The sequence below is a fragment of the Littorina saxatilis genome, linkage group LG11, assembly GCF_037325665.1.
Source record: "Littorina saxatilis isolate snail1 linkage group LG11, US_GU_Lsax_2.0, whole genome shotgun sequence".
Classification (NCBI taxonomy): domain Eukaryota; kingdom Metazoa; phylum Mollusca; class Gastropoda; order Littorinimorpha; family Littorinidae; genus Littorina; species Littorina saxatilis.
In genome coordinates, this window is record NC_090255.1 from 14,202,292 (window position 1) to 14,265,576 (window position 63,285).

The window sequence follows — 63,285 nt, forward strand, 5'->3', positions numbered from 1 at the left end:
GCCAACGCCAGGAAGACTGCAGCGTATCTGGGGTCTTCCTTCATCACTCCAGCTTGGGTTTTCAAGGTATTGGGGGATATCTTTGGGTTGCTGGTCCAGGATATCTTGGTGTCTCCTTTCCAACACCCTCGTCTGGTGGATGAAGCTTCCTCTCTTCAGTCTTCCTTTTGTTGGTTGGCACAGTCTGTCTTTCATGGGTGAGTTGGCAGTCGTTTGAATTTAGCTGCCTGGGTGAGGAGTTTGGTGTCCCTTCTGTCTTCCATGGGCTCAAGGCCCATGATGTTTTCCAGCACTTGGATAGGGGTTGACCGCATGGCGCCAGTGATGATTCTGGCCGCCTGGTTCTGCACCTTGCTGACTCTGTCAAAATTTGACTTGGCTGCTGTGCCCCATGCCGTCACTCCGTACTCAAGTACTGGTCTGACGCTGCCCACGTACATCTTCTTGAGGATTGCTGCATCTGCGCCCCACGTTGTGCCAGTTAGCTTTTTCATTAGTGCTAACCTTAGCTTGGCTCTGGCTTCGACTTTCTCTGTCTGCTGTTTCCAGGTGAGTCGCCTGTCAAAGGTCACGCCAAGGTACGTGGGGGTGTTGTCAGCCTGCAGCGTCTGTCCGCAGAGCTTGAGGTTGGCCTTCAGTTCTTTCGGGGACAGACTAAAGATCGTGTAAGTGGTCTTCCTGATGTTGATGTTGACGAGCCACTTCTTTGTCCAGTCCTAAAGCACTTTCAGCGCCTCTTGCATCCTGTAGTTTGCTGTTGTGTTGTGCTCTTCCGAGCACCAGAGTGCAAGATCGTCCGCGTAGATGTCTACATGGACATTTCGAGGGAGGTCCTTGACGATGTCGTTGATGAAGAGTAGGAACAAGGTGGGGCTTGAAGACTCCACCCTGTGGGACTCCGTCTTTCAGCGTCCTCTTCCGGCTGTACTGCCCGCTTACATGGACTTTTGCTTTCCTGTTGTTCAAGTACTGGCAAATCCACTGGAACATACATCCGGCCACGCCACTCTTCTGGAGCTTCAGCTTCAGCCCTTCCTTCCAGACCTTGTCAAAGGCCTTCTCCATGTCAATCCAGATCGTCAGGGTGTGTTTCTTGTCCTGGTAGCCATCTTCGATCTTCTGGGCGATGCATGTCACCTGGTCCTCGGTCGAGCGATGTTGCCTGAAGCCGGCCTGTTCTGGAGAAAAGGTGTTGTTCTTCTCAAGATGCCAAGTGAGCCTGGTGTTGATCAGCCGTTCCATGAGTTTGCCCACGCAGCTAGTGAGGCTGATGGGTCTGTATGAGTCCACCTTCGCTCGGTCTTTGCCCTTCTTGTGGATCGGGACCATATCAGCTTCTCGCCAGACTTGCGGGACATGGCCAGTCTTCCAGCTGTTGTTGTAGAGCTTCAGTAGCTGTGTTTTTGCCCTTGTGCCTAAATGTAGAAGCATCTCGTTGGTGATCTTGTCTGGCCCTGGCGACTTTCTTTCATGCAAGGCTTTCATGGCATCTGCCAGCTCCTGATGGTTGAACGGCTTGTTCATGTGTTCCTCTGGCTGATGCTCATTGGAGGTTCTTCTCTCCTCCTGTATCTCTGCTCTTCTTTCTTCTGGTACAGTGATGTTGCTGACTTTTTCGTAGTTGTCAATGAAAAGGTTGGCAGCCTTTCTTCCTGTCAGCAACTCTTGGCCCTGCGAGATGGTGATTGTCGCTGCTCTTGTGTCTTCGCCGTTCATGGCTTTCGTCAGCTTCCACAGCTTGTTGCCGTCCCTTTCTAGGTTCAGCTTCTCCGTCTTCTCCCTCCAGCTTGATCTTGCTGCTTGGAGGTAGGCTCTCCTGTACTTGGCAGTGGCTGCTTTCAGGGTGATGTTGTTGTCAACAGAGGGGTTCTCCTCCACTTCTTCTCTGATACTGCTGACTTCATCCTCAAGCTCCTGAAGCTCTTCCGTCCAGTAGGGCCTGTAGTTCTTGCGTGCGCCCCGTGGGATTGTTTCTGAAGCTGCTTTCAGGATGGCCTGGTTGAAGTTCCTGGTGACCCGGTTGATGTTCAGGTCGTCTGTCTTCAGGCCCCTGGTGTAGAGGTCTGTGAGGCTCGCAAATATGTTCCAGCCTGCCTTCTTGTAGTTCCATCTTGGAAACGTTGTACTGTTCTGTGGCCTGTACTGCAAGTTGATGGCCAGCTTCACTGGCCGGTGGTCGCTGCCTCCTAACTGGCTCAGTATCCCTCTTGTGGTTTTCTTGGAGAGGTCATCAGTTGCGAAGGCAAGGTCTGGGGTGGAAGTCGACAGCCACCTGCGTGAGAAGAAGGTGGGTGGGTCTTCTGGATCGTTCAGCAGTATCATTTGAGCGTCGATCTGCCAGTCCTCCACTTCCTCTCCTCTTCTGTCCGTCTCCTCGTAGCCCCAACAAGTTGAGTGGCTGTTGAAATCGCCAACAACCAAACAGTTCTCGGCTGGTAGATTTTCCAGATACTGCAAGGAAAGTTCTTTGTCTGGGGGGCAGTACAGGTTGTAGATGGTAATGACAGAGCTGTCCACTGTGATTTTGACTCCTTGGACTTCAGCTTGCTGATTTGTGTCCACTTTGATTTCTTGTGCTGGTATACTGTTCTTGATGAGCATCAGCACTCCTCCTTTGTGTCTTCCTTCTCTGTCCTGTCTGCAGGTTTGGTATCCTCTGATGGTGAACCGGTGGTTCGGATTCAGGTGCGTTTCTTGGATACAGGCTACATCAATATTGTCGGCATACAGTCTTTCAGTGAGAGGAAGCTTTTTGTTGTACACTCCTTCCGCATTCCATTGAAGAATGTTCAGCGGTCGAAGAGTCTCCTGCGCGCTTGTTGTTCTTCTTTGGCCAGTAGCATTTACCCTCCGCCTCCGTAGCCTGGCTCCTCGCGGCGGGACGGGGTGACCTCCGGTAGCTTGGGTTGGGCCCCTTTGAGGCATAGGGCCCGGCACTCTACCAGCCCGGGGGGACTCCACAGGCAGAGCACCATCACGTGTTGAATCGTCTTTGTCCATCATGGGAGTGAAATGCGTTGCACTGTCGTTACGCGCACTTTGGCCCAGCGCATCCGTCTTCAGCAGTGGTTTCTTCTCCGACTTTTCCTTGTCGTAGGAGACTTGCCGTCCATGGCTGCAGAACGTCCCCCGTCCTTGGTTTTTTTTGTCTGAGTGATCCTTCTCATACCCCATTAGCCTCGGGGAGAGGTGGCTGAATTAGTCTGACCTCTACCCTTTGACCTGTCCAGCTTGGGTGGCCCTACCAGGAGTTTACACTCCCGCTGGCATAGCTAGCTCTCCGGGTCATCGAGGCACTCAAACCACCACACCGCGCTAAGGAATCAGCCTTGTGGTGGGGTATAGATACAGCAGAGACATAGATATGTATATCTCTGGATACAGTTATCACCGAGCTGCAGTTCGCCGATTCGGAGAAGACGATTTCACATTGTTCGGTTTCGTAGCTCCAGAAAAATATATAAACCAGTAGTTTAGTCTGAATCGCTCTACACACACACACACACACACACACACAGACACACACACACACACACGCACATACACCACGACCCTCGTTTCGATTCCCCTCGATGTTAAAATATTTAGTCAAAACTTGACTAAATATATAAAAAAGATACCAAAGGAGATTTCCTACAGGTTAATCTGCACAGCGTTTTCCAGTGTCTGCGCGAGGAAGCGCTTGGAAAGCGCAGTGTCGCCCTGGCCATCTGGCAGTCGTGTCCTCGTAAGTAGGCTACAGACAGACAGAGTCTAGATCTAGTGTCTCGCACTCTTGCACCGTGTCACCTATGCTTACTGTGTGTGTGTATGTGTGACGGAGTGATTGAGTTTGTGTTACTGTTTGTCGATTTCTTATGTGAGCCTTGAAGGCTTCGCCTCTTGTTTGTTTGATGGTTCCTTATGATTGTTGGTGTGTTGGTGTTTTTTGCCGGTGTGTTATTTTGTTGTTGTTGTGTTTGTTTATTTTGTTGTTGTTGGTGTTGTTTGTTTGTTTGTTTGTTTGTTAGTTTGCTTATTATTTTTTGGTGTGTTTTTTCATATGAATCTTTCGCTCTAGTTCATGAAATTAGAAAATCCTTTTAGCACCAGAACTGCAATGTATCTGTTTTTCTTGAGCGCTGTAAAATGATAGCCTATAATAGTCCCAAATTCAGTTTGTGTGGGGAGGTTCACTCGCACACTCTCTCAACTCGAACAGACATCATTGTTTTATTTCAAACCCCACGTGGGACTAGCACGCAATGGCCTGAAAACATAATACAAAAATTGTATTAAGTTTCAGGAAACAAGCCATGAAAATAGGCAATAAAATCAAAGTAATGTTGTAAACAACAAGAGCGGAAATATTTACATAATTATTCACAACACCATAAGTACTAGAGCAAAGAGTGACACAACACAACATACCGCAGTCCTAAGAACAACATAAACAAACTATGCCTAGTGAGTCAAATGCAAATTACACAAGTAAGTTCAAGTCCTATCAGAGTTTCTAGCACAACAAAACACAAGCTTATAGAAAGTCAACGTGGACAGTGCAAACTCTCAATCTCATTCCTCATAACATCACCGACAAGTTACTTTATGCCAGGATCAACAAGGGACTGTTGGGTATGGGTTGTACATCAAATTCTCTAGCACATAGTGAATAAAACAATGACCAACCAAACAAACAAGAACAACAACAAATAACCAGTGCAACAAGTAAACATACAAATAACGACCAAACATACAAACACAGGGGCCATAGTTATGTTACAAGCATCAGCATTGCAACAGAAACTAGGTCAGTAGTGCCACATCAATTATAGTTCTGGCAGCTAGGCTATGTATTTGACCTACATTCAATATCAGGGCCGGACCAAATGAGTTGTAAGGGGGGGGGGGGGTTCCTCCTTTTTTTTTGGGGGGGGGGGGGGGCAAATCAGCGAATTTATTTATTTTTAAAAATTAAAAAAAAACACTCAAAGCAAGGTACATGCTTTTTCCAGTGGTGGGGTTCCGGAACCCCTGGAACCCCCCCCCCTGGGTCCGGCCCTGAATATACATTCAAAGTTTGCAAGGGCTGACTCATAATTCTATCAACCTGAACTGAGAACAACTCAAATCCTAGCCTGAGACAAGAAGAACAAACTGGCAACCAGAAGAATAACATCTAAAGAGCTCGAGAGAGAGAGAGAGAGAGAGAGAGAGAGAGAGAGAGAGAGAGAGAGAGAGAGAGAGAGGGATTAAAGGAGGAACACACAACTAACAGAATATAAAAACAAGTCGCGTAAGGCGAAAATACAATATTTAGTCAAGTAGCTGTCGAACTCACAGAATGAAACTGAACGCAATGCCATTTTTCAGCAAGACCGTATACTCGTAGCATCGTCAGTCCACCGCTCATGGCAAAGGCAGTGAAATTGACAAGAAGAGCGGGGTAGTAGTTGCGCTAAGAAGGATAGCACGCTTTTCTGTACCTCTCTTTGTTTTAACTTTCTGAGCGTGTTTTTAATCCAAACATATCATATCTATATGTTTTTGGAATCAGGAACCGACAAGGAATAAGATGAAAGTGTTTTTAAATTGATTTGGACAATTTAATTTTGATAATAATTTTTATATATCTAATTTTCAGAGCTTGTTTTTAATCCGAATATAACATATTTATATGTTTTTGGAATCAGCAAATGATGGAGAATAAGATAAACGTAAATTTGGATCGTTTTATAAATTTTTATTTTTTTTTACAATTTTCAGATTTTTAATGACCAAAGTCATTAATTAATTTTTAAGCCACCACGCTGAAATGCAATACCGAAGTCCGGGCTTCGTCGAAGATTACTTGACCAAAATTTCAACCAATTTGGTTGAAAAATGAGGGCGTGACAGTGCCGCCTCAACTTTCACGAAAAGCCGGATATGACGTCATCAAAGACATTTATCAAAAAAATGAAAAAAACGTTCGGGGATTTCATACCCAGGAACTCTCATGTCAAATTTCATAAAGATCGGTCCAGTAGTTTAGTCTGAATCGCTCTACACACACACAGACACACACACACACACACGCACACACACACACACACACGCACATACACCACGACCCTCGTTTCGATTCCCCCTCGATGTTAAAATATTTAGTCAAAACTTGACTAAATATAAAAATGACAAGGATATGGTAGAACAGAAATAAGAAATCATACCACATAACAGTTCAATCAATGCACTGATTAGATGGAGCGAGAGTCTTAAAACCGATAACCATAACCTTCAGGTTCCACATTATTTCATCTCATTATCCGTTCCTGACACGAATCTCTTAATGAACAGCTAACAGCTCTTTTGAATAAAAGCAGCTTCTTTCAGTTGTGCTTCTACGTGAATCGTAAATTTAGAAAAGGCACAACTCTTGATGAGTTACATCATGCATACTCTCGATTGACACAGTTAACCGGCTCAGAAAGAAACCAATGTTATCATATCAACATACCCAATGATGCGTCTGTAATTCGGCCGATTTACACGAACTTGCCAATGCTAAACAAAATTCACCGAGCATCCTAACTGAAAGCTTGGCATCCAAAACTAACTGCTCAATAGACCATACAGTCGCTACGGAACATCGTTTAGTCTACAGTTTGATCTGACAGACTATGACGTAATATCTAGACATCCTGACGTAACCTCAGCTATCAGTGAAAGACAAATACTCCATCATTTCAGTCATCAACAAAACATAGCAGTACCGTAAAATCCCTAGTAAACGCCCACCCCCCCCCCCCCCACCCCCCACCCCCTCCGCACAGATTTCGGGTAAAAGTAGGGGGTGGGCGTTTGCTAGGTATACACCCCTTTGCAAGATAAAGTGTCATCACATTTTCACGAGAAAAAAAAGGTGATACAACCATGTGATTTGTGCAATTTTAATGAAAAATAAACACATCGTTTGTTTACACAAATTAAGATCAACGATCTGTGATAGAAAAAAAGAAGAAAAACTTGAAGAAGAACACAAGTGACCTTGATTCTTTAAATTCTCAGAATAACGTCAGCACAAACACAGTTTCTTCTCTTGTTTGGAGATCTGGTAGGGTTAATGATCGTGGGCTCATTCTAGTCCTTCGAAGTCAACATGATCGTCTTCACTGCATGTCGTCTCCACTCTCAGCTTCTTCTGGAGCATCTCCATTGCCGTGATTGCGGGCAGGATATCAATCAATCAATCAATCAATGAGTCTTATATCGCGCATATTCCGTGGGTACAGTTCTAGGCGCTCTGCAGTGATGCCGTGTGAGATGAAATTTTATACGGCCAGTAGATTGCAGCCATTTCGGCGCATATTTACCTTTCACGGCCTATTATTCCAAGTCACACGGGTATAGGTAGACAATTATTAACTGTGCCTAAGCAATTTTGCCAGGAAAGACCCTTTTGTCAATCGTGGGATCTTTAACGTGCACACCCAATGTAGTGTACACGGGGGGAGGTTCGGACACCGAAGAGAGTCTGCACACAAAGTTGACTCTGTGAAATAAATTTCCGCCGAACCTGGGATCGAACTCACGCTGACAGCGGCCAACTGAATACAAATCCAGCGCGCTACCAACTGAGCTATATCCCCGCCCCTAACGCCGATTTCATCTGGAAACCACTCAAATATTTCATCATCTTGGGAACCGTCCATGGTGTTTGAAATTGCGCACCTGTGAAAGGACGTAACGATCGTTTCAGGTCGTATGTTCTCCCACGCCCTGCCGCTGCCTCAGTTGATGACGTCTTGCCTTCTAGGCTGCTTGGGGTTGCCAGCAGCTGTCGGTGGTCTTGCTTCTCTCAGTCCACTCAACCCAGCAGTCTCTGATGCCATCTTTAAACGGTTTGGCAAAACCGACATCGACTGGCTGGGCTAAAGCAGCTGTGCGGCAACCGCTTCTCTGACTTCCTGGGTCTTATGAGTTCTGTAGCAGTCCAGAAGTAGGAGGCGACACTCGCAGTCTGCTGGCCTAAGAACACGCTGAATCCAGGTCAGGAGGGTGTTCCTCGTCATCCATCCATTTGTGGATGCATACAAACGCACATTGTCTGCTACTCTCAACTGGGGTAGGACGCGAGGTGGAATGTGTCCGTTTCTCTCCCGAAAAAAACAACCAAAAATCCGGGGTGGGCGTTTGCACAACTTTTGGCCCAAAGTGGGGGGTGGGCGTTTGCTAGATACTGGGCGTTTTCTAGGGATTTTACGGTAATACAATCATGATCAAGTCACAATAAATGGCATAGTAAACAAAAACAAAAAAATCATCGTTTACTTACAGTGAACTCAACCCTTTGCCGACATCAACACAGGTACACAAATTGAACAGGCTACATGTGGAGCAAAGTCTCTTTTCCCTAGATAACCAAGCGGGCAAAATGCCTCTTTTTCCTGGGGCTAACAACAACGCTATGATATTCTGCGACGATCGACTGTCGAATGGACTGAATGATGATACTAGTAAAGTAAATTTTAAGGGGCTTATTGTCCGTCAGGTCTTAATTGCCTATATTGGACATGAATTGGTTTATACGATTCGAGTTTTACGCCCTCACGGCTTTTTCGTGTTTGCGTGTTTAGGTGGTATCAGCCATCTGCACTTATGGTAGAATGACCAAGATCTTTAACGTGCCATTGTGGTGACACGGGGGTGGGAGATGGATACCGTCTCTGGGTCTGCACATAAAGTTGACCCGTGTCCGTCCCGGTGATACTCAGCTAGCCTGAGGCTGATATAGGCTTGACGCGGACTACTCTGAAAGCGCCTTTTTCATCTCATCAAAACGGCTTTCAATCCCTGTCTGACAGCCAGACCTGTGTCAGTTTCTTTAGAAACTTTGACAACTGATAACTTTACGGAAATTGCATACATTAGAAATTGGTTTGTTGCTACAGAACCTGTGTGAAAAATACTTTTAAATCATGTTACAAGATATAACTTTAGAAGTCCAGACCAAAAAGTAATTATGATTAATTACTCAAAATTAATGACCGATTAACGATCAAAACCCAGCAAAATAAAGATTGCTAAACTCTATCACTTCCTGCACCAAATACAATTCACTCTATTACAAAATGAACTCCTGTCTTACTTGCGGTAAAATGGAACTTATGACAAGTTATGCGAAGTAAAACTTGACAAAGAAACACTGACAGGTCGCCAAAATGACGCGTGTGACGTCACGCGGCGAGACACCGGTCACTGAAACTGAGGAAAACTTTGATTTACTTGATCCAAACATTTATTAATGCACTTTGACTCAAAAAGTATCTTAAGGGAATAAGAAATTAATTGCACTAAGTTAGATTTTCGAAAAAGTTACGATTATGGAGATAATAAATCCAGACGTCACCTACTTGGCGCTAAAACTCAGATAGCGACAAAGGTTCGGGTCGGAGCTGATCGAACATTAAAGCAATTTAGTTAAGGAACAACAGGGCCTTAAAAAGTACTTAAGCACGAACATACAGCAACATAGTGTCTATATCCATTCATTATTGACATCTAAAAGTAATATATAGCCTTAGATTGCATAAAATAGTACAGTCAACCCAAGCAATCTAAAAATAGATTTTAGGCGGAATAAAACATGGCCGCCGCTCAGATGCAACCAAGCAGTTCGTGTCGTCTGCTGAGGCGCAGAAAGTCTGTTAGGCCACTTGGCTGTAAGGGCAGTCAGTGGGGTTTTTTTCCGATCTGCTCCAGTGCATGCGGCCGTCACGACTTCACGCCCTAAGGAGAAGACGGTCATCTTGACCAAAACATGATAATCAGTTTGGCATCAAAGAGGAGAACACTTATACCGGCCCCAGTTGGAATGTGATTATTGAAAAGAAACCTCTTTGTTCTTGACTTAGTATCACACATCAGTCATCGAATCGGTGGAGCCACCGACAAAATATTTGAGACATCATAGTGACAAGCTGTTGCAATACTGAATTTCAACCCCACACACACACACACTGACACACACGTACACACACACACGTGACACACACACACACACACACACACACACACTGACACACACGTACGTACACAACGGGCACACACGTGACACACACCCACGGCACCCGGCCGGTCAGTATACACACAGACGGACACAGACACACACACACACACACACACACACACACACACACATACGTGACACACTACTCAGCCTACATCTATTGTATACACGCGTAACGATTAGAACGAAAGCGAAGGAAATGTATCCATGTATACACTATACCGAGCAATGATATGAACAACACTGAACCAGACAGCAATGTTTAGTGTCGTAAGACCAAGTGGACCCTTAGCAAAGATGGCCGAGATAGTGTTGCAAGGAAGTGTGTTATGTCAGTCACTCCGTGGTCCGAGCTAATTAGTTACATCTCAATCAGCCCAGAACAAGGGCTCTGGTTTCTCACGTGCCACTCTGGGTTGACACACTTTGCGACATAAGTGCCCGGATGGGAGCTGAAGAATGGGGTCTCAGTCTCGGAGACGTCGTAGGTCGGTACCAAAATAAGCATGATCTTAGGTCCAACATAGCGTAAGTCAATCGGACATAGTTCAGTACTTCCATTCGGTTCACAGTAGGGCTTATACATACTGCACTGTGCAGTGTCATCATGTTTTTGCTTGTATGAGTACCGGCATTTGATACGTTTCGTGTTTTTAAATTCTAATCATCATGTGTATGTAGTAAGATGTATATCACAATGCAAATGGTTGACGCGATTTAGTTACATTTTAAACAAACGGTTACACTTTCTAAGATGCCAATTTTAAAAAAAAAGTCTAACGAATTTGACTACAAGTCCATGACACATTCGCTATACATAATTTAGATGCACTTGAAATGGTTTACCTGAAAATACTCCACTCATTGTAACTCCAAAACCGAACTGTGTAGGCCTTTGGCCAATCATAGTTTGAGACCAAACATTTTTAACCGGGGATTTTTTATTGAACATCTCCACGAGAAAACTTAAGACAGTGACTAAGTGCACAACAAACCTTCGGGGTGGACACTGTCATAAATCCGATCTTCCTGGAAGGAGTAACTAACTGAGGAACTCAGATTACTTAAGGTCCATGTATTTACAGTTAATCGCTCACAACTGCGATGAGACGCTGCAGGCAATAATTGTTGTGTGCGCAGTTATCTTAACACAGACAGAAAGCGGGACCTGAAATAAGAACAAGCACAAATACAACAACAAAAACTTCGAAGGCATATGGCTTTGAAGATTAATCAAGTGTGTGCATCAGATTGTCTTGAGTGCATTTCTCTTCTCTTCTGTCTCAGTATCCATACAGTGAATAACTTGACGTGACTACGCCCACCACTCGTTCCCTCATCCTACACATGTACAGCCGCGTCATGCAGCTTGCCCCACACTCGACTCACTTTCATAAGATCACTTACAGTTTCAAAACGGGCAGTATAAAAGCTCTTGGCACAAGCGTTTGTAGCTGTTGGGTCATGATTCGATTAAAAGACGTACCGGGTTCCGCGCTAGCGCTGCTGGTGACCGTGCTCTTGCACGTGCATCTAGCAAGTGGCGCGGGACGCAAGACGCTATGTTTCCAGTCCGACAACAGCGAACAGTCCATCTACGACTTTACCTTGATGGATGTCCATAAGGAGAGAATGGTCAACCTCTCCAGCTACGCAAACCAGGTGAATTCAGAAAACATGTCATGTGTTTCATGTTTTCAGTACCGCGTTCGTGTGCGTTTCCATAATCAGTTTCAAGTCATTATGTGTATAGGTGGACAGGTTCATCCCAGATGTGTACTTAGTGACTGGACAATAACCATGACATGATTAGAAAGGTTAATCATTGGAACGTTTAAAACAAAACATTCACCAGTTCGTCGACCACGAGGTCTTAGAAGTGAAAGGACACACTGGCATATCAAGAACAAGAACAAATACCTAATTTAGTCTGCCTTACAATGACCAAAAAAACCCACCGATATTTAACAAAAGCAAAATGATAAAATGAATAGAAAATGGACATGGCTCATTTAGTTGTTGTTACCTTGATCTCAAGATTGTGAGGGTGTCGTGACCGCTGAATTATACATAGATACAAGTGCGAAGGGATACTTTTCTCTCTCTTTTGCTCTGCTGAGAGATTTTAACAAATCTCAGAAAAAAAGTCTCTGCTGACTTTCAATTGTTTCTTTCACAACTTCTGATATTTTATGGATACACGCATCTTGAAGAACTTGTGTTGTAACTATAGACGCTTGGTACCTTGATGAAGCCCTTCGGGGCAAAAATGTGGCATTGTGTATCGAAGATGAGACATTTTGCCTGGTGTGGAACTGTTTATTGTGTCCTGTAGCTGCATGTCTATCTCATTAACATGGTGGTGGTGACTGGCATATCAAAACGGTTTCTTCATTGCCGTATAAGCGGGAAGTGAGTTATCGCCAAAACATTTTTTTTTTAAATGAGGTCGGTAGAACTCCGTGCGATGCACGCCAAGCGGGGTAACAGGTCGTACTGACCTAATTCACACAACGACTGCCGTGAGTCCTGTATCTCACAAAATAGACGTTTCCTAGTTAGTTCTATTTTGACAGATGTCCGCATAGCTCAGTGGATAAGACTGCGGCGCGGTCTTTGAAGTCGATGGTTCGAGCCCCGTCAATGCCATATTTTTGTTTAGTGTATTTTTATGAATCATGCGTGCTTTTTCTGTTCAGTTTATAAAACGCAGTATACTTTTTTTTTTGGGGGGGGGGCAAGTGTTTTTTTGTGGTGCTCATTAATATAAATAAATCGCAAGTCAAGACTCAAATACTATAACATTTTAATGTCCTTATAAAAACGATAATAAATGCCTTGTAGTGCCGGGCGGTTTAAAAAAAATGTTATTCACATTGGTTCTGAATTGCACTAAAATATCAAGACTTTTTTTAAAAAAATCACTCACTAAAACAGACTCAGCACGCGCGCCTGCTTAAATACACACACACACACACACACACATAAAACACACACACACACACACACACACACTGACACACACACACACACACACGCACACCAAGATCCTCGTCTCCATTAACACATGTAATCTAAAATTGACTAAAAGTAAAACTGAAAAATAAGATAACATGCACAGACTGACAACAACAAGAACATACAAGCCAGAGCACAGGTGTTTTTATTGACAGAGCACGACAACAGTTTAACCAGTCTCGCTGTCTGGTTTTAGCGAGGCCGGAGCTGATGACCCAGTTTGAACACTGGCTGAGATTTAAAAAAAAAAAAAAAAAAAAAAATCTATGCACCACACCGGGCTGACACGTGCGGGGCGATCGAGGTCACTGGGCATGTACATGATTCACGGATTTTTTTTAAATTTTTTTTTCCCCCACGGACTCAGTTAACGCTCGTTTTCATATGGCTTGCCGTGCAGGTGGTGTTTATTGTGTTCAGTAGATACATGTCTATCTCATTAACATGGTGGTGGTGACTGGCTTGCCGTGCCGGTGGTGTTTATTGTGTTCAGTAGTTACATGTCTATCTCATTAACATGGTGGTGGTGACTGGCTTGCCGTGCAGGTGGTGCTGGTTGTGAACGTGGCTGGATTCTGAGGGTCCACTCCCCAGTACCTGGGTCTGAATGCACTGCACAGCGACCTTAAGGACTTCCATGTCCTGGGCTTCCCTTGCAACCAGTTTGGAAAGGTCAGTGGCCACAGCCTAAAGGCCTAATTGAGCCCCAAGTCGACTTCGCGAAGTCTTTTTACCGAAAACTCAGTGCTAAAGCTCCGTGCGGCCAGCTCCGCGAAGCTTCGCCCAATTAAGGACAGGCTTAAACAGCGGGGTTATCCTAGCTAGTATAATTGTATGTCAGGTGAGAATCCAGTGGACCCCGCCCACCCCGCTCCAGGCCCACCTTTAGGACACTTTTTGTTTGTTTGTTTGCTTAACGTGGGGTCAGACAAGGAGAAAATTTGTCTCCCTTGTTTTTTGCTTTGTTTTTAAATGACCTAAAGCCGTATTTAGGGGAAACTAGTGATGGATTGACTTCTCTGTCTAGAGAAGCTGTTTCTCTTGGTATGGATGATGCTGATGTGAATGTAATGTTTCAACTGTTTGTATTATTGTACGCTGATGACACTGTGATTTGTGCTGAGTCTGAAACGAAATTGCAAGAATGCTTAGATAAAATGCATGCATACTGCTTGAAATGGAAACTGAATATTAATGTTAAAAAAACGAAAGTCATTGTTTTTTCAAGGGGTAAAATAAGAATTATACCTAAATTTACGTATGATGATAAGCCAATTGAGGTAGTCCTTGATGTGATGTACTTAGGGTTACAGATTAATTATAATAATAAATTTTCGGTAGCACAAAAAAATTTGTATGACCGTGCGTCAAGGGCTATGTTTGCTCTTCTTCGCACATGTAGACAACTCTCATTGCCCGTGGATATACAGATTGATCTATTTGACAAAATGATTGTTCCGATTTTACTATATGGCTGTGAAATTTGGGGTTCAGGTTCTTGCGATTTAGCTACGAAGCTTCAGTTGCGTTTTTATAAGATAGTTTTCAAACTAAGAAAATCCACCCCTAATGCAATGGTTTTTGGCGAACTTGGAAAATATCCCTTAGATGTCAATATGAAATGTAGAATGCTCTGTTATTGGTATAAAATAATTGACCCAGTTAACAAAAATAAATTTTCAAGTGTTGCTTACAGATTTACCTATAGACTATATTCGCAAAAGATGTTTACTTCTGACTATCTGTCATGCATAGAAAAAACGTTAAGTGATATAGGTCTTTCTGGGTTTTGGATACAACAAGAATTTGTTTCTCAATATACATCTACTTGGTTTAAAGAAAAAGTAAAGCGGTGTTTATATGACCAGTATATTCACAATTGGTTCTCAGAAATGGATACAAAAGACATATTTTGTAATTATAGAATGTTTAAAGATAGTTTTGTGTGTGAAGACTACATTAAATCCTTGTCGTTCCAAAAAGTCGTTACACTCATGAAATTTAGAACTACAAATAACAACCTGCCAGTACAGAAAGAAAGATACCTTAATATACCTAGAGCGAATCGCATTTGCAGAAAATGTACATCAGAAGATATATAGGAGATGAGTATCATTATTTGTTTGTTTGTGACTTTTTCAATGAAAAAAGAGCAGAACTTATTCCACCATTCTACTGGAAAAAACCAAATTCACTTAAATACAAAAAACTGTTTGTATCAAGAAATAAGAAATTGTTGACGAAACTCTTGGAATTTATAAAATTAATTAGTAGCAATTTTTCATAGTGCTGGGATTTGTTAACCGTATTTTCGTTTTGTGTCCCCCATTGCCAGGAATCAATGTGTGTGTGTGTGTTTGCATTTTCTGTACTATAATATTTTGTGTTCACTGTTTGTGTACTTTTGTTTTCCAAATATTTATTTCATTTTTTCTTTTCTTATCTTCTATTTTTCTTTTTGTTTTCTTTTTGTTTTTGTTTTTTGATCACTTGGTACTTTGTGCATTTTTGAATTTGCGAATATTGTTTATAATGCCCCTGGGTAATGAACAATAAAAACTTGACTTGACTTGCTTAACGCCCAGCCGACCACGAAGGGCCATATCAGGGCGGTGCTGCTTTGACATATAACGTGCGCCACACACAAGACAGAAGTCGCAGCACAGGCTTCATGCGGTGCAACTGAATTTCACGCACTTTTGAATTTCACGCTATGAATTTCTCGCATTTCTTAACACATGAATTTCACGCAGGTTTCCAGTTAAAATCTCTCCTTACTTGTCATTTGAATTTCACGCACACGCATGCACACGCATGCACGTATCCCCCCTGCATCGGTGTGTTCGTGAGTGAGTCCCGTGTATAGACACGTGAATACAAATCACAATTCAGCAAGACACGAATACCAACAACCAACATGGGAAATCCGTGGGAGTTTATACGTCACGACGGTTCGCTCACAACTCACAAATCACAATTCAGTTTTGAATTATTTTTCCTCTCCTTGATGTGTGTGCATGTGTGTGTGTGTGTGTATGTGTGTGTGTGTGTGTGTGTGTGTGTGTGTGTGTGTGTGTGTGTATGTGTATGTGTGTGTGTGTGTGTGTGTGTGTGTGTGTGTGTGTGTGTGTGTGTGAGTATGTGAAGAGGTACATGTGTATATTTGTTTTACTGTAAAAATTGCTTGAGTATGTGAAAGAATTGAAGACATGTGTCAGAACGATTCCTCATTCACCTCTTGAAGAATTTACCATCTCATCTAATAGAAAACTTAAATGTTTCAACTCATTTCAAGGTGAATTGAGACTCATCATCGGTCACGAGCAACTCTATCTCATATACACACACCCCAACGCATACACTACATGCGTGATTTTCAAAAGCTCACATGCGTGACTTTCAAAAGCTCACATGCGTGAAATTCAAACCACCAAATGCGGGAAAATCAAATGCGGGAAGACGAAAACAATTTTCAAATGCGTGAAATTCAAATGCACCCGCTTCATGTCTCACCCAGTCACATTATTCTGACACCGGACCAACCAGTCCTAGCACTAACCCCATAATGCCAGACGCCAGGCGGAGCAGCCACTAGATTGCCAATTTTAAAGTCTTAGGTAGGCTATGACCCGGCCGGGGTTCGAACCCACGACCTCCCGATCACGGGGCGGACGCCTTACCACTAGGCCAACCGTGCCGGTTTTAGGACATCCAAACATCTGAAAGAGTCAGGTATGGAGAAGGATGGGGGGGGGGGGGGGGGGGGGGTCAAATTGAGGTAAATTAACATAGATTATGAAGACAACATCTAACAAGTAGAGGTTCATAAAAGCGTATTGGGATGTCGTGAAATAAAGGTTGTTAGGAAAGGAGTATGGGTAAGTGGGTCCACTGTACCCTTATTGAGATTATGTGAACATTGTTGCTATTACTGTTGTCAACATTCCACTTTGCACAGAAAGCAGCCAGACTGTAGAGTGTTGCTATCATCTGTCCAACTTGGAGGATGCTCTCAGTGGTTGTAACAATGATTGTGTATGCGAGAAGAACGGTATACCTTTACATGTTGCTGACAAATGCAGTCTTGAGGCATGGCAGTGTTGACTTCACACAGGGAACTACGTATATATGTATATTGTATAGTCTTTTTTGCTGGCTGTTTATACATTCAAAGGTGAAACGTATCTAACAATATCAAGAACCGATACTTTTTTGTCACAATAAACTACTTTACATTTTCAATTAAATTTACATTTAGAAAGTAATATTTGGTTTTTTCGCTCGTGTGAATTCAGCAAGAGCCGGGAGCCAATGGGACGGAGATTGTCAACTCACTAAAACACGTGCGGCCCGGCAACGGGTTTGAGCCGGCCTTCCAGCTGTTCGAGAAGATCGAGGTCAACGGGGAGAACGAACACCCGCTCTACACCTACCTCAAGGTCAGTGTCACGTTGTCAAAATATGTGTCGCGAGAAGAGGCATACCTGGGAATAGTATTTGGGCAGACACAATTTTGTTTACCCCTTCTCCTCATGAAGAGGACCAGCTTTCGCTTCCTGTCAAGATTTACACTGGCAAGGCAAGGTTAATTGGGGGTGGGGGTGGGGCTGTTGTTTGAACACACCAGATGTTGATATACTACGTAGCTGTTAGTCTTGCGGGTCGATTGTTCTTGTTTTTCAGTTGTGCTCCGTGTTGTTAAATTTGTTTTCTAAGCCCCCTATGACAAATCCTGAAAATTAAACCTTCAAAATCTTGCAATCTCGATAATGGTTGTCATCTTCCGCCGCCTCCTCGTCACACATAGCATTGTATTATAGGCAAGGTCTGCGTCAGTGCGGTTTTATATCTTGTATGAAGTCTTCACATGGAAATAGCCTAATGATAACGACGTTGGCCTTTCGTGTATGATTTCGGGGTTCAAACCCCAGCTGTGGCCTGATTGGATGAGGTTTGAGACCCCGATCTGTCAGGTCAATGTACGTGCAGACCTGCTTCTGCCTATCGCGTGACACACAATGTATACACACACAGACACTATCGCGTGACACACAATGTATACACACACAGACACTATCGCGTGACACACAATGTATACACACACAGACACTATCACGTGACACACAATGTATACACACACAGACACTATCACGTGACACACAATGTATACACACACAGACACTATCACGTGACACACAATGTATACACACACAGACACTATCACGTGACACACAATGTATACACACACAGACACTATCACGTGACACACAATGTATACACACACAGACACTATCGCGTGACACACAATGTATACACACACAGACACTATCGCGTGACACACAATGTATACACACACAGACACTATCGCGTGACACACAATGTATACACACACAGACACTATCACGTGACACACAATGTATACACACACAGACACTATCGCGTGACACACAATGTATACACACACAGACACTATCGCGTGACACACAATGTATACACACACAGACACTATCGCGTGACACACAATGATATGTATACACACACAGACACTATCGCGTGACACACAATGTATACACACACAGACACTATCGGCGCAGACACAGAGGGGCAGACAGACAGACAAACAGACAGACAAACAGACAGACAGACACAGACACATACACATATACACTCACACCCTCCCCCCTCCCCCCCCTACACACACACACACTCAGTGTTTCATTTTAATACCAAATCAGTCAAATGGACGACAGGCTTTGAAAGGAGACAGGCATTACAGATGAAGGGGCACCAGCCACACCCGCCGGAAAAATGACCTAGGTTGGAAAGTGGTCCTTTTCAGTGAATTTGAAAGCCAGTTATTTCGTTTGAACGAGCTCCATAGGGTTTAAAGAAGCAATCGTTATCATCACCATAGATTTGTTCAGGCTTTTACACGGAAGAACAGCATTCTTTAAAATATACACACGACAAAAATCAACAGTTGGGCTGAGCGGAAATGTTTTGCTAAATCAGCGTTGTAATTGACACTAGTGTGAATCTGAGAAAGTAATTCCTAAACAAAAAACATTCCAAAATAAACACCGAACACAGAAAATGGCAGGCGGTTGATGTTGTTGGGGGTGGAAAGCCTGGACAGACCTGTGGTGATGAACTTGATCGTGGACGTGGGAAGGACAATACCGTGGAACCCCCCTTTTAAGACCTCAAAAATCTGAGAAAATCAGGTCTTGAAAAGGAGGGAGTCTTAAATTGGAGTGTCTTAAAAGGGGGGGGGGTTCCACTGTACCGATAAACCACCAGATCTTTATTGCTGTCTCTATGTCCTCCAGTCGGTACTGCCCGTCATTGCTGTCTCTATGTCCTCCAGTCGGTACTGCCCGTCATTGCTGTCTCTATGTCCTCCAGTCGGTACTGCCCGTCATTGCTGTCTCTATGTCCTCCAGTCGGTACTGCCTGTCATTGCTGTCTCTATGTCCTCCAGTCGGTACTGCCCGTCATTGCTGTCTCTATGTCCTCCAGTCGGTACTGCCCGTCATTGCTGTCTCTGTCCTCCAGTCGGTACTGCCCGTCATTGCTGTCTTTATGTCCTCCAGTCGGTACTGCCCGTCATTGCTGTCTCTATGTCCTCCAGTCGGTACTGCCCGTCATTGCTGTCTCTATGTCCTCCAGTCGGTACTGCCCGTCATTGCTGTCTCTATGTCCTCCAGTCGGTACTGCCCGTCATTGCTGTCTCTATGTCCTCCAGTCGGTACTGCCCGTCATTGCTGTCTCTATGTCCTCCAGTCGGTACTGCCCGTCATAGCTGTCTCTATGTCCTCCAGTCGGTACTGCCCGTCATTGCTGTCTCTATGTCCTCCAGTCGGTACTGCCCGTCATTGCTGTCTTTATGTCCTCCAGTCGGTACTGCCCGTCATTGCTGTCTCTATGTCCTCCAGTCGGTACTGCCCGTCATTGCTGTCTCTATGTCCTCCAGTCGGTACTGCCCGTCATAGCTGTCTCTATGTCCTCCAGTCGGTACTGCCCGTCATAGCTGTCTTTATGTCCTCCAGTCGGTACTGCCCGTCATTGCTGTCTCTATGTCCTCCAGTCGGTACTGCCCGTCATTGCTGTCTCTGTCCTCCAGTCGGTACTGCCCGTCATTGCTGTCTCTATGTCCTCCAGTCGGTACTGCCCGTCATAGCTGTCTTTATGTCCTCCAGTCGGTACTGCCCGTCATTGCTGTCTCTATGTCCTCCAGTCGGTACTGCCCGTCATTGCTGTCTCTATGTCCTCCAGTCGGTACTGCCCGTCATTGCTGTCTCTATGTCCTCCAGTCGGTACTGCCCGTCATTGCTGTCTCTATGTCCTCCAGTCGGTACTGCCCGTCATAGCTGTCTTTATGTCCTCCAGTCGGTACTGCCCGTCATTGCTGTCTCTATGTCCTCCAGTCGGTACTGCCCGTCATTGCTGTCTCTGTCCTCCAGTCGGTACTGCCCGTCATTGCTGTCTCTATGTCCTCCAGTCGGTACTGCCCGTCATTGCTGTCTCTATGTCCTCCAGTCGGTACTGCCCGTCATTGCTGTCTTTATGTCCTCCAGTCGGTACTGCCCGTCATTGCTGTCTCTATGTCCTCCAGTCGGTACTGCCCGTCATTGCTGTCTTTATGTCCTCCAGTCGGTACTGCCCGTCATTGCTGTCTTTATGTCCTCCAGTCGGTACTGCCCGTCATTGCTGTCTCTATGTCCTCCAGTCGGTACTGCCCGTCATTGCTGTCTCTATGTCCTCCAGTCGGTACTGCCCGTCATTGCTGTCTCTATGTCCTCCAGTCGGTACTGCCCGTCATAGCTGTCTCTATGTCCTCCAGTCGGTACTGCCCGTCATTGCTGTCTCTATGTCCTCCAGTCGGTACTGCCCGTCATAGCTGTCTCTATGTCCTCCAGTCGGTACTGCCCGTCATTGCTGTCTCTATGTCCTTCAAACCACCAAACCTTCATTGCTGTCTCTATGTCCTTCCAGTCGTACTGCCCGTCAGTGCAAGAGGTGTTCAACACGGCGGGGCCCGGCATCTACTACTCGCCCTACAAGAACAGCGACGTCCGCTGGAACTTCGAGAAGTTCCTCATCAACAAGAAGGGCAAGCCGGTGCTGCGCTACCACACGCACGAGCTGCCCGCTGACCTGCGCAAAGACATCGAGGACCTTCTTGCGGAGCGAGTTATCGACCCTTTATCTTTTTTCTAGACGCGGTGTCCTCCATTTATCGGCGAATAAAAGACGGTTTAGCCTCGCTGCCGGGCCGCAGAAATGCCTCCTCGGCCTCCAGAGCGCAGCGACGTAGGGTTAGGTATAAAGGCAGGGGAAGAGACTTCACGTAAAGTTTAGAGTGTCATCAAAACGATGGCATGATTGGCCTTTGCTGCCACTGAAGCCACAGGGGGAAAATTATCACGCACAAAAACAAACAAATGAAAGAAACGTTATTGTCTTCAGCGTCATAGCGCAAATGTTGCTTACGAACTAAAAACGAACTAAGTAGCCTACTGTTTAGTTTCCAAACTTAACATTTTGTGAGTGTCATAAAATAAAATCATTTTTATGGGCAAGGTCACTTAAAAAAAATACAGACGTTTATGTGTACGATATTCGGAGGGCACCGTTAACACAATTTCCTATTTCTTGCAACAGATCACTTTTTCTTGAGTGCTTTCTTTTTAAAAATGGACCACACGATTGATGCACCATCGACGATGCACCCTATGTAGATCCCTCTCATTCAAAGATACTGTAAAACTATCGTTCAACATTTTGAGCACATTCTGCCATTCTTACCATTTTATCCACACTGCACTGGCATTGCTGAATATAATTCGCAAGTTTACATTTCCCTTAAACGAAAGATTTGATATTAACATTCGACTAGAATCGATAAATCATCCTGCATCCATGTACTGTATAATAAGACTCGTTGCTGCTCAGTGAAGGTATCCACAGTTCTCCGCAATACCAGAGTGTCTATGATCATTTGCTCTTGTTACCCAAGCAGTTGCTGAACGACTTTTCTGTTTTGCGTATGAATGAGTGGCCTTGAATCGACAAAATAATAACAAAATGCCATAATTTCTATTCCATCCACTATGGCGATGTAAAAAAACAAAAACAAAAACACTTTATAAGACTGCACAGGGAATTCTGTATTCGTGGATAACGAGTCAATGGTTTAAAATTAAAATCTAAGTCATTTTTCTTTAAATCCGTAATTGCTCTAGATATGCTTTTTTTAAAATGTGTTTGTGCATTTAATTTGTTGTGTGCTGATCGAATCATCATGGCGTACTAACGCAAGTAGTGAAGTTGTTACGTACTGTATCAATCATTTGTGTTAGCTTTGTTTTGTATTTAGATCCTACGAGAAATGCTCATTATCTATTTTCACTTACAGTCTTCTTTAGTTCAATACTGGCTGTAAGTATTTCTTTTGTATTTATGTGTATTTCACAAATGTGTATTGTTGAATGTGTTCTGTTTGCTTCTTGATGTCTTTTCTTGAAATCAACCACAATGATGATGACGTCAAAAACCGTTTGGATGACGTCATCTGATGTGACGCAACGGAGGTTGGGATTAGTGCATTCTCCCATCACTTCAACGCGTTATGTTTGTTTCCCGATTTGACAGGAAATAAAACAGAGTTCATGAGAGAAAAATTCAGTGGACATTCGTGTGTGTTTGATTGTGTGTCACGTGTGTGTGTGCGTGCGTGCGTACGTGAGTGTGTGCGTGCCGTTGCGTGCGTGAGTGTGCGCGCGCGTGTGTATGTGTGTGTTTGTGTGTGTGCGTGTATGTACCTGCCAATGTGCGTGCCATTGTCTGTCCTGTACCCCTTTTGTATGTGTTTGTCTCAGTTTTTGTTTGTGCACACAGACAGACAGACAGAGAGTGACTCGAGAGAGACAGAGAGTGAGAGAGACAGCGAGACTGAGAGACAGAGACTGAGAGAGAGAGAGAGAGAGATAGACAGAGAGACTGAGAGAGACAGAGACTGAGAGAGACAGAGAACTCAGAACTCAGAAAGTTTATTGTTTAGGCCAACTGACCCGTTACAACCGGTACATATATCAAACACTAGATGATTACCCGCTTCGCCGGGTACCAGCTTCGCCGGGAAGAAGTAGAGCCGAATACCAGGCTGCGCCTGGGACCCGGGTGTACGCCGGCTTCGCCGGCGCACGAAGGAAAAAAGATAAACGAGCAAAACACTGGAGACCTTCTAAAAATAGTAACGTGCGGTGACCTTCTAAAAATAGTAACGTAGTAACGGGAATATGGATTGACGCCACACGGAGGAAGGGAGATAATCGCGGCTGAAAACACTGGAGAAGATAAGGAAGAGTTACTGGTAGTGGATCCCGACAAAACAAAACAAAATCGGTTCAGCGCGCACAGCGCTGCGCGCTGAGAGCACGTGTTGAAATATCTCATCGATGAGGTTGTGTCCGGGGTGTAGCTGAATACGGTGTCCAAATTTGAAAAAGATCCACCGAGAACTTTGGCCGTGCATCGCGAACAGACAGACAGACAGACACTAGTCGTATATATATATACTAGAATGAATACCCGCTTCGCCGGGTAGCCGGCTTCGCCGGGAAGAAGTACTTAGAGCCGTACGCGGGTCCGAACTATGGACCCGCCAAGCTTAGGTCCCTCCCAGATTCGTGGAATGGGAACAGCACGAAAATGATTCAGTGGCCATAATGCCATTCCTGACCATATCGAGTCCCATCCTTGTCGACGAATGTAACCGTGTTAATCACCTTTGGAGGCGAACTCCACTCACACAGGACTGAGCAAGTTATGGCTTCTCAAAGGAAGGCCAGTACATAAAATTACACAAAAGCCGCCAGACCACATCACAAACAGAACTGAAGAATGCACAGGTGTTGCTTACATAGAGACACACACACTCACACACACACACACACAAACACAGAGAAGCCGTATCTATAGAGAGATAGATGACAGTGTATTTTTCGCGTGGCTATAAATTGATTCGACCTTTGCACTTTTACAGTGAGGATAATTTACGGGTCCAATTTACGTTCTGTACACTGCGTTGACCTTCTAAAAATAGGTAACAGTAACAGAACGCCGGGAATATCCGAAGACGCTCAGCGCAGTGGACAGCGCAGTGTAGTAACTTACAACTGAACGGGAAAGCCACACGAAGGAAGGGAGATAAACGCCAAACACTGGAGAAGATAAGGAAGAGTTACTTATAATGGTGAAATGAACACAAAAACGAAAATGAGTTCAGCGCTGCGCGCTGAGAGCACGTGTTGAAATATCTCATCGATGATATTGTGTCCGGGGTGTAGCTGAATACGGTGTCCAAATTTGAAAAAGATCCACCGAGAACTTTGGCGTTGTGATGTGGTGTAGCGGCTATGGTGTGTCGGTATGGGGGCCCGGGTAAGCTGAGGTGGAACCAAAATAGCTGAGGTGGAACCAAAATCGGTTCCGCGCTGCGCGCTGAGAGCACGTGTTGAAATATCGACCAGGTTGTGTCGTGTCCCGGGTCTACCTGAATATGCCCACCAAATTTGAAGCAGATCCATCGAGAACTTTGGCCGTGCATCGCGCACAGATACACAGACAGATACACAGACAGACACACAGACTCTAGTCGTATATATATATAGATACTAGAGGAATACCCGGCTTCGCCGGGGTGAATCGCAAGACAGAGACAGACAGCGTGGCCAAATGTAACCGAGTGCCGAAACACCACAATCATATTTGAAGCCGAAGTCCACTCAAACGGGATTGAGAATAACTGTTATGGCTTCTGGAAGGAAGGCCTGATTATTCAGTCACACACCAATGCCGCCTGACCACATCACAAACAGAACTCTACAATCCACAGGTGTTGCTCACACACACACACAAACACACACACACAGAGAGAAGCCGTATATATATATATATGTATATCTATATTTATAAATATATAGAGATAGGTGACAGTGTATTTTTCGCGTGGCTATAAATTGATTCGACCTTTTCACTTTGACAGTAAGAACAACTTACGGGTGCAAGGGAAGCGTTCTGGACAGCGCAGTGACATTCTAAAAATAGTAACGTTGTAACGGGAATATGGATTGAAGCCACACGAAGGAAGGGAGATAAACGCAAAACACTGGAGAAGATAAGGAAGAGTTACTGGGAATGGTGAAATGAACAGAAAAACCAAAATCGGTTCAGCGCTGCGCGCTGAGAGCACGTGTTGAAATATCTCATCGATGATATTGTGTCCAGGGTGTAGCTGAATACGGTGTCCAAATTTGAAAAAGATCCACCGAGAACGTTGGCTTTGGTGTGTCGGTATGGGGGCCCGGGTAGCTCAGGTGGAACCAAAATCGGTTCAGCGCTGCGCGCTGAGAGCACGTGTTGAAATATCTCATCGATGAGGTTGTGTCCGGGGTCTCTCTGAATAAGCCCACCAAATTTGAAGCAGATCCATCGAGAACTTTGGCCGTGTATCGCGCACAGACAGACAGACAGACAGACAGACACACAGACACTAGTCGTATATATATATATAGATATATATATATATAGACTAGAGGAATACCCGGCTTCGCCGGGGTGAATCGCGAGACAGAGACAGACAGCGTGGCGGTTCACCACAATCACCTTTGAAGGCGAAGTCCTGTCAAACGGGATTGAGAATTTTAGAGCTTATTTCTTAGCCCTATATTATCTGTTGTGGCTTCTCAAATGCCAGAACATACAGACAGACAAAAGCCGCTAGACCCCATCACAAACAGAACTCTACAATCCACAGGTTTTGCCCACACACACCCACAAACACACACACACACACAGAAGCCGTATATATATATGTATATCTATATCTATAAATATATAGAGATAGGTGACAGTGTATTTTTTGCGTGGCTATAAATTGATTCGACCTTTTCACTTTGTCAGTAAGAACAACTTACGGGTGCAAGGGAAGCGTTCTGGACAGCGCAGTGACATTCTAAAAATAGTAACGTAGAAACGGGAATATGGATTGAAGCCACACGAAGGAAGGGAGATAAACGCAAAACACTGGAGAAGATAAGGAAGAGTTACTGGGGATGGTGAAATGAACAGAAAAACCAAAATCGGTTCAGCGCTGCGCGCTGAGAGCACGTGTTGAAATATCTCATCGATGATATTGTGTCCAGGGTGTAGCTGAATACGGTGTCCAAATTTGAAAAAGATCCACCGAGAACTTTGGCGTTGTGATGTGGTCTAGCGGCTTTGGTGTGTCGGTATGGGGGCCCGGGTAGCTCAGGTGGAACCAAAATCGGTTCAGCGCTGCGCGCTGAGAGCACGTGTTGAAATATCTCATCGATGAGGTTGTGTCCGGGGTGTAGCTGAATACGGTGTCCAAATTTGAAAAAGATCCACCGAGAACTTTGGCCGTGCATCGCGAACAGACAGACAGACAGACAGACACTAGTCGTATATATATATATATAGATATAGAGATAGATGACAGCCTCTCTCTCTCTCTCTCTATCTCTCTCTCTCTCTCTCTCTCTCTCTCTCTCTCTCTCTCACCCACTCTCACACACATACACACACACACTTTGACTTTCACTCCTTCTCTCACAAACACACACTCACACACACACACATACATACACACACACACACACACACACACACACACACACACACACACATAATACATCCTCAACTACAAACTACAGAGAGACAAAGAGAGAGACAGACAGACAGACAGACAGACAGACAGACAGAGACTGATAGAGACAGAGACTGAGAGAGAGAGGTGCTTGTGAATGATGACAATAACTTTGTCATCATTTTCACGAGTTTTCATTCACAAGCACCTGGGAAATAAATCTCATGTTCCCCAGGCAATAAATCCCCGGTTACCATAGTTGCAGGAAGCAGGTTATACATGGATAATCAAAAGCAAACCCAATAGAAACGCTCGGGGATTCTTCGGCTCTTTTCATTGGCGTTTCCCCAGACCTAAACAGACGACACGACACTGCTTTGAAAAGTTCCAAAAACGAACTGGCAAACTGGCAAAAGTAAACAAAAAACAAAACTACTTCATGAAAGGTCATACATTCATCAAGAACAAATGAAACCTAGCGATACAGAGTCATGGAGTGCGTGTATCTGTGTTTCGATACACAGACGTTCGGAGAAACACGAACGTCAAGTTCAAGTAAAACGACACCTGACACACACATTTTGACCCGTGCACAAGACGTTGTATCAATAAACGAAGCACAAATAAGAAACAATAATAAAAGCAAAGAAAATAGCAACAAGATATGCAAACATCTAACAAAGCCGAGCAAGCAGAATGACAGGTCTAATGAAAAACAAAGAGGTACCGAGTCTGAAACAAGATCGCGATTCTTTCCTTCGCAAATCTTCTGTGACCTTTGAGCAAACGTAGCTTCCACATTCGATCACTCAGCTTAATATTTACAACTGAAAGCCGAGGGGGTGGAATACCGAGATGAACCTACAGAACTGTGCATCCTCAACCCTGACATATTCATCCCAACATTTAATGAACTCAAAAACACAGAAAGTTGCTTTCACACGCCATCTTTGATTGCCAGTGGTTATTAAACCGGGACTTGTGTGGTTACCAGCACGGAACCCGTGTCAGTTTCAAAGCATGGCTCCCTGGGTTGATTGTGCACTTATTTTCTCACTACCAAAATGATGACAAAAAATGATGTTTGATGGTTTGTTGACAGACCAGCTTTTTTGTCGGTCCTCGGGGGGCATATCGACTTTTGTTTCCGCGGTCAATAAATATGAAACAAAAGACGATATGCTCCCCCTCGGACCGACAAAAAAGCTGGTCTGTCAACAACCCATCAAACATCTTATAATGTCACTCGCAAGCTGATGCAGCAGGTCACCTGCAGGTTCAATCGTGTCTACAACCTCTGTCAGAAGTACATAATAATGCAATTGTAGTTCATATACCTGTGCCTCTGTCTATACTTGTGCTAAGCACAGTAGTCAGGCGCCTGTGCCAGCAAAAAGGCGGTTTTGCATGACTGAACGTTTTCTACCGGCGCTTAGTCCGGTTTGTGTCCCCTGTCATTAGACACACAACTGAGAAAGGCGGCCCCTGATGACACACAAAACTCTCTCTCCCTCACACACTGGGCTTTGCTGTTGGAGGAGAGACAACACTCAACCGCTCTCGTGGCTAGCAGTGAAGTTTTAAAACTCCGGTTGTTGACACGCGACACCGCTCAGCGTCACCGGTGTTGGGGAGTGCACTCCAGCTTGCCTGCAAGTGTCCTCAGCTGCTGCTGTTTTGAGCTGCACCGAACCCGAACCCACACACACCCGGAGAGGATTCAGGTTAGTCACAGAGCGGTAACAATACAAGGGGTTATCAGTGATCTATTAGCAGTATGGCGGGGAGTGTATTCGAGCAGTAATAATGCGAGAGGTTATCGGTGAAACATTAGCTGTCTGGCGGGGAGTGTTTTGATGGCCTTTTATTATTGTCGTTCATTTCCTGTGGTTAATGAGTTATGACATTTAAGGATTGGGGTACCCCACACATGGCATGTCTCTGTTGTGACTAAGACACTGATTCTTGAAAAGGCCGTTATTCAGTCAGTCTTGATATGGGAGAGAGTCTGGCAAGGCTACCGAGGCCACCAGTCAGTTTGTGACACCGATAACACTCAGTCAGCAAGTAGAACTAGATAGACTTTAAACTGTAGACGTTCATGTCTTGGAAATGACTAAAGTGAAGCCGTCTGATAAGGTTACCGAGGCCTTAATTCTTACTCAGTGTGACACCGACAACACCGGCTCTAAAACTAACAGTACACAGTTACAGCCTGTGGATATTGGTTTCGGACGAGAACATGACAAAGAAATAGGTAAAGTTGTGCATACTGTTGGCGACACTGATCACTTCATATCACGTCAAACCCCAGTGACTGCCACTGGAAGCTCGTATCATCTGCTGTGACAATAGTAAGTGATCGGATATCGGCGTTACAACTTACATTCTGGGTCTTTTTTTAACAGGGTACCGGGAAACTGATATTCATGATCACTAGCTGTATATATATAACGAATTGCTGTGTTGTTACAAAAGACGCTTGGTCTGTGTACCTTTCAAGAAGGCCTGCTGGCCGAAAATTTGGAAACAAAAGATGAGACATTCTGGCTTGGTGTTGAACTTTTTATTGTCATGTATATATACACACACACACACACACACACACACACACACACACACACACACACACACACACACACACTGTGACACGCACACAACGAGAGAGAGACTAGAGACTCGGAGAGAGAGAGAGAGAGAGAGAGAGAGAGAGAGAGAGAGAGAGAGAGAGAGAGAGAGAGAGAGAGAGAGAGAGAGAGAGAGAGAGAGAGAGAGAGAACCTGAACTTGAACCTGAACCTGAACTTTATTTTACAAGGATAAATATTATTTTGAGGTTGGGCCTTTTCTTACAATCTGTCGAAGAGAGAGACAGACAGACAGACAGAGACAGAGAGATGTAATAACTATGTATCTGTCTGTCGGCCTGTTTGACATTTGAGCTGTACTGAAACACGACTCGGTGCACAGTGTTGTGCACGTTGCGTGTCACACGCGGCGCAATCCCAGTCTTTGTTGGTGTGGTGTCAGCAGCTGCAGCATTGTTACAGCGGTGCAAGACGTGCACCTTTGTTCACATGCTGCATGCGTGTTGATTCCGTCTGAGAGCGCAGTGCACCGTCCGCGTGCAGTCTGACAACAAAGCTGGCGACACTGGTGTTACACACTGAAAGGCACACCTACCTCTCTGTGCCAGTCTATGAGGTGAGGTACATTTATCAAAGAGCGTGCAGAAAATGCACTTACTGTCTCTTTCAGTAAAACACGTAGAATTGTGACATATCGACAATGTAGAAATTAAGGAGAGGAGTGAAAAGAATTAAAACCGAGAACCGCAGCACCAGCAGCGTCAAGTTGGCCAGTGTTGAGAAGTCAACTGGCATGTTCTCTTTCTTAATTGGGCCCAAAGTTGACCGAAAATTCAATGCCACAGTTTTGTGCAGCGTGAAGTAGACTTCGAGAATTCGACTTCGCCTAATGAATATCAGTCTTTATTACGGCTGACCATATTGCAACGTTAATATTCAAATATCAGTCTTTACGGCTGACCATATTGCAACGTTAATATTCAAATATCAGTCTTTACGGCTGACCATATTGCAACGTTAATATTCAAATATCAGTCTTTACGGCTGACCATATTGCAACGTTAATATTCAAATATCAGTCTTTACGGCTGAACATATTGCAACGTTAATATTCAAATATTAGGTGAAGTAAACCACACTGGGGTGGCATATTCTGTTACTTTTTCAGCATGCATGTTTACTACTATCGAGCGGCCGTTAATTCACGTTATCATTACGACATCTTAAAACATTTTGAGAGAGAGAGAGAGAGAGAGGGAGAGCCAGCTTTACCTGATTTTTTTCTCCATTACATTGCTCGAACAAAGAAAGAAAACTGAAATATGAAGAAGAAGAAAAACACTCGAAAGAACGGAACAAACAAACAAAGCAGGTCAAGTTACAAATGTGCCACAATACAACCATCAACTAAACTTAGCATGGAGAAAAGAAACAAACTAAACTTAGCACACATAAAAAGTATTGTGAAAAACGTCGCAGCCCAATTAAAGCATTAACTCCCGTGTCATTTGATTTGAACTTTCTATGCCGCGTATGGCAGTCCGCTTGACTATTTGCCGAAAGTAATGTTATATTTATTAAAACACACAAAAAATAAGTTTGAAGCAGAATTGACATAGGGTTCTCCCTTTAAACGACAACAAACTTTACACCTGCTTGTTTTACCGTTGCATTCGTTTGCATTGCCCCAAAAATGAAAGTGGCCAATATAAACGTGTGTATGAAATGTTTCAACTTCTTTAGCTGAGTCGGTGTTTATCCGTTCTTTCTTATTAATTATCTGGCCTGTATGCATCTTGTTCGTCCACTGTTTTTATCGATATATCGAATCCCAGTGAATGTTTCACTTTGTCTATGATAAACCGTCCACAAAACATGTACAACCTTTCTTGTTTTTTTGATAATTAACATAGGTCAGTTCTAGCGACCGGGAATCGGCGGCATGCTATCGTTCCCTCCCCCTTATTGTTTCCCGCACTTGTTAGTGTCGGTCTAGTGGCTTAATACTTGACCTGTAGATATCCCGTGAGGGCAAGAGATTTACGTGACACCACAGAGGCGGAGAGGAACAGGCGTTTGCTCAACTGACGGCGAGAATAGTTCAGTTCTTTGGGGGCAAGTCTACTAAGCTTGTCACTATCACAACAATAAGCGCCAGGTTCAATTTATTTTGGTTACTTTTTCTTGAACGATGATACCTTAGAGGTCGTTATTACTTTGTAGATGACGTCCTAGCATTTTTCGCGGTTAATTGTTCCATTTTGTAAAAACATTTCAGCCTTATATGACTCTTTTGAATGATCTAAAACGCTTCAAAGGTTTGTTTTATTTAGTTTTGTTGTTTGTTTTTTGTTTTTTGTTTTTGTGTGGTTTGTTAGAGTTGTAATGGCGTGCAACGGAGGGAATCAGGAGAGAGACTGAGTGCCTATTTTGTTTTTAATGAGTCACAGCCTGTCACTGGGAAATGTACACAGAAAAACTAGTTTCAGTTTGGTATAGATTGTACTTCCGAGCTATGACTGATGGTTGAAAACGACGTTAAACACCAAATAAAGAAAGAAAGAAAGCTTTGACTGATCAGGAAAATTCTATGAATGATGAAAGTGATATTACCGGACACGACAGTTTCGCTTTGAAACTGACACACTATGTTAAAAACAATGAGATATGCTTTATAGTCACACTCGTGTATCATTTGAAACTGGAAATAATAAGGTTGAAATACTCTGTTATCATTAATCTGTTCCCTTCTTTACCACCTAAAAACGCCGTTTGTACACAATGCTAGAAGCTCTTGTGAGAAAGAACGATTGATAAGTGTCCTTCGTTGTTATTTTACTAATAAAAAACGTTTAAAAAAAATAAAGTCTTGAAGAGTATAGCTATGTCTTAATTGATAATTATTGCATTGTGCAATATGGTATCCAATGGATGAAAACCTGTTCTCACCAGTAAACTCAAGTGATGATGCAAATGAAGTTGTGTTATACTGTTACATATCGCCCTTTTTGCCACGTGTTATACTGTTACATATCGCCCTTTTTGCCCCGTGTTAAACTGTTACATATCGCCCTTTTTGCCACGTGTTATACTGTTACATATCGCCCTTTTTGCCACGTGTTATACTGTTACATATCTCCTTTTTTGCCACGTGTTATACTGTTACATATCGCCCTTTTTGCCACGTGTTATACTGTTACATATCGCCTTTTTTGCCACGTGTTATACTGTTACATATCGCCCTTTTTGCCACGTGTTATACTGTTACATATCGCCCTTTTTGCCACGTGTTATACTGTTACATATCGCCCTTTTTGCCACGTGTTATACTGTTACATATCGCCCTTTTTGCCACGTGTTATACTGTTACATATCGCCCTTTTTGCCACGTGTTATACTGTTACATATCGCCCTTTTTGCCACGTTCTATTGAGGTGCATGAAGCAGAGTAACATTGCGAACAAAGTCGTACAAGGAAGTGTTGGAGAAATCACCAGCTAGCATTGCCTATCAAAGGAAATATGCTCGTCAGCCTGTTTCCGCCTGATGTGCATTGTTCTTATGATCTGGCAGTGAGAGAACGCTGTCAACTCTCACTCGACTTGAGCTTATGTATTACTTCAAAAGGGACGTTTTCAACAAAACACGACGAGCATTTTTGATTCGTTAATAAAAGTTATGTATCACGGCTTTTCTTTTCGAATAAATTGAAAGTATCACACATCAAGAAACAAGAACTTTACAAAACGATTAGTGTTTATCTGAAATAATTTCGCAAAATGTAAGCAGCCATGCTGTTGATTTTTTGTGTATGTTTGCAAGTGGATGGATATTCTTATGCCTTTTGCACGTGATGGTACACGTGACGGAAGACGCTGTTTGACTGGTGTACCGAGGCCCAGGTCAGTGTCTGTTGACCGCGCTGAGTCAGTGTGTACACACAAACACTCACTGTTTCACACTGCCAACTGGGAGTCCCTCTAAGCGGGACACCGTGTTTGATCTTCCGACTGTATAGTTACCACCAGGAGGGAGAAAAGGTTTGTTTGTATCAGACGCTGAAGGTCAATGGTGCTTATGAAATAAGAGGACACGGTGATACTATCTTGTCCAAATATGAGTAGTAGGGTGTTCAGAGGGGAGAAAAGGTTTCACTTTGTTTGCCTCAGACGGGGGTTTCTGTCTCACTTAATGTTTATGACTAGATAGAGGAAGAGATGACGGATATTCTTTTTCCGGACATATGTAGTGGAGTGTGTACTTCCGAGCGGTCAGTAACCGCTTTCTTTCTTTATTTGGTGTTTAACGTCGTTTTCAACCACGAAGGTTATATCACGACGGGGAAAGGGGGGAGATGGGATAGAGCCACTTGTCAATTGTTTCTTGTTGACAAAAGCACTAATCAAAAATTTGCTCCAGGGGCTTGCAACGTAGTACAATGTATTACCTTACTGGGAGAATGCAAGTTTCCAGTACAAAGGACTTAACATTTCTTACATACTGCTTGACTAAAATCTTTACAAAAATTGACTATATTCTATACAAGAAACACTTAACAAGGGTAAAAAGAGAAACAGAATCCGTTAGTCGCCTCTTACGACATGCTGGGGAGCATCGGGTAAATTCTTCCCCCTAACCCGCGTGGGAGAAAAGGCTCGTTTGTTTCTTTTGTTAATTTCTGTCTCAGCGGCGGTACAGTTGAACGGTGATTAAGACAAGATAGAGAATACCATGATATTGTATTTCAGTTTCGGATATGAGTAGTGCAATGAGTGTGTACTTGTTGACCGTGTGTACACTGACGGTGTTATGACTAGACAGACAGTCTCTAACGTTCAGTCAATGTTTACAACGGGATCCGGGATACTTCACGTGCTTGTGAGTGCAGGGCCGTCACAGAGGTGTCTGTGTACTGACCCAACTTTGGGCAGAAAAAGCAGTATACAGTATTTAGTTTCACACGCTTGAAAACGTACGCACGTATGCACACACGCACGCTCACATTCGTACGCATTTTAACACACACACACACACACACACACACACACACGCAGACACAAACACACGAACACACATACACACACACCGTGCACACACACACACATGCACTGACACACACACACACACACACACACACACACACACACACACACATACATATACACACACTACAGAGATATAGACTCTTTCTCTGTGACACACACACACACATACACACACACACACTACACAAACACACATGTAAACACACACACACGCACTGCCACACACACACACACTGCCACACACACAAATACACACACTACACAAACAAACATTCAAATACACACACAACACACACGCACTCACACACACACACACACACACACACACACACACACACTACACACACACACTACACAAACACACACACTACACAAACACACACACACACACACACACACACACCATCAGAATGTACGATGTCCATGTTGTTGTTTGTTTGTTTCTTTCATTCTTCCTTCTTTCTCCTTTTACATCCTTCCGCTTGGAAATACCTAACGCGAACTACATTGATTGGAGCTTCTTCTCTTGCAGGAGTAGAGCAGAATGGCCAGCAAAGAGAGCGGCATCGACCTAACGTGCCCGGTGTGTTACGACACATACAGCGCGCCTCGCTTCCTGCCGTGTCACCACACGCTGTGCACGGACTGTATCTCGGACCTGATGGAGCGCGCAGCGGGCCATGATCACTTCTTGTGCCCCCTCTGCCAGGGCAGCGTCACCCTGCCCGAGGACGGCGTCACCACCTTCCAGGTACTTGTATGCAAAGGATGACAACACCAATACAAATGAATGAACAAGAAAATTGGTTGATTAAAATCAACATGGCCGAAGCAATGTTTTCATAAAAGAAGCGGTATTGTACGGGCACATGTTGAATTTGGGTTACATGTGTTGCAGAGTATTTTAAAATCCGTAGGCATAAAAACATGCAAAGAAGAGTGATAGGTCCCTGTTGTGAATATAGTCAAGTGGATAAATTGATTACTTATGTTTCACACTAGTTTTACTGTTACAGCAGTCCCTCTCATGAACGGACATCCTTGGGCCAGTGCAAACCTGTCCGTACATTGCAGGTGGCCGGTCACGGGAGAGCCCCCCCCCATCACACACACTCAGACACACTGCGACTTCTGTCTTGTGTGTGGCGCACGTTATATATATATATCAAAGCAGCACCGCCCTGATATGGCCCTTCGTGGTCGGCTGGGCATTAAGCAAACAAACAAACAAACTCAGGCACACTGACGACTGAGTGAGTCTTTGCAACTGGTGAACGAGCTCTACTTGTTCTAAAACAATAAGGTCAAACTACTACAACTTATAACTGAAAGGAAAAAAACTGTCCTGTAAAAATGACGTTAAATCAACGGTGTCAGAAAAAGAGAGATAAAAGAAATCCTCAAATTCCTGAGGATACAGGCACCCCATGAAAGCAGCCACGAACATACTCACAGAGGCACACATGCTTGTGCAGATACTTTGCAAAAATATGAATTGAAAACCTGCATAATTTTATGTGGTAATTTCTTTTTTTGTGTGTGTGGCTTTATTGAATACTTCAGGCAGTGACTTTTCCCTGTCCAGTTTTCTCTTTCGTCTCTCTTACCCCTCGCTTACCCACCCCCACCCCCTTACCCTCTACTCCCTTTACCCAGCCCCGACAGCACAAATGTGTAATCTGCAAGGCAGAGTACACATTTTCTAAAAGGAAGACTACTCCTCTTCAATTATATCCAGAGATCTTCCAGCTGTCTCCACCATAAGCCAAGTGGTCGAGTCTTATACCCCCTTTCCACACAACCGTTCTAGGTCCCGTTCCCGTACCGACCAAGGAACGGTGCGGGCACGGGAGGGATCGGGACAGAACCGCAATGAACGTAACTGATCGTTAACGGAACTGCTTTGAACGGTAGGGACGGCTGAGTTTGGGCTGCATGTTCAAATTTTTAGCCGTTCCCCTCCCGATCAGCATGAACGGTAATGGAACCTCAACCCATCGGTAACGGAACGCTTGGATCGTTAAAAGAACTTAAAACAAAGGTAACGCAACAGTAGCGCTTTCACACACTGAGTTGTCATACCCGCATTCCACACATCCGTTCTAGGTCCAGTTCCCTTACCGACCAAGGACGGCTGCCACTATGGTCAGACGCTGCTGAAAGATGCCAAAAAAAGGCCGTTTGCGCAGCGTTCCATTGTTGTGGCAGCATTCCTTGGTTGGTACGGGAACGGGACAAAGAACGGTTGTGTGGAATGGGGGTATAACTTTTGACACCGACAAACTGAAGAATGAACAGATCTATGAGGTAACCGTCTCAATGGTCCAGGCTCAGGAAACAAAGAGTATATATGACCTGGGGCGATTGTAGCTTCCTTTCTTCGTGTCCGATAGACAAGGACAATAAATAGTAGAGCATAGTGCAATTTCATGTTGGCATCTTCTCCACTGAAAGCTATAACCCAAAGACTGAAGACCAAAGTGCTTGACCCCACTTCTGACCCGAATCACCCCCCTCCTGCTAGGTACACGTGCACTCAAGTTAACCTCTGCTTTGACCTGTGTGCCAGGAGTCGGATGAGAGAGAGTGTGTCGTAAATATAAATAAATGCTTCAAACAAGTAAAATAAAATAGAAAATAAAAATAAGGATGATGCCTTCGGTACTGTTTTCAGGCTGTGGCTTAGTTTTGAGCACAGGCTTGATGGCACTAGTTGTTGTTTTTCACGAGGATTTTATTTGACCTTTGGCCCATTGGGCTTTGCAGCTCCTAAAAGAAACTAACTCAATATGAGTCAGAGTGGGATCTGATAGCCGCTTCCTTCTGTGGCAGAGCGTGAATTTCGCTGCGGCTTAATTTGATAACTGAGAGAACTTTTTAATGAACAACATTAAAACATTTTCAACCAAAATGCCATTGTTGACTGGTGAAACTGCTAGGCGTTTGATTTGTTGTGAGTGTCCAAGTGGGGAAAGGTCTTTCCCTGTGTGACAGCCTGGCCACATCTCAGATGGTGACCCCAATTGTTCACACGAGAAGGACTGTGCCCTCAACAAGTTTGCGTTGTTTGAAATAAATGAGTAAAAAACAAAACGATTTAAATGACGACCCAAGACAATCTGACGTGAGGGACATTTACTGCGTTCGTATACGAGCACGATGTTGACCCAATTTCTTTTCTCACGTGGCAGTGTATCCCCTCTAGGCAATGATAACTGCAATACCAGGTACACAAGTTTGGGGTTGGCTGGTCTCAAGCAACGGCAACTTTGCCTCGTTGTGAAGCTATATTTCTTGTTTTTCAGGTGAACTTCTACCTGGCACCTCTACTGGCCGGGAAGGCTCGCGTCACATCTAGACAGGTACGTACCAGACACGCCGGGTTGGAAAAACTAAACTTTTTATTTACAAGTTTATGAACTTGAAATGATATGTCCAGATTATTTCACTTACCTTTCTCGGACATCAGAGAAGGTGCGACTTGCATAGCTGCTGTTTTGCTGTTCGATATTCATGCAATGAGTAACAATGGCTATTTTTGAAATAAACCAGTTGTCGGTTAAGGGGGAGGGAGGCTTCCGGACCCGCATCCAGTCCTGGGTCTTGTCTGCAAGAAAACAACCAACACCCAGCACATGACGGAAAAGGGACGTTTTCCAAAAATAACTCTGCCAGGGGTTTTATGTGCTGTGGATGAGTTGTTTTCCTGGAAGGCAAGATGCAAACACACCGATAGCGTTACAGTGAATAATGAGTTCCTGTGTACATGTTTTCAAAGTATCGAGCGGACATTGCCAACATCCAGTGTCCTCTACATATGATGACTTTTTCACCTTCAAGGAACACACCTCTTCTGCAGCGCACAAACCCATCAACGTCATAGTTATTTCCGAACATGGGCTATTACTTTCAGTCTCGGTCACAGTCTGTGCCCATCGCTTAATGTGTATGTGTTATTTTTTGTGACAGGCGTCAGCAGAGAAGACCCCCGAGAGTTCCCCATGCTCCAGTTTTGACCTGTCATGTGACTCGCACTTGTCAGGGGACGGGGAGATGACACACTTCTGCAGGATCTGCTCCTCCCTGGTCTGTCGTCGCTCCTGCCCGCAGCACCAAGGTCATGGTCACAACGTGGTGGCTGTGACCTCTGAGGCCGAAAATCAGAGGTCAGAGGTAAGAACAGTGGTTCAGTGGAGACGTTTTTGGTGTTTGTTTACTTCTTTGGTTTGTTGGTCTTTTTGTTCTGTTCAATAGCAAAGCGGAATATTTTGCCCGACTATTGAGTATTTCTGTCTGATTTCTTCGAGGGTGCGAGGCTTCATTACGGTGTCCAGTGAAATGTGTTTGATTGCTTCTTGGTTAAGCTCTCACTGTTTTTTGTGTCACAGGTCAGAAGACAGCTGCTGAGCTTGACCACCTTCCAAGGGGCGCTAGCGGACCTGGAGGACGAGTGCCAGCAAAGAGTGACGTCCCTTGAAGACAGCTGCCAGCAGGTGGCGCAGAAGATGGAGTCCACGCGCCAACAGGCCTGTGCCAAGATTACCTCACGCGCCAACAAGTCCGTGGAGAAGATAAACGGCCTCAAGGGCAGAATCGCCAAAGTGGTGGAGGGGGAGAAAAAGAACATTCAGGAGAAGATGAAGACCTTGTCGTCCTTGTTGATGTCAGCCAATGACGTGCTGTCAGCGAGTGACGCAGAGTTCTTACGTAAGAAAGCCAAGCTGATGGCGCGGGTCCAGACCGCCATGTCCAAGGTGCCCCCGTCGCGCGGCAACTTGCGCTTCTCCTACAAGCTGAGCGGCGATGTCCAGTCCCTGGTCAGCAAGGACAGCAGCCTGGGCTACACCACCGTGCAGTTCCAGTCGCCCGTACTCCGCCACAAGATGACCCTGACGTCCACCAAACAGCAACGCAAGCTGCGAAAGCTGGTGCCGCGTGCTGACGGCAGCGTGCTGGCCTCTGTGGGCAACTGCCTCGTCACCATCGCCCCGGACTTCACCGAGACGCGGCGCCTGGAGTTCCCTGCCGAGGTGGTGGACTTCTTGCCTGCCGGGGAGGGGTGTGTGTACGTGGTGCTGTCCTTCCCCCACGCCGTCAAGGTGCTCAACACGGCGTCTGACGTGGCCGCTGACTTTGTGTCCCCGCTAAACCCGCCCACCGCACTCGCCTTCAATCACAAACAGGTATGGGGATAGGGGGAGGATGGGGATAGAGGGGAGGATGGGGATAGAGGGAGGGCGTTGTTATGGGATTTGTCATGTGAGGATTTCATGTCCCTGCTCAATCCGCCTCTGCGCTCGCCTTCAATCACAAACAGGTACTCCCCTTTTAAGAGCTTAATCACACTGAGAAAATCAGGTCTTAACATTTAGCTTGTCTCAAAAAGGTACGAGAAAATCAGGTCTTAACATTTAGCTTGTCTCAAGAAAGGTACGAGAAAATCAGGTCTTAACATTTAGCTTGTCTCAAGAAAGGTACGAGAAAATCAGGTCTTAACATTTAGCTTGTCTCAAGAAAGGTACGAGAAAATCAGGTCTTAACATTTAGCTTGTCTCAAGAAAGGTACGAGAAAACAGGGTCTTAAAAGGGGGGTTCCACTGGATCGGGGAATGGGGAGAGGGTTATTATGTGATTTGTGATGTGAGGAAGTGTTGTATTTGTGATTTGTTTGTAGTGTGTGCGTGTTGGAGGGGGGGGATGTCCTAGCTAGATGTTGTGGAGGGAGAGAACGAGAGTGTGTGTGTGTGTGTGTGTGTGTGTGTGTGTGTGTATGTGTGTGCAAAAATGGTGATAGGACATGACAAATGATGAGAATCATACATTCCTGATACAACGAATCTGTGAAGACTCGCTGTATGTAAATCCTCTGCGTTTCAGTTTTTTTCCCGAACAAAAGAAGAATTTAGATTTGTGCGAGTAACAAATATAATTTTTTTTAAATCAAATTTCAAACCAGAGGAAACTTCTATTTCTCAACAGACAACTGCTAGTTTGTGAGTAACAAAACCGAAATGATGAAATGTGGATTGACCGGACGAGTCAATTGTTGTTGATGTGAATCCACTTTGCATTGTTTCTTGGCCTGTGTTTTTCCCTCCTATCTTTATTTAATTTTATTTTGTGTTTGTTTGTTCGTCTTGCAGGAGTTGGTGTTTGCCTCGCACGACGGGAAAGAACTGTCCTTGACCTTCTACTCGACGGGCGGCACGCGCCTGAAGCGGCTGACCATCCCCAAGCCGGACTTCACGCCTGTGTCGATGACCGTCACCAAGCGAGGTCACCTCTTCCTCTGCAGTCATACGGAAATCCTCTGCCTCGACTCTGATTTCTCCAACCTTGCCTCGCTGGGCGACATCAGGGGCCTGGAGCCGCGATGTCTCAGTGGGCTGAGCGGGATGGGATCTGGCGTGGGAGACGTCATTGTGGCCAACTGGGCTGCTGGAAACGTGGAGGTGTGTGTGTGTGTGTGTGTGTGTGTGTGTGTGTGTGTGTGTGTGTGTGTGTGTGTGTGTGTGTGTGTGTGTGTGTGTGTGTGTGTGTTTGGAAGGTAAGTGGTAAGTAGAACGAGTGGTTAATTAACTGATGAGTATGCCTTCGTTGTCTTGTCAGCCTTCTTTGTCTTGTCAACCTCCTTTCTTTTGTCAATCTTCCTTGACTTGTCAGTCTAATTCTTTGTCTTGTCAACCTTCCTTGTCTTGTCAGCCTTCTTTGTCTTGTCAACCTTTTTTCTTTTGTCAGCTCTCCTCTTCTTTTGCGTCTTTTGCACAGTGCAATTTCGTTTTTGATAAAGTGTTACTCTTTATTTTCAGATCGTGGATCTGTGCGAACATACGCTGACCAGGCAGACAGAACTCATTCGTTGGGAAAGGGGAACAACCGATGAAGACGTCGATTTCTCCAAGGGTCTCATTCCTCACATCAGCTGCGCTGTCGTGGACCCTTCCGGAAAACTTTGGGTTGGACAAGAGGATGGGCAGGTGTCCATCTATGATTGGCTGTTGCGTGCCTCATAACTGGCTGTTGCGTGCATCACAACTGACTGTTGCGTGCATCATAACTGACTGTTGCGTGCCTCATAAGGGGCTCCGCTCACATATGTAATTTCAGCAGGACAGACGACGCACTGCATATTATCCCAGCCCGCTACACGTTGCATGAAAGGAGAACAGGCCAAGTACTCGTCATAATCCCTATCGCGGCATAAATAATAGGCAGTACGTCGTCTGTGCCTCTGAAACTGCGCAGTTATATTCTGCCCATAAGGCCAAAAAAAAAAAATTGTCTGTTTAGGGTAACATGACCAAAAAAAGTAGGGTCGGTAGGTAGGTAAAGTTTTTTTTTTTTTTCTTTTTTTCTTTTTTTCTGAACATTCACTTCTTATATTTGATGAATACATGTTTCAAAACTAACGTATAAATAAAACAGAGAGAAAGGGAGAGAAAGAAACGCCAAATGTCTCTTTTTAGCATTTTTACCTCTTTTTTTTTTTTTTTTTTTTTGAAATCAAAAAAAAGTTTTTGGGTCGGCGCCAAATCGATAGGGTCGGTCGGGTTACCCTAAACAGACAATTTTTTTTTTGGGGCCTAACTGACTGTTGCGTGCATCATAACTGACTGTGGATGTAGAAGCTGTACCGCCCCACGTAGTGTTCCATCACTGGAGACTGTGTGGTTCTTATCGCTCCAATTCACGCCATGCGCCAGGCAGTTCACACTAAGACTGGTGTCAACTGGACATGGATCGCAAGACTACAAAGGGCCCTAAAAGTCACACCCCACAACAAGTATGTGCCTGCTGTTTGTCAGGTCACTGGCTGTATGCGACTGTTAAACATTGAATAGTCGGCTAAAAACCGAGAAGAAAACCGGATCTGTCAATCCTAGTGATAAAAAGTATAGGGTCGTGGCACCCTTCGGTTTTAGGGTAGGTGTTTTTCATGGTCTGACCATTGTGACCAGGTAGGGACGCAGACAGGGTGGATTGATTCAACATTTGTTGCAATCTCCTACTCGCTCACTACATGTGTGAGGCACCGAGACACAAGACAGGTGAAGTTATCTTGCCGCAAGCCATTCTAACACCAGCCACATACCACGGTAAAAGTTAAGGTGCTCTAACTGAGTGACTGTTAGTGTTCACTTGTACTGTATATATTTGTGCTCAAAAACACTTTACAAGACCGATAAGTGTTCAGAATAAGAATCTTTCACAGCGTCCCTCAGGCTTCACCATGTCCCATTCCCACCCTTGTGCAGGCTGTTTTTATATATATATGTATATTATGTACATAATATTTCAGGTCCCATGGCAGAATAGACGGTTTAGACAAAAGACATAAGGCGCAGCCTACGAATCAGTATTTTCCTCACACACGCCTTAAAGGAATAAAGCGAACAACACAATTGTTAACCGTGGTCACGCAGCGGGATGAGAATGCGTGTGTGTCTGTGTGTGTGTGAGTGTGTGTGTGTGTGTGTATGTGTGGGTGTGTGTGCGTGCGTGCGTGTAATTGTGTGAGTTTGAGCGTGTGCGTGTGTGCGTATGTATGTTGAAATATCTTCCTGAAATATTCTAATCAAAAAGACACTTCATATTACGCTACGTATACCCGTGATCACAATGTGTTGAAGTACACCGGGGCCTCATTGGCCCTTTGAGTTGTGGACCCTCTATAGAGAACTCCGCTGTGGGGATCCATGGACCCACTTTAAGTTCAAAGTCGGGGTCCCAGTACCCTCCAGGATCCTCCAGGTGTGGCGTCCGAGTGGAGCCCTAACCTTCGTGGTTGAAAACGACGTTAAACACCAAATAAAGAAAGAAGAGTGGAGCCCTGCTATACACACGGCAAAAACGGTCAATTTATATGGAACGTTTCATTCAAACTACGATGAAGATTTATTTTTGCAAACAAAAAAACACGGAGATCAAATATACTGTTCAAAAAAAGAAACGCATAGCTTGTAATATTTGGTTAATTTAGTTATATGGCTACAAGGATATCCACCAAACTGCAGAAAATGTTTATCTGGTCGTCGACCTTTCGTCCATTGCCACAAGTGAGCTCTGCACGCGACGCATGCGCTATCAGTGGCTACAATGTCAAAATTGCTCATTTGGCATGACCACTCGTCATGCTTCAGTGTAATCTCGTGAAACTCGGGGAATATTGAGCTCTCACCATGTCTTCCAAAACCCATAAAAGCGGATTGTTCGCCACAAAGAAATCAGACGACAATTCAGCGACGAAAGATGGCCCGATTGAGCAGAGAAGACCGCCAAATTGCATTGGGTCGTTTACAAGCAGGCCAAAGTCAAAGTGCAATCGCCAGGCACTTCCACGTGTCCCAGAGCACCATCAGTAGACTGTGGGTCAGGTTTCAAGCCACTGGCTCCGTTGCTGACTTGCCACGAGCGGGAAGACCAAGGGCGACAACTGCTGCTCACGACCGCTTCATACGGCTCCGCCACCTCCGGAATCGTTTCCTGTCGGCCTCATCTTCTGTCCAGGCTCTCCCCGGGCCACACCGATTATCGGACCAGACCGTGCGGAACCGCCAGCATGCAGCTGGTTTGAGAGCTCGCAGACCTCACAGAGGAGCTGTCCTCACCCGCCGCCATCGCCAGAACCGAGTGCAGTGGGGCAACCAGCACCTTCGCTGGACCGTCCGGAATCACTGGAGACACGTGTGGTTCAGCGACGAGTCCTACTTCCTGCTCCAGCGACATGATGGTCGGAGGAGGGTCTACCGGAGAGTAAACGAACGTTACGCGCCCAACTGTGTGGATGAGGCACCCGTTCATGTTGGTGGAGGCGTCATGGTGTGGGGGGCGATCAATACCGCTGGAAGGAGCACCCTGGTGCACGTCCAAGGGCGCATAACTGCCCAGCGATACGTGGAGGAAATTCTGCGCCCACACGCCCTTCCTCTTCTGGCTGACCAGGATGCCATATTCCAGCAGGACAACGCTCGCCCGCACACAGCACGACTCACCACCCAGTTCCTCACCGACCACCATGTCCAGGTGCTTCCCTGGCCATCCATGTCGCCAGACATGAACCCGATAGAACACCTCTGGGATGAATTGGACAGACGTGTGCGCAGGCGAGAAGAAGCGCCGGCAAATCACCGCGATCTATTGCAGGCACTTCAGGAGGAGTGGGACACCATCCCACAGCAAGATATCCGGCATCTGATCCAGTCCATGCCCAGAAGGTGCCGGGCAGTTGTTGCTGCTCAAGGCAGTCACACCCCCTACTGACTTGACAGCCTCGGCACCCAATCGTATTGATTGACTGATTGATTTGAAGATGCAAATGAACTGTGTGTGCATTCAACTGTGTCCATACCAAATTTCAAACAAATAATCTAAATATTGGATTTTCTGTTAATTTTTTCGAAAAATAAAACAAATTTGGCAAGTAGCAACTATGCGTTTCTTTTTTTGAACAGTATATATGTCGACTGAAAAAAAAGGTCACAGAAAAGAGATAGAGATAGCTAGAGTGTGAGTGTGTGTGTGTGTGTGTGTCAGTGTGTGTGTGACAGTGTGTGTGCGCGTCTGTGTGTATGTCATGTGCGCGCGTGTGTGTGCGAGTCAGTGTGTCTACACACTGAAACCGCCGCTTCGGAAACTGACTGCATGATTCGAGAGGGACTGACTACACCGTGCACTGACACACACAGGAGCTTGTATCAAATCGCCGGTCGATCATTATTTACATTCTACTACTACCATATACTACTACTATATACTACAGTAGTAGTATATGGTAGTAGTAGAATGTAAATAATGATCGACCGGCGATTTGATACAAGCTCCTGTGCTGACACACATCATCAGTGTCACACACACACATCCTCACCCACACGTGACACACACACACACGGTGGGTGACACCCTGATACACCGCGGCACACACTCGCGCACGCACGCACACACTGACTGACACCGGTGTGACGTTTTCATCTTTCGCCGTGTTGATATTTCGCTTCTCGGCCTCGTTGATCTAGTATAAACTCTACATTGAAGAAGAAAAAACACCCTTCGATAGTACTGATGAGCGACCTTGTGTGCCTTACATTCATGGGGCCAAATTTGTCCAACCAATTTGTTTTATTTAACTTAGAAATTTTCATCCTAAAATGGTTTCCTTCTTACTCAAGGGACGTAACCACAGTACACGTTTTCGAAGAATTCGATTTTGGGGGTGAAATCTATTAAATTTTACCACCAATTTTCTTCACATGCAAGAAACTGACATGCTTTTCGTCCATAAATAATTTCACTTCTTAATTTTACCAGGAAACAACATTTCAGTCTTGAGTATATGTCGAGGGGGAAATATGTACACAGGCGAAAGATGAAATCGTGACACAGGCACAGAACCAGAACTGAGAACATGATATGATGGCACGGTGGGGAAGGCTAAATGGGCTAATTCTTCTTCTTCGGCGTTCCAGACGTGGCCACATCAAACGTATGCATGCTAGCTTCTTTCTCCCCCCGCACTCTCGTTGCTCGTCTGAGGTCATGACACGAAAAACGTTGTAGGCCTAAGTTAGTCTTTCACACTCACTGTCATCAAAGTAAACTGGGTGGAAATCTAAGGGACGTCACTCGTTGGCTCTCTGCATGGGAATCAAGACTTGAATACAGAGTGACGTCCCATGGTACTTAGCATTTCGACGCGGACGCACACGCAAAATATGGATTTAGGACTGCAAAAACGTTAAAAATTAGCAAAGCAGGTTTGTATCTTATCTAGAATTCTGTTTTAGGCATTCAAATCAAGCAGGTATGGTTCTGACTACATAGTACAAGTGAGAACAGGTTATTGCAGCAGTATGCTAAGTGTTGCATTTTCTGCCTCGAAACAAAACCATGTCATTTGGCAACGCCAACGACGAAGCTCGGCTTCGTCTCTGCATTGGACATCCCATTCACAAGAATACACACTATAGCGGCATTGATAAATCGGATCCCTTTTAAATGTGGTATTTGAAGCGTTGGATGTGTTGCCATACCGAGCTAAGGCACACAATAACAAGAACAAAACAAACAACACACAGTGACACACAAACACCTATGTCGCTTAAAAAGTATAGACTGAAACAAGAGGCAAATGAGACTAATCTGTAGCATGAAAACAGCAAAACTATTCATGCATATCATAAAAGCGCAGATTAACGATGTGCCAAATGGTGACACATCAAAAACGGACAAACATGTTGAAAATTAAGTTATGTCGAGAGTAATCTTGACTAATTGCTTTTTGTTCCCAAATATAGTGTAAGTTATAAACTTCAGATCAGCAAAAGGAAAAGATAACTGATTGCACAATTGTGGAGTGTATATATATATACTAGAGGAATACCCGGCTTCGCCGGGGTGAATCGCGAGACAGAGACAGACAGCGTGGCGGTTCATCACAATCACCTCTGCAAGCGAAGTCCTGTCAAACGGGATTGAGCATTTTAGAGCTTATTTCTTAGCCCTATATTATCTGTTGTGGCTTCTCAAATGCCAGAACATACAGACAGACGAAAGCCGCTAGACCCCATCACAAACAGAACTCTACAATCAACAGGTTTTTTCCCACACACACACACACAAACACACACACAGAGAAGCCGTATATATATATATGTATATCTATATCTATAAATATATAGAGATAGGTGAGAGTGTATTTTTTGCGTGGCTATAAATTGATTCGACCTTTTCACTTTGACAGTAAGAACAACTTACGGGTGCAAGGGAAGCGTTCTGGACAGCGCAGTGACATTCTAAAAATAGTACCTCAGAAACGGGAATTTGGGGTGAACGGCGCGACAGAGACAGACAGCGTGGCGGTTCACCACAATCACCTTTGAAAGGCGAAGTCCTGTCAAACGGGATTGAGAATTTTTGAGCTTATTTCTTAGCCCTATATCATCTGCTGTGGCTTCTCACATGCCAGAACATACAGACAGACAAAAGCCGCTAGACCCCATCACAAACAGAACTCTATAATACATAGGTTTTTGCCCACACACACACACAAACACACACACACACACAGAGAAGCCGTATATATATATGCATATCTGTATCTATAAATATATAGAGATAGGTGAGAGTGTATTTTTCGCGTGGCTATAAATTGATTCGACCTTTTCACTTTGACAGTAAGAACAACTTACGGGTGCAAGGGAAGCGTTGTGGACAGCGCAGTGGACAGCGCAGTGACATTCTAAAAATAATAGTAACTTACAACTGAACGGGAAAGCCACACGAAGGAAGGGAGATAAACGCCAAACACTGGAGAAGATAAGGAAGAGTTACTTATAATGGTGAAATGAACACAAAAACGAAAATGAGTTCAGCGCTGCGCGCTGAGAGCACGTGTTGAAATATCTCATCGATGATATTGTGTCCGGGGTGTAGCTGAATACGGTGTCCAAATTTGAAAAAGATCCACCGAGAACTTTGGCGTTGTGATGTGGTGTAGCGGCTATGGTGTGTCGGTATGGGGGCCCGGGTAAGCTGAGGTGGAACCAAAATAGCTGAGGTGGAACCAAAATCGGTTCCGCGCTGCGCGCTGAGAGCACGTGTTGAAATATCGACCAGGTTGTGTCGTGTCCCGGGTCTACTTGAATATGCCCACCAAATTTGAAGCAGATCCATCGAGAACTTTGGCCGTGCATCGCGCACAGACACACAGACACACAGATACACAGACAGACACACAGACACTAGTCGTATATATATATATATGACTTTGAACGTTGAGATGGGGCAAATGTTGTGCGTCAATGATTACATAAAATGTATGATTTACAAACATTTGATTTTGATTTGCATTGAATGTTATTCAACATTTCATGTGAGTCTTGGTTGAAACTTGTTCAGTATATATACATATGGAGCTAATATGTCTTTATTTAGTATTTAAGTTGTGCTCCAATGTTAAAGGCACAGTAAGCCTCCCGTAAACCATCACAGATACTGTCAGGCTTTTCCACACAGTACAAACACCCTTCCATTTGAACGCTCACCAAACGGGAACATCCTAGGTGCCCTCCGTAAAGAGCAAGCAATTTTTAAAGAATTTATTTTTGCGTGGTTTATCTTACCCCTGAGCCATCGTGAACCCGTGTGATCAAGTTTCCCTTTTTCACAATGTAGTCGTCAGTTAGTCATTTGAATGCGACTCGCCGTGACTGTGTGAGCTTATCTGCAATAGCGCGTTATTAAGTACCTCTGACTATGCACGAAACAAACGGCTGTGGTTCACAAGAACTCTAGCGATGGCTTTTGACTGTTCAGAGAAACTGGCGATAGGTATAAACTGTCGTCTGCTACGAGAACCAGGATCTTGCGTGACCCTGCTTCCGGGATTTTCTTTTTTCAAACTTTCAAAACTTCGAATTGTACTGATCTTGTCTTGATGAAAAAAAAATTATTTTATGATTTAAGAATGTTTGTGTAACAAGCTGTCAATTTATTATTTAGATTTTAAAAGTTAGGTCTAGCGCCAAAACGCACCACGGTCCAATTGTCTCTGACACAATCCGCAAAATTAATTCTTTGAAAATTGCTCGCTCTTTATGTAGGGCACCTAGGATGTTCCCGTTTGGTGAGCGTTCAAATGGAAGGGTGTTTGTACTGTGTGTAAAAGCCTGACAGTATCTGTGATGGTGTATGGGAGGCTTACTGTGCCTTTAATGGTTTGAACTATTGCTTGGGGAATTCTTGCTTGAAGTAGGATTTGGCAAGAGTAGGTGAGCATGCCTCGGAGGTGCTTGCTACACAAGATAAATTGAGTGGTGGCTGCACAGCTGCTATAGGCTGTTCACGGCTGTTTACCGACGAGTGCAGATCGACGGCTTTCGCGTTGCATCGTGTTGATTTCTTGCCAAGCTAGCCCCCAAATTGTTTCATAATTATACACCCTAGCTGTCTTGCATAGCATGCAAGAGGCAAGCCTCAAGCAATACTTGCCTCCACAAAACAAGTGTCATGCAGGCACCGTCTCTTTCATTGTCCCCTTCCTCTTGAACAGGAACTGTTGTTGAAAACATGCGTATACCGTAAAATCCCTAGCAAACGCCCAGTATCTAGCAAACGCCCATCCCCCACTTTTGGCCAAAAGTTATGCAGAGGGGCCCATACCTGGCAAACGCCCACCCCTTTTTTTACAAATTTGCTTTAAGACAGTCGGCCAGGCTCCTTTATCCACGATTTGTGCACACAGTTCGATGGTTCGCCTTTTTTTTGGGGGGGTGGGAGGAATAAAGACCTACATCGCAAGGCGATAAAATTGGCAGGTGCTTTTAATGTGCAAGGCTTTGTAGCATCAGACATGTGGCTCAAGCGCTGGAAACTGCGCCACACGGTTTCTTCTCGACGAGGAACCACTGCCAGCCAAAGGGTCCCTGTCAACTTCGAAGATCAACTTCTTCAATTCCGTCGAAATATTCTGCGACTTCGTCATCGCCATGACTGTCATCTGTCCAATATAATGAACATGGACCACATGATGATTCGGGTCGGTTTCACCAAACCTTTTAAAGATGACATCAGAGACAGCTGGGTTGAGTGGATGAGAGAAGCAAGACCACCGACAGCTGCTGGCAACCTCAAGCAGCCTATAATGCAAGACGTCATCAACTGGGTCAGCAAGGCGTGGGAGAACATACGACCTGAAACGATCATTACGTCCTTTCTCAGGTACGCAATTTCAAACGCCATGGACGGTTCCCAAGATGATAAAATACTTGAGTGCAGGTTTCCAGATGAAATCGGCGCTATCCTGCCTCGCGATCACGGCAATGGAGATGCTCCAGAAGAAGCTGAGAGTGGAGACGACAGTCAAGACGATGATGTTGACTTCGAAGGACTAGAATGAGCCCAGTATCATCAACCCTACCAGATCTCCAAACAAGAGAAGAAACTGTGTTTGTGCTGACGATATTCTGAGAATTAGAAGAATCAAGGTCACTTGTGTTCTTCTTCTTTTTTTTTTCTATCACAGAACTTTGATCTTTATTTGTGTAAACAAACGGTGTGTTTATTTTTCATTAAAATTGCATAAATCACTTGGTTGTATCACTTTTTTTCTCTCGTGAAAATGTGATGACACTTTATTTTGCAAAGGGGTGTATACCTAGCAAACGCCCACCCCCTACTTTTACCCGAAATCTGTGCAGAGGGGGGGTGGGCGTTTGCTAGGGATTTTACGGTATATGTAAAAGGAAGTGGTTGCCAATGGATAAAGGAGTATGAGACTGGGTGGGGTGGTGGTGCCTTTGTTATGTTATCACTGTGTACTCTTCCCTCACCTCTTCTTCACAGCTTTTAGTTGTAAGTTTTGCACAAGTTTTTTTCTTCTCCTTTTATCCACACAAACTTTAAATAATGGAGAAACATATTAAAGTCACTAACTTCATCAGTAAAATGGGTTGGTAGTGTATGTAAGGCAGGCTACAAATTATCACTTGTAAAGTTGTAACTATTCAAATCATCACTTGTAACTATTTTCTCATTTTTCCCTCAATTTTACTGTTAAGATCAATATTTAGAATTAACCATTTTGTTTGCTCTCTTGCAGACCAACTTAAGTCAACCAGAACAGACCTTGAGCTCTCCTGCAGAGTGTCATGTGATGCTGCTTCCAAAAGCTGATTGTCACGGGGACTTTCTACGACTGCAGACCTGTTCCACGACTTATTGTACTATGAGCCAAGTAGTAGCACTACCAGGAGACTGTGTTTGAGCATAAGACTCAGAGATAGCCAAGTACGGGAACATGACTGGCACGATTAAAGTACCTTACGTACACATGAGAAGCAGATTGTCCAGAGTATGAGTTGTGAACCGCTCAGTAGCCCCACAAACACTACAGACGATGCCGGAGAGGAGAGGGCCAGCACAGCTGACAGCAACAAGAGCAATGAGGAGAATGGAGAGTCTTCAACGTCAAAGGGCAGCAACTCGGCAGTGCAGGTCATCACACGTTTCATGTGCAAGTTCTGTGGCATGCAGTTCATACGCCGACCAGACATGGATGCTCACGCCTCCCTGCATGAGGAGGAGAAGCCACCTCTGAATTGCGGTGTGTGCGGCAAAGTTTACAACACTCGCTCGAAGCTTCAGAGACACGTGCGCGTTCACAGTGGTGAGAGACCCTTCCCTTGTCTCATCTGTGGCAAGCGTTTCCCCAGGTCCGATCACGTCAAGCAGCACATGAGGGTACACGCCAAGTACCCTGCAGAGTTCTCCTCCAGCCCCAACCCCCTGGGCCTGACTCACAAAAACCACTGCCGGCTGTGTGGCGTCAAGTTCGAGCAGAGGTCAGAGCTCAACGAGCACCTCCTCACCCACGGCTTCAACAAACTCTTCTCTTGCATCTACTGTGGTGAGGTGTTTGAGTCCAACGACAAGCTGAAAGCTCACAAGATCACCCATGAAAATCAGTTTGAGGAGTACGTGCCTGTGTTGAGCGTGCCTGACCTCAGCATGAGCTCCAAGTGCACCTCCTTTTCAAAGACAGGTTCAAAGAGGAAGAGACCTGGGCGACCAAAAGGCCCAGGCTGTGCCACAGCAAGTAAACGCAGGAAAGAAATGTCAAGATTGGGCTTTTCTAAATTTAAAATAGCTCGACGCGCTGGCTCAGAATCCTGGCAGGCAACTGTAGTGAAAACTGAAGAGACAGCCTCGACAATAAAAGCGGCTTCTACAAGTGACAAATCTTCACCGATTCTGGAAAGCATTTTGAAGGAAAATGACCACAGCATTGTCAAGTCTGAGGAAGAAACGGGAGAAAATGACAGTGACAGCGGCAACAGGAGCGGCAGCCCTGACACCCCACAGATGTCCATCTCAGCATGCTACTCTCTGGCAGAAGGTCAAGACAACAGCGACATTCCCGACATCGATGAGATTCGAGCATCCACCCTCACCGACGGTAACAACATGATCGTCCTTCCCATGGGAAATGAGGGTGGAGAGGTTGCTGAAAGCAGTGCAGACACACCTGAGGAGGGGGAAGGGGAAGGAGGTGAGGCAGACATATCCCACGCTACCGCAGTGTGCACTGTCACTGGCTCCAGAAACGAGATGGACGGTGATGTCCGAGCGACACAGACCAGCTTCATTCGACCCACAGTCATCCCCTCCACTGCCACGGCAGCACTGATGAATCTGCAGCAACAGGTAATGCAACTGTCAGTTTGTATAGTCATCCAAAACCTTAATCTTAGCTTAAAGTTATTGGTCTGTTAGTGTTAGGTAGAAACAGTGACCTTGGTTTTTGTATTCCTATCTTTAGTCCAAGTAACATACTGTTTTTTGTGCACTTTGTAGTACATGTCTTAACAGGTAAAGTAGGGAATGCTTACAAATTAATTGTGTGAATTCTCCTTGTTGCCTTGTTCTGCATCAAATGTTGCAGATTTCCAGTGAGGGGTCAATGGTGAATTCTAACTTCTAAGGATAAGCTTCAAAACAGAAGATTTAAAAAAGATAGTTTCAGTTATTGTTTTGGTTGAGCTCATTTTAGACTTAGAGACAGTTTAAAGATGGTGCTGGCAAATCTCAAAAACATTTTCATGGAACAGAAAAAATTAATTTGGGATCAGAGAATAAAACAAAGGTGGTTTTTTTCTAAAAATATATATATTTTTTTAATGATGCTTGTCTTTTAATTTTTGAGTTACGTTGGGGAATGGAGAAGAGAGTGAATGGAGCGTTAGTTAGCAAGTAAACCACCTTCTCCTTGCCATGTTGTCTTAACGAATAGTGTCTGCAATGTATCTTACCTATGCTCAGGTGCACCCCCAGATTGCCAGCTCTACCTCCACCATCAGCACACCTGGCGCAGCATCCACCACCACCCGCCCTACCATCAGCCTCCTGCCCAACGTCCTGGCTTTCCGCACCCACCCCATCCTCACCACCCCGACCTTGAACCTGGCCCCCACCGCCGTGCACCCCACAGCGGCCGCCAGCATCTACAACCCCAGCAGCAACCTGTACAACCCGCTGGGGAACTTCACCACCGCCAGCCCAGCCTTTCAGCGAGGCTTCACCTGCCCCACGGAGAGCTTCCCCTTGAATCGCAAGATGATGCGCTGTCGCTATTGCTGCATCTGGTTCGAGGACAGCGCGCTGGGATTGCTGCATCAGAGTCTGCACTCAGCCGACGAGACAGACCCCTTCACATGCAAGAAGTGTCTCAAGCGTCTGGGCAATCGCCTTGAGTTCACGGCACACATCATCTGGCACCTTGACCCCACTATGGAGGACGGTGCCGTTGTGTGAGTGGTTTATTCATTGAGAGGCCAGCTTTTTTCCTGACTGTTGGGTGTAAAACACTGTCAGCTGGATGCATTTTGCAGAAGTTTAAGCATTTTGTCTAGTCTTACGTAATTCCTTTTATGAGAGTGATGTTTTGGGGATGTGAAAGGATGCCTTTTCCTTTTAAATGAGGCCATAAAGCGTGCAATTCTGTGTAACATTTGTGTTGATCTTTTTTTTTGCTCAAAGAATACAGAAGACAAGCTGTTGGATCTTACTACGACTTGGTACTTATTGAATGATACGACCTTGTACTTTCTGAATGACAGCTTACAATGACTTGGTACTTATTAAATGACAGGTATACCTTTACCACTGGTAGACCCAGACTCTTTAAGAATAGCCAACTTGCACAATACTCCGCTTGAATAGCTCTCCGGTGCGAAAGATAAGGAAGGTTCACTTCCCTGCGGGCAAACTTTTTGCTCTCACAAGCGCTGGCGTTCTATGGCTTGTATTAAAAAAAAATTTTTTAAACTCGATCGCCTTTCCTTTGTGTGCGGGCCATGCTTGGGTACTTTGAACGAACTTTGGGATTATTCTTGCGGCTATCATTGCTGCAGCCCACAGCTCGCAGTGCAAATTCACAATTTTCAAGGCGAAGTGTCCGCACTGAAACGCAACCTTTCAGAGCTATCCGAACATGCCCGCATTTTGCGGCAGATCTTGCAATGCCACGCAAGTTAACGCAGATGTATCGCGCGACTTGGCGGCGCTCGCAGATAGGGCAAGTCACCTGTAAACTAAGGAAAGACAGCAGAAGAGGACAGGGAAGTGGTTCTGACAGACACAATTGATTATGAAGACAGTAATCCGTGTGCAGTACAAAAATAAAGGGGAGAAAACAAAACCACCTTACCCTAAAACTTGACATTACACTTTCAAGTTTCAACACGGAATCGACACAAGACTACCTGGTACAAGTTTATCAGTAACACCACTGTAGACATGTTCCAAGGACCAAGAGCACGTTTGTAAGGGTGGGGAGGGGGCCTGATGCTCACCGGTTATTCTTTAGGATGAAATAAGTGTGTATGGACCAGATATTGACAGAGTACTTGTAATCTTTATCACTTATATTTTCACACAAAGTGTTAGTCAATCCTCTGTACTAACTGAAAACAGCTTGTTCTCCTGCATAATGTTAGTGTTCCAAATTATGCATTTGTCTTAATGGTACTTTACAACAGTTCTGGGTTTTTTTTTCTTTGTGTAATAATCCTGCACAAAGTTTACCAGAACATGTGGCGATGTGCTATCCTTTAATGTTACTTTCATTAGCTAAACAGACAGCAGCCACACATCAGGTCATGCATGGCAAAAGTACCAGTTGGTCTTTGTTTTACAGTCTGTGAGTTTGTTTTGTTTGACGTTTAGTTCCTTTGTTGTCTCAGCCACTCTTACTCTAGTCAAAGAAATATATATATGTATACATACTCGGAGCGTTATTGTGATGTGCTTTTGTTGTCAGGTGTTTTGGTGCCAGTTTGTTTGCACTGCCAGTAATCATACCACGACCCGTTTATCTACCTGTGTACTGTTAATTGTTGAAGCTCTATTGCTGTTGTAAAAGAGCTTACCTTTCATTCCAGTATTTTGTATTCTCAGTTTATTTTGTGCAATATGATATATCTTTGATTGTTGTTTTCATATGTCAAATGTCAAGAATTGTTGTATCTGATTGTATTTATGTGATAAGCATTTTTCGTTCAGTGATATTGAGATAGCGTATCATTCCATTTGACACAGGGCACCACCATGTAAAGACTGATTAATTTTCAGTATAGATTTGTTTTGTTTTTTGAGGATTTTTTAATCTTTTCAAAGCATTATTTTATAGCTTTTTCATTACTGAAATTTCTGGGGTGGTTTTTACATTTAGTCAAGTTTTGACTAAATGTTTTAACATAGAGGGGGAATCGAAACGAGGGTCGTGGTGTATGTGTGTCTGTGTGTGTGTGTAGAGCGATTCAGAGTAAACTACTAGACCGATCTTTATGAAATTTTACATGAGAGTTCCTGGGCATGATATCCCCAGACGTTTTTTTCATTTTTTCCGATATATGTCTTTGATGACGTCATATCCGGCATTTTGTAAAAGTTGAGGCGTCACTGTCACACCCTCATTTTTCAATCAAATTGATTGACATTTTGGCGAAGCAATCTTCGACGAAGGCTGGACTTTGGTATTGCATTTCAGCTTGGAGGCTTAAAATTTAATGAATGACTTTGGTCATTAAAAATCTGAAAATTGTAATTAAAATTATATTTTTATAAAACGATCCAAAATTATGTTTATTGTATTCTTCATCATTTTCTGATTCCAAAAACATAATAATTATGTTATATTCGGATTAAAAACAAGCTCTGAAAATTAAAAATATAAAAATTATGATTAAAATTAAATTTCCAAAATCGATTTAAAAACAATTTTATCTTATTCCTTGTCCGTTCCTGATTCCAAAAACATATAGATATGATATGTTTGGATTAAAAACACGTTCAGAGAGTTAAAAAGAATAGAGATATAGAAAAGCGGGCTATCCTTTTCAGCGCAACTGTTACCGCGCTTTTCTGTATTGTTAATTTGCCTTTGCCACGTGCGGTGGACAGACGATGCTTCGAGTGAACGGTCTTGCGGAAAAAATGCAATGCGTTCAGTTTCATTCTGTGAGTTCGACTGAGCTTGACTAAATGTTGTATTTTCGTCTTACGCGACTTGATTTTCTTCTCCTAATTACCAGCTACACTCATGAGGATTTTTTCCAGTTTTTAAAAAAAAATGAATGTTTACAAACAATGAGATATTTGTGGCTCCATGCCTTCAGTAACAGCTATTGTGTTTTTAGCGTAGCAATAGGGCCCGATATTTGGCGAGACAAGTATAATGCCGACGAGTCGCATTATACTTGTTCGAGTCTAAATATCGGACCCTATTGCTACGATGAAAACACAATAGCGTTTATATAGCTATTCTGACATTAAATTCTGTGTTAAAATCATGTTTTTGTCAGCATGTCAGAATGGTCCATGTCGTTGATTGCAGACGACGGTTCCCTTTCCGCATGAAGCCACGGAAATAACCGAACATTGAAAACCCCACGGACATGTATTACGGAGAAAACTCGAGATAGTCGGATGTTTAGCATTACGTCAATATGCTAGGAATCATATGACGTCATGATGTATCATGCTTGCCTACGTAGATTGTATGTTCGAAAGTCTGACTTCTGTTAGGAATTCGCGTGGTGAAAACTGCGGTAAATCTGTAGATGATAAGAGAACAAGGATTGTCTCAGAAGAAACGACTAAATGCTTCAGACCGGTAACTTCATTTCAACATTGCACTTTTCAATGGACGTTCTGTGTGACAGGAGAGTTTGCTGATTTTGTGTTAAACATTGGAGAGATCATCTGCTAGAATCAGAGATAGGTCGCTTCAGATTGCAGCTTCTGGAAATTTGCAAGGTTTGTTGCCTGTTAAAGAACTGGATTTTACACATAATGTATACAGTGATGTACATTTTTCAAGCAGCCTTTAGGACAATTGTCCTGAAGACTGAAAATCAATAGGACACAGTGTCCTGAGATTGCAATTTCAATAGGACAAAAACACGACTCGTAAAACCGCATTTAAAAAGATTTTTCAGTTTAAATTCTTCCACCTTCCGCGACTGTCATGACTAGATACTCAAAGGATTGAATCACATTTCAAAGTTATTTGAACAGTTGTAGGGTTTTTTTCACTGCCCATCTGTCAACAATGTTTTTCAGGTAGGCATCTGACCGTTCTGCGGGTCCCTCAAGTTTTGCTTTCAGGATCATGTCCTGGGTTTTGACACACAATCGGTTTCTTCGAGCCGTACACACCAAGTTCTGTGCACTGAATCCTCTCTCAACGTCTGCTGTGTTTTTCCGGATATTATGACGAAAAGTAATGCCTTGCGCATGTGCGAACATGCACGGGTGGTTCCCATTGGTTTAAACGATTTATTGCGGAGCCAATGAATGCACTCGAGGCACCATATGGGTTCGGTTTTCCTTTTTATATTTAGTCAAGTTTTGACTAAATATTTTAACATCGAGGGGGAATCGAAACGAGGGTCGTGGTGTATGTGCGTATGTGTGTGCGTGCGTGCGTGCGTGTGTGTGTGTGTGTGTGTAGAGCGATTCAGACTAAACTACTGGACCGATCTTTATGAAATTTGACATGAGAGTTCCTGGGTATGAAATCCCCGAACGTTTTTTTCATTTTTTTGATAAATGTCTTTGATGACGTCATATCCGGCTTTTCGTGAAAGTTGAGGCGGCACTGTCACGCCCTCATTTTTCAACCAAATTGGTTGAAATTTTGGTCAAGTACTCTTCAACGAAGCCCGGGGTTCGGTATTGCATTTCAGCTTGGTGGCTTAAAAATTAATTAATGACTTTGGTCATTAAAAATCTGAAAATTGTAAAAAAAAATAAAAATTTATAAAACGATCCAAATTTACGTTCATCTTATTCTCCATCATTTGCTGATTCCAAAAACATATAAATATGTTATATTCGGATTAAAAACAAGCTCTGAAAATTAAATATATAAAAATTATTATCAAATTTTTTTTTCGAAATCAATTTAAAAACACTTTCATCTTATTCCTTGTCGGTTCCTGATTCCAAAAACATATAGATATGATATGTTTGGATTAAAAACACGCTCAGAAAGTTAAAACGAAGAGAGGTACAGAAAAGCGTGCTATCCTTCTCAGCGCAACGAATACCCCGCTCTTCTTGTCAATTCCACGGGCACTGCCTTTGCCACGGGCGGTGGAGTGACGATGCTACGAGTATACGGTCTTGCTGCGTTGCGTTGCGTTCAGTTTCATTCTGTGAGTTCGACAGCTACTTGACTAAATATTGTATTTTCGCCTTACGCGACTTGTTTCTTCTTGATCCAACTTGAGGATAAATTAATTCAAAGAATCAGATCCCATATGGTGCCTCGTTCACTCAACAAACTGGTCACACGCAGTGCATACTTTCGCTTGGCAAAACCGAAACCAGCTTTCCTCACGCAGTGTTTACTTTCGCTTGGCAAAACCGAAACAAGCTTTCCTCTTGAAAATTGAACAGTCCGCATGTCCGCTTCATTGTCAAAAACGATCGGACCCTTGACCACTTCTTCTGTAGGTTAATCGGACCTGTGTCCTGCTGGGGTTAAAGCTATAGGTCCTGGGGAAATTGGATCGGTCAGAGACCGGAGACCGACTAAAATGTACATCACTGTGTATGTCATGTACAGTAAGCAACAACAAAAACACACACAAAGCAAATGGCATCGTCTGTCGACTAAGTCACAGAAACAAACCTGGCGAGGTATGCGTGTACTTTATACACGTGGAAGAAACCGGAACCATGCGTCTTTGTTATTGCCGATATGCTTTTGGATATTGGCAAAAATGGCCGACTTCCATAGCGTTATGCTTTGATGATCGGAAAAGGGATGTGTGAGACCATCCAATCACAGCCCCCGAATTCCCCCACGTGTCCATCAGAATAGCTATATTAAAATATATCCCCAAGCCATACCAAGTAGAGCTGTGTACCAGTACGAATTCTCATACCCGATTTATTCGGTTTTCTTACGTCAAACCTGTATTTTCAACCGGTATTCCAAAATTTTAACATGAAAATCTGGCTTAAGCTAGTTTTCCATCAATGCAGTGAAGCCATACAATGATACATAGCACAGGCTGCTCTGTAAATAACTGTCACTGCTTTCTTAAAGCTGTTTTGGGTTTATGGATTTGACTCTGAGAACGCTTGAGATTCATGTAAAGTTTGGAAACACTGAAAAACTGTGCAATAATTTGTTTCTTGCGGATATCCAGTCGCAGGTTGATTGTTGGTTTACTGTATAAAAAAATGTATATGAATCAAGCTTTTTTAAAATTTTACATTCCATTATTCAAATGAGTTATTCCACAATCTTTTCTTTTGACAAGCATAATTTGTTTATCAAATCTACAGAGTGTTTTATTTTTAGTATGATTTATTTGATCTTTGACTTCACTTTTCGTTCTTTGTTCAGCATGATTTGTTTTGTTTTGTCTTGTCTTTTTCGTTTTCGAACCTAGAGTAAGTTTAATACTAATTTTTGAGTATTAATTTTGTGTGTGTGATCTTTGACTTAAAAACTTACAGCTGCATCTGTAGAATCAGGTCAAGAGGAAACAGAATATAAATATTGCTCCAAGATAAGTCATAAGTAGGTATGCATATTTGATGTTTCCTTTTGTGGCTTGCATTCTTGTAACAGTTTAGACAATTGTTCTGACACATTGTGTAGAACCTTTACAAGCAATGTCATACAGTGGAACCCCCCTTTTAAGACCTCCAAAAATCTGAGAAAATCAGGTCTTAAAAGGAGAGAGTCTTAAAATGGGGGTACATTTACAGGTGTTATGAACAGAAAGTCTGAAAAAACACGGTCTTAAAAGGGGGGTTCCACTGTATGAGCTAAGTTACGCTCATCTTTTGAATACTCCTGTAGTATTACCCATACATTATACATACACATCTTGTGGTATATTTTGTGTATAGTCCAGACGCGTGTTTTTTTCAGGCAAGATATTCTAGCCGCTCGCGGAGCTAGGAGGAGGGAGTGTATTATGAAACCATTTGATGGCTAGCTAGGCGAGAATTAAACACCATTGGTTGATACCGAAAAGGTCGTCTGCACTGGTTGGTAAACAGCCATGAACAGCCAATTGGATTGGCAGCAGTGCGGCCGGCATGTTTTCTCGCCAAGCGAGCAAGCCCAAAGCTACCTAGCACAGGGGTGGGAGTAGTTCCGTATAATTACGGAATTCCGTATAGCAAAATTTTTTTAAAAAGTGAGGAAAAAAAATCTGAATCCAAATCGCGTCTACATGTATATCGGTTTCGGTTCGCGCAATTTCCGATCCATAAAACTGAAGATACTTCCGGAAATAACATGCCGTCCGCCATTTTTGTCTCGAGTGAAACCTAGACATCGCGAGCTGGGTTTACTTATTAAGATGGAGCTAATTACCGATGAGTCGAATACACGAAAGATCGACCAGAGCTTACATAAAAACAAGTGGAGGAACAACTGGATGAACTTGGTGGACGATTTAAATCGCCCATTTAGAAAATGGCTTCGCAAAACGTCCAAAGTGGGCTCAGCCTGGTGTTTAGTTTGCAGCAAAATAATTGTCTACAAATCGAACAGGAAAAAATCAGCTGAAATTCATGCGAGAGATACAACCCACGTGGAGAGGTTGAATGCGCTTCAGCACACATCAACACTTCCTGCTGCTGAACCAGTGATGGCTGCACCCTCAAAACAAGACTGCTTAGTTGATGCCAAAGTAAGGACTTGTGCATTTTTAGCGGAACACAGTTTACCATTGTCACTGGCACCGGACTTGATTTCCTTTTGCCAAAAGCTTGCAACTGACACACCAACATTAGACCAACTGTCCATGTGCAGAAAGACTGCGACTTAAACAATGACCCATGGCGTTGCTGCCTCTTTCAAAGATGATTTGTTTGACACACTGAGAGAAAACATCTTTTCTCTAAGCCTAGGGACTAATAAAATGTAGGTTTCTTTTCAAGGAGAGGACTTAAGTGCCTTAAAAAGTTCAATTTTGCCCCCCAGACATCCCACCGGGGCGTTGCCCCTGCAACCCCACCAAGGACCGTTGGTCCCTGGATCCCCATTTTTTTTTCAGTATAGCTCAGATTTTTTGCTCCCACCCCTGCTAGCATTTGCGGCGAGAATCCTAGCGTCCCTCGCGGCGAGAATTGCCCTAGAAACGGTACTTCCTCGCGTGACTCGCCAATTCTCACCCGTAAGAAACTGGGGACTGTTGTGTGTTGAGCTCACAGGAGATTCATTTACACTGGTGCAATCTCAGCTTTTACAAATGTCTGTCTCATATTATTATTTTTGGTCAGTAAACATTGTAAGGTGCACTGCAGCCAAGTCAGAATCATGTGCTATGTAGATCTGTGCATGTAAGTGCTATTCAAGTCTCATTATTTATTTGTATTCGTTTTGTTCATTGGTAAATAGTTTCAAAATCATTGCTCAGTTCTCTTTCTCACAGTTTTGTAATTGTGTATTGTCAATCTCTAATTGTTACATTTTGTAATTGATTTAATGTTGAGTTTACTTTTATTCTATATCTTGAAAGTGGTAAAATGATGTATGCATTTTATGCATCAAGTTGAAATGTCAGCCTACTGATGTTTACTGTTTGTTGTTGTTTTTGGATGGATTATTATTATCTGTGTACAGATTCTTGTTATACTTGTGGTGAAAAGTGGACCATTCCTGATATATAAATCCAATTCGACCATGACATTGTATTTCTTTACGGGGACTATCATAAATGTTAACTCTTTTAGTTTCTTGGTAATTTTCTTTTACTGTATGTGCTCATTTCACACTTTTGTGGACCATATAACTATAATTTTTAAAGAATCCACTGTGAGTTTTTGTTTTTACAACAAACCGTTTCAAACTGTATCCTTGGAATTACATCCTACCTGGGGTAAGACATTTTGGAACGGTCGAAGTATCACCATCTGTTTGAAGTGATGAGAAGAATAGGAGGAAATAGAACTGTTTGCATGTATAGTGGTAACTCAGTTACCGTGACATTCAACCTTCATCTCACGATGTACGTACAACCATATTCAAATTCTTTCTTTGGTTGGGGCTTTAAACTACACCATGGTCTTTGACTGTTTTTTTAACTCATGGGTTGATAGTTGGTTGTGACCAACATATTTTGTGGGTACCCCCCGCGGGTTAGGGGGAAGAATTTACCCAATGCTCCCCAGCATGTCGTAAGAGGCGACTAACGGAGTTTGTTTCTCTTTTTACCCTTGTTAAGTGTTTCTTGTATAGAATATAGTCAATTTTTGTAAAGATTTTAGTCAACCAGTATGTAAGAAATATTAAGTCCTTTGTACTGGAAACTTGCATTCTCCCAGTAAGGTAATACATTGTACTACGTTGCAAGCCCCTGGAGCAAATTTTTGATTAGTGCTTTTGTGAACAAGAAACAATTGACAAGTGGCTCTATCCCATCTCCCCCCTTTCCCCGTCGCGATATAACCTTCGTGGTTGAAAACGACGTTAAACACCAAATAAAGAAAGAAAGAAATTTTGTGGGTGTAGCTTTGTCAGTGTGAGGATGACTTTGCCAGTGTAGGGATGCATGCGGCAAATCAGAATGCTTGAACTTTGACAGTTTACTCAACTCACAGGTAATCAGTTAAGTATCCAAAATAAATGTACTAATCCTTGAAGTAGACAGCCAACCTTCAACAGGCAATATTCTGGTTACAATGATTATGAGCTGCCAGCCTATGAGTTAAAAGACACTGTCAAAGATCACAGTGTTGTACCCAGACGAGTTCTCAAGATGAAGAAAAAAAGTTAACCCAAAAAGTAAACAATTTGTCATGAAGGTGAAAGCAGTTTAAACACATCAGTCTTGTTGACCGCTACATTTATTCTCGGACTTGTACGCAAAAAATGCATTCCCTGTTTTTTCAGCTATTTGAAGTC

General features: G+C 43.9%; 3 protein-coding genes across 6 annotated transcripts; all 3 read left to right on the plus strand.

Moving 5' to 3' along the window:
• The first annotated feature begins 11,468 nt into the window (after positions 1–11,468).
• Positions 11,469–21,406, plus strand: LOC138979815 (glutathione peroxidase-like). Its single transcript, XM_070352555.1, has 4 exons — positions 11,469–11,692; positions 13,595–13,720; positions 17,344–17,487; positions 21,044–21,406. The coding sequence occupies exons 1-4, from the start codon at positions 11,495–11,497 to the stop codon at positions 21,266–21,268; spliced, it is 693 nt and encodes a 230-aa protein (XP_070208656.1). The 5' UTR covers positions 11,469–11,494; the 3' UTR covers positions 21,269–21,406.
• Positions 21,407–28,231: 6,825 nt separating this feature from the next.
• Positions 28,232–42,761, plus strand: LOC138979816 (tripartite motif-containing protein 3-like). Of its 4 annotated transcripts, none has more exons than XM_070352557.1 (7): positions 28,232–28,444; positions 34,885–35,103; positions 37,658–37,714; positions 38,322–38,525; positions 38,741–39,535; positions 40,496–40,804; positions 41,162–42,761. In XM_070352557.1, the coding sequence occupies exons 2-7, from the start codon at positions 34,897–34,899 to the stop codon at positions 41,363–41,365; spliced, it is 1,776 nt and encodes a 591-aa protein (XP_070208658.1). In that variant the 5' UTR covers positions 28,232–28,444; positions 34,885–34,896; the 3' UTR covers positions 41,366–42,761. The 4 variants fall into 4 exon arrangements, with proteins under 4 accessions (XP_070208658.1, XP_070208659.1, XP_070208657.1 ...); XM_070352558.1 differs by lacking the exon at positions 28,232–28,444 and adding an exon at positions 28,739–29,074; XM_070352556.1 differs by lacking the exon at positions 28,232–28,444 and adding an exon at positions 29,765–29,923.
• An 8,197-nt stretch (positions 42,762–50,958) lies between these two features.
• Positions 50,959–57,397, plus strand: LOC138979817 (uncharacterized). Its single transcript, XM_070352560.1, has 2 exons — positions 50,959–52,550; positions 53,166–57,397. Exons 1-2 carry the CDS (start codon positions 51,201–51,203, stop codon positions 53,655–53,657), a joined length of 1,842 nt encoding a protein of 613 aa, XP_070208661.1. The 5' UTR covers positions 50,959–51,200; the 3' UTR covers positions 53,658–57,397.
• The last annotated feature ends 5,888 nt before the right edge of the window (positions 57,398–63,285 follow it).

What these genes read in the sequence shown, in the direction of transcription:
- LOC138979816 (XM_070352557.1), top strand. Translation starts at nt 34,897, where the DNA reads ATGGCCAGCAAAGAGAGCGGCATCGACCTAACGTGCCCGGTGTGTTAC. An exon ending in ACGGCGTCACCACCTTCCAG is followed by an intron (nt 35,104 to 37,657) that starts GTACTTGTATGC and finishes CTTGTTTTTCAG; the next exon opens with GTGAACTTCTACCTGGCACC. An exon ending in GGGCTGCTGGAAACGTGGAG is followed by an intron (nt 40,805 to 41,161) that starts GTGTGTGTGTGT and finishes CTTTATTTTCAG; the next exon opens with ATCGTGGATCTGTGCGAACA.
- LOC138979817 (XM_070352560.1), top strand. Translation starts at nt 51,201, where the DNA reads ATGAGTTGTGAACCGCTCAGTAGCCCCACAAACACTACAGACGATGCC. An exon ending in TGATGAATCTGCAGCAACAG is followed by an intron (nt 52,551 to 53,165) that starts GTAATGCAACTG and finishes ACCTATGCTCAG; the next exon opens with GTGCACCCCCAGATTGCCAG.